Source organism: Medicago truncatula, chromosome 3 (genome assembly GCF_003473485.1).
Source record: "Medicago truncatula cultivar Jemalong A17 chromosome 3, MtrunA17r5.0-ANR, whole genome shotgun sequence".
In the NCBI taxonomy this organism is placed as follows: Eukaryota; Viridiplantae; Streptophyta; class Magnoliopsida; order Fabales; family Fabaceae; genus Medicago; species Medicago truncatula.
Window position 1 is genome coordinate 48,292,226 of NC_053044.1, and position 70,749 is coordinate 48,362,974.

General features: G+C 33.0%; 8 protein-coding genes across 9 annotated transcripts in view; 3 read left to right on the forward strand and 5 right to left on the reverse strand.

Annotated features, from left to right (window-relative positions):
- Positions 1–1,676: 1,676 nt before the first annotated feature.
- LOC11435052 (protein SUPPRESSOR OF GENE SILENCING 3) lies at positions 1,677–6,411 on the reverse strand. Its single transcript, XM_003602667.4, has 6 exons — positions 6,229–6,411; positions 4,382–5,412; positions 3,930–4,233; positions 3,540–3,784; positions 2,554–2,714; positions 1,677–2,229 (listed from the first exon to the last, which is right to left on the reverse strand). Exons 2-6 carry the CDS (start codon positions 5,399–5,401, stop codon positions 2,025–2,027), a joined length of 1,935 nt encoding a protein of 644 aa, XP_003602715.1. The 5' UTR covers positions 5,402–5,412; positions 6,229–6,411; the 3' UTR covers positions 1,677–2,024.
- Positions 6,412–10,244: 3,833 nt separating this feature from the next.
- LOC11421282 (GDSL esterase/lipase At5g08460) lies at positions 10,245–12,185 on the reverse strand. Its single transcript, XM_003602668.4, has 5 exons — positions 11,896–12,185; positions 11,683–11,810; positions 11,362–11,604; positions 10,729–10,984; positions 10,245–10,615 (listed from the first exon to the last, which is right to left on the reverse strand). The coding sequence occupies exons 1-5, from the start codon at positions 12,155–12,157 to the stop codon at positions 10,344–10,346; spliced, it is 1,161 nt and encodes a 386-aa protein (XP_003602716.2). The 5' UTR covers positions 12,158–12,185; the 3' UTR covers positions 10,245–10,343.
- A 686-nt stretch (positions 12,186–12,871) lies between these two features.
- LOC11435053 (pentatricopeptide repeat-containing protein At5g48910) lies at positions 12,872–14,314 on the reverse strand. The gene has a single exon (XM_003602669.3). It carries the CDS (start codon positions 14,312–14,314, stop codon positions 12,872–12,874), a length of 1,443 nt encoding a protein of 480 aa, XP_003602717.2.
- A 1,118-nt stretch (positions 14,315–15,432) lies between these two features.
- Positions 15,433–19,918, reverse strand: LOC11429689 (protein FRIGIDA). Its single transcript, XM_003602670.4, has 3 exons — positions 18,761–19,918; positions 16,631–16,803; positions 15,433–16,545 (listed from the first exon to the last, which is right to left on the reverse strand). Exons 1-3 carry the CDS (start codon positions 19,731–19,733, stop codon positions 15,763–15,765), a joined length of 1,929 nt encoding a protein of 642 aa, XP_003602718.2. The 5' UTR covers positions 19,734–19,918; the 3' UTR covers positions 15,433–15,762.
- A 4,440-nt stretch (positions 19,919–24,358) lies between these two features.
- LOC11434548 (chaperone protein ClpD, chloroplastic) lies at positions 24,359–31,322 on the reverse strand. Its single transcript, XM_039831725.1, has 13 exons — positions 30,996–31,322; positions 30,462–30,962; positions 29,070–29,230; positions 28,736–28,977; positions 28,479–28,587; positions 28,245–28,375; positions 27,242–27,343; positions 26,591–26,872; positions 26,412–26,512; positions 26,024–26,318; positions 25,623–25,856; positions 25,157–25,390; positions 24,359–24,868 (listed from the first exon to the last, which is right to left on the reverse strand). The coding sequence occupies exons 1-13, from the start codon at positions 31,166–31,168 to the stop codon at positions 24,575–24,577; spliced, it is 2,859 nt and encodes a 952-aa protein (XP_039687659.1). The 5' UTR covers positions 31,169–31,322; the 3' UTR covers positions 24,359–24,574.
- Positions 31,323–35,534: 4,212 nt separating this feature from the next.
- Positions 35,535–46,392, forward strand: LOC11424382 (respiratory burst oxidase homolog protein D). 2 transcript variants are annotated; one of them, XM_003602673.4, is made up of 12 exons: positions 35,535–36,134; positions 36,801–36,960; positions 37,080–37,128; positions 37,752–37,865; positions 38,176–38,598; positions 38,701–39,105; positions 39,199–39,294; positions 39,484–39,617; positions 39,704–39,812; positions 44,491–44,552; positions 45,317–45,870; positions 46,055–46,392. In XM_003602673.4, the coding sequence occupies exons 1-12, from the start codon at positions 35,618–35,620 to the stop codon at positions 46,162–46,164; spliced, it is 2,733 nt and encodes a 910-aa protein (XP_003602721.2). In that variant the 5' UTR covers positions 35,535–35,617; the 3' UTR covers positions 46,165–46,392. The 2 variants fall into 2 exon arrangements, with proteins under 2 accessions (XP_003602721.2, XP_013461643.1); XM_013606189.3 differs by having other exon boundaries at positions 36,828–36,960.
- Positions 46,393–50,165: 3,773 nt separating this feature from the next.
- Positions 50,166–55,380, forward strand: LOC11431159 (respiratory burst oxidase homolog protein D). The gene is made up of 11 exons (XM_003602675.4): positions 50,166–50,748; positions 50,965–51,127; positions 51,221–51,383; positions 51,507–51,926; positions 52,085–52,522; positions 52,623–52,718; positions 52,944–53,062; positions 53,162–53,264; positions 53,775–53,848; positions 53,977–54,524; positions 55,043–55,380. The coding sequence occupies exons 1-11, from the start codon at positions 50,229–50,231 to the stop codon at positions 55,150–55,152; spliced, it is 2,754 nt and encodes a 917-aa protein (XP_003602723.1). The 5' UTR covers positions 50,166–50,228; the 3' UTR covers positions 55,153–55,380.
- A 10,267-nt stretch (positions 55,381–65,647) lies between these two features.
- LOC11430465 (respiratory burst oxidase homolog protein C) overlaps positions 65,648–70,749 on the forward strand; it is a 6,611-nt gene continuing 1,509 nt past the window's right edge. The window contains exons 1-11 of the mRNA XM_003602678.4: positions 65,648–66,317; positions 66,406–66,568; positions 66,655–66,703; positions 66,829–66,942; positions 67,419–67,841; positions 68,341–68,724; positions 68,808–68,903; positions 69,171–69,286; positions 69,397–69,499; positions 69,681–69,754; positions 70,727–70,749. The exon at positions 70,727–70,749 is cut by the window's right edge and continues 525 nt beyond it. Of these exons, the coding sequence (XP_003602726.1) occupies positions 65,726–66,317; positions 66,406–66,568; positions 66,655–66,703; positions 66,829–66,942; positions 67,419–67,841; positions 68,341–68,724; positions 68,808–68,903; positions 69,171–69,286; positions 69,397–69,499; positions 69,681–69,754; positions 70,727–70,749 (2,137 nt within the window). The 5' untranslated portion in view covers positions 65,648–65,725. The remainder of the gene's footprint in view (positions 66,318–66,405; positions 66,569–66,654; positions 66,704–66,828; positions 66,943–67,418; positions 67,842–68,340; positions 68,725–68,807; positions 68,904–69,170; positions 69,287–69,396; positions 69,500–69,680; positions 69,755–70,726) is intronic.

Sequence of the window (70,749 nt, forward strand, 5' to 3'; positions counted from 1 at the left end):
ATTTCATGAATAAGTTTGATTGGCTAATTTACACCAACATGCGCATGTTTCCCACAAATACCGGAGTTATATCTAAAACACTTTGTCAATTCCTTATGAAAATTGCTTTTCTGACATTGAAAACTTCACATTAACACAAGTAAAATACTTAAATACCTCCAGCGGTAGTTAACTACCGTTGAGGACCTAGTAGCAATTAACTACCGCTGGCCCCAGCTGTAGTAGTTAACTACCGCTGAATTCCTCTCTTCAACACACAGCTTATTTTTCTTCTACAAGGTCAAAAGAATAGCCCAGAAAACCCCCAAGCTTCATCATGATTCCAAAACCCAATCTTCACCATCCCAACCTCTATAAATAAAACGAGCTACTATGATTTACAATTTTACAAATCATACCCGACCCCAACTGACAAGTAACATTGTTAACCATTGGATATGGTGATTTGTTCTAATGTTTGTGTTGAATTAAATATTTTCTTTTAGTTTGATTTTCCTTAGTTAATATTGAACTTTGACGGTTTTTGTTGCAATACTTTTTTTGATTAGTAAAAATAGCATACGCCTTCCTAGTTCATACGCACCGATTAGACTCCACATATGCACTGATTCTAAAAATACAACATTAGAATTATAAAAGATAAAGGTAAAAGAGAAAAAAAAAATCAGTTATATTTTTAGAATAAATGTATGATGTGATTGGTAAAGGATATGTGTAAATACAAAATATTTGTGTTTGTAACCAATTAAGTTTTGGTTGAAAACGATGAAGTTCTATGAAGATGATGAAGAAATGAAAGGAGAAGATGAAGAAAAGTAAAAATAAATTACTATATATTTGAGGTTCACTATTAGATCTGCGAGCTCCAACAGTTTGTTTTTTGTAAAAAAAATCAAATTGTTAGTTACAAAATAAATGAGGTATACGGTCGACAATATAGAACGTTGATCGTCGAGACGTATAATCAACTTGACTAACGAAAGTGCACTCAAGAGACCTAAAAGTAACAACAATTTGATTATAGGACCAATTGATATAATTTAGCCAAACATATATTATCCAACCAAATCCTAAAAACATCAACAAAAAAATAACGAGTTTATTATCCAAATAAATCCTAAAAACATCCAAAAAAAAAACGAGAGTTTAATATGTTCTTAAAGTTATAAAATCTAAAAAATAAAAATCAATAATCTAAAAATAAAAACAACCAAAAATGAGTTAATAATCTAAAACAATATCCGAAGTCAAAATAAAACAAACCCAAGAAAAAATGAGTTAATTTTTTCAAAATCAGGTAAAATCAAATATAAATTAACTCAATTGTACTCAATTTCATAAATTTCACCATGAGTTAAATCACTCAAAATCAAGTTGAACTCTGATTTCACTCGATCGATTTTACCACCTATTTAACACGAAATTCACACCTTTTAACACCAAATTTTGACAATATTGACTACACCCCTGTTAGACACCTCATACACCACACCGGATTGGAGCTATCGCTTTGCTCCCATATTTCTACATCCACAGCAAGTAGATATCAATGGGCCAAAGCATCTCTCTGCATGGCCAACCAAGCATTTCTAGCTAATGTTGTCTGTATACAAGACAACTAAGTTCATCTATAAAGCAAGCATTGAAGACATCCCTTTTGAGGTAATGGAAGGAAATCACTTTCAAAGATATTGATAGTAATTAGCAGTTGAGAAATAATATACTTGCAGACATTTACTGTAAAATCAGCTGCTGAGAAATATCTAATAATCCAATTGCACCCCATACAGAAGGGTGTGCAACTCGCAATTTGTAAAAATAGGTCAATCAAATTAAAATCTTGCAATACCGCAAGTGAGTGTCAAGGAGCAATACTTAATGTTAAACATCCTGAGTTCCAAATTCTCAATTTCAAAAAACCTAATGTTTCAGCGGTATTCAATTTGTCTTTCTATTTTCCTGCCTGTGTTTATAAACATGCACCTGTGCAATACCCCCCACTGAAAGAGACCATTGGCCTTTTTCTACTGGTGAGATGGGGAGTACTTTTCCATGAGTTTGGCCAAGTCCTCATCAAACTTCTTCTCCATCTCCACCTCTTCCTCCCAGTGCCTCTTCTTCATAGCAGCAATGCTCTCTTCATGAGCTTGGCTGAGCTTCTCCTTTTCATCGACAAAGCTCTCCATTTCTTTGTCTTGGAGTTCGACAAATTTAAGGTATCCCTCCACCCTACTCCAAAGAGATCAAATTCATTGCAAGTCGGTGAAATATAAAAATATCACAATCCCCATAACTTGCCAATAAAATTTTGTACATGTGCTGAGCACTTAAAAATAAAACAAAACACGTTGAGCACTTGAAATAAAACAAAACTAGTGTCATGTGAAATTAGGTTCTCTTCTTAAACTAGTTCTTTGACCATCATATCTAGAATCATCTAAACAACATTAATTTTATAAGATTTTTTGAAATGCACTAGCTTGAAATGTGGATAGGGAGGTCGTTAGTCAAAGGGGATAGAAAACATAGTCTCAAGGAAAGAAAATTTCATACTTGAGTCGCCGTTCCTCCTCTGCATTTGCAGGACCAGTAGTTGTCTTCTTCACCTTCTCACGCTCTTCCTGCTGCATCCTCTCGAAATCCTCTTCCTTTGCATTTCTTTTATCGTGGATGCTACTGATCCGTTCCTTGAAGAATTGTTCTTGTTCATACATCTTCCATCAAGTAACAGGGAAAATGGTGAGAAAAAGTAACCACAATAAGAAACATATAAAGAAATAGAAGAAAATTTAAGACAAGAAACCCATAAGGGAGAATGTGGATGGCCATCCAACCTTGCAAAATTAACAAAACAATTCTGATTCAAGAGAAAAGAGATAAAATGGGTTAAGCATTTTATTGTAAAAATCGTGAACAACAACTTATCTGAAATTACCAGGACACATGATAGAGAAATTATCTGATTGATTTATACTAAACACAAACTGGTTCATCAATAGTAAGCATCAAACCTCTACAACAAAACATAAGTACTCAACCCAAATCTAAATCTTTCAACGACTCTGCTTTCATTTTAAAGCACTGCAAAACAACACCTCTGGATAAATGTCCAATATATTATGGGCTGGACCAGCTCGTTACCATTGCTCATTGATTTGTTTACTAATAAGAATAGGGGTAAAGGTACTCTGCAACATCTAAACATTTCATGGCAGTATCAGTATTTCTATCTCATTTTCAATGCTAGTCTACTTTGAAAGTCAGAGTGGAGGAGATTAATGGGCACAAAAATCACATTTTTGCAGGCAAATACATCTCACATGAGAAGAAAATGAGAATGTGACAAAAATATTTTATCTTATCCATTCATGAACTACAAAAATATAAATAACAGCAAAAACTTTTCAACAAAACAGCCAAGCAGAACCATATCCTAACTCCAACTTGATTGTCCACAAATAATTTTATACGGAGAGTAAATTAAGTAATAAAAAGTAAACCTAATATGCTTCAAGTAATGTGTCTGAAGTCAATGTTACCTCTTCTTTTATTTCTTCATGCTGCATTTTTGTTCTCCGCCTCACAATGCGATTTTCCTCCATGGTCTTTCTCAGTTTCTCGGTCACTATGCCAAAGGATTCCTCAAGAGCTTTTGAATGTTTCTTCTCTTTGACCATCTTGTTCTTCAAATAAAGAAGTTGCTGGTTGTCCTCATTCATTTGTCGAATTTGGTGCACAACCATTTCCTGGTAGGACCTCAATTCATACTTGAGTCTTGTTTTACCTACAAAATCAGATTAAAAGAGAAAGGAACATTTCAGTATATACTTTACTTCCACCATTTTGGCTTGGTTAACTTGCAACTGGTAGACATCAAACAACCTAAATAGTGAAAGTATAAAGAGAAAGAATAACTGAAGAGAATGAACCTTGGCAATGCCTGTTGAAAGCCTCCAGGTCTTCTTTAGTTGCCATGTATCCAAAGAGCTGTCGATTGCCACCAGGGAGAAACAAATTGTATCTTCGGCGATTGCTAAACCAAGCTTCTCTATTAGTTCCTTGCTCAGCAAAATGCTTGTCCAGACGTTCTGCCTCCAGAAAACCACTAGCTGAGGCTTCAAACATCAAAACACTCATCCCTCGATGACCTTGAGGGCCATATGAATGCCGTGCTCTCACTGCCGCATAAGAGCTAAAATAGTCAAGAAGCTCTTGGTTGCCCATACCTGTCCACTAAATAAACAGAACAAAATCTAAAGTTAATACTAAATCCAGCAATGTTCTAAGATTGTTATGAATGTTTTTGCACTATTAATACAAGATGACAAAATGATATTGCTAGTTTATTCATCATCCAGCATTTGATGCAAATAAGAAATACCTTATCATTTTCATCCTGTTCAAGCTGCGTGTTCTGTATCATAACCATCGGAGGCCAAACTATCTCATGATCTTTCTCTTCTTCTTTTAAACCTTTCCATTTACCAAATGCTTCCCCAGCTGGGACTACTGTAGTGCCCCTTCTACGCAATTCCTCATCAAGAAGTACAGCAAGCTCCCTGTGAACCTTCACCCTTTTTGAACCCTTTGTCTTAGCATGATTCATCAGGGGCTGCAGACCTCTGTACCAATCAATAGCACCAGGACCACCTTGACAAGCTGGACAGTGCCACTGTCTCTCTGGTTCATTTATCTGATCAATAGTCAGGTTATCCAAATTCTGAAAGAACTTTTTGAACCATTTGCTCTTCTTCCGTGTCTCATGGCTCTTTTGACTCGCATCCGAATCATATTCATCACTCATTAGATCATCATCAGTATCTTCCAGATCATCACAGTCGTCCTCCTCCTCCTCCTCATCATCATCATCTTCTTCTCCATCATTCTTCTGTTCAAACTCCTCTGGTACAATTTCATTCCTTGCATGAGTTGATTTCCAGTTCCAGCCACCCTGTAGAGGAGGAGGAATGATGGGATTAGAAGTCACATTGTATCCATATCCACCAGTGGCTGGCTGGGGCCTTCCATTGCCTCTACCAGCGGGTCTCATATAACCAGCATTTGGTGTCTGCCAGGGGTTTCCAGCAGCTCTTCCAGCTCCACTGTTATTCCACACGCCCTGCTTTTGAGCCACATCTGCATTCCCCCACGCTCTAGGATTAGAACCATGAGCTGGAGGACCCCGCTGTTTGGCAGCACCGCTTCCACCACCTCTGTTTTTCGATTTCTTTGAATAAGTCTCCCATGGCCCATCATCCTGTCCAGAGCCTAAGTTAACATCAGCAATACCTTGAGCCAGCTGCTCAGTTTTGGGATCAAATTGAGATACACCTTTTCCCTTGGACTGAAAATCATCATTGCCAGCCGCAGTAAAGGGCCTACCACCTCTTCTGGAACTCATTCTTGTACACCCTGTTCAGGATCGTTACTTTTATCAGTCAATCATTAATACTAGGGTTAAGTAATTAAACCATCATAATACAGAAGGAGCTCAACAAAGTATCATTCAACTTTATTCATGAATAAAAACAACAAACAAAGGGCAAATCCATATCCACCCATATACTCAAATAAACGGCGTAATCAATGCTACGTTACAAACTGAGACAGAACACAAAAATATACAAGATAAATAGATAACATCCAGGGTTAAATCTCAACACAATGATACATAACATAGGTTAGAGACCAACACAGCCAACAAAAAAATGTATGCAATGATTTCACATGAACCAAATGCAGAAAAAATATTTTAGTTTCCGTATAAAACACAGTAGTACATCTAAATTTAAAGATAAACGAAGCTTGCCATAAAATAAAATAAAAAAATCGTACTAAAATATAAAGAAAAGGAAAAACTAAGACTGAAAAGGAAAAAAAACAAAACCTAAACCCTAGCTTATTTTTACACTGTTTCATCAGAACCAATCAAAACACAGTAAAAACAAAACATGATGAAAATCATCACTGAAACCACAACAAAGAAACAATACAACAGAAAATCCTCATTTCATTTCTTATTTTTTAACTATTATTTTTCATTTTCTGAGCAAAAAAAATAACAGAAGCATGAAAAAGACACAAACCACATCATCTTTGAACACAGAATCATCATCTAAGAAACAATGTGGGTAACAGAAAATACAGAACAAAATACAAAGAAAAATCATGTTTGAGCTTAAAGAAAGAGTGAAAGAGACGAAAATCAGCAAGAGTGGAAGGAATAACCGGTGTTTCTGCGAAGATCGGCTGAAGAAAAGTCGGAGAAACGGCGACGGTTGAGAGCCACGCGCTGCCGGAGAAAGCGAGAGTGATGAAAGAAGTGAGAGTGACCAACTGATGAAACGTGAAATTCGGGACGAAATGTAAAATGGTGAGAAAATGAGACTGTGGTTTTATAGCAGGTGGGGTTTTCATGTGCCGGACTTCAAATTTTGTTCAAATCTGATTTAATATTTTGTCCTATAGTACGATTTTTATGGTAAAAGATGAAAAAGAAAATGGTATTTTATCATTATTTTTTTGGGTAAAAGATAAAAAGGAAAACGCGCCGTTGGTGCCGTGGTTTCTAGGGTTAGAATCGAGTCATGTAGTTTACAATGGGTCGGGTTGCGTATATTGGATTTAGCAGGCCTGTCGATTTTATTTTAACGCGTTTATAAAAAATTATTTTGGTCCATATTCGATCTCGTCTTTGGATTTGCATGTGAGATTTGAAGATCTATTAGAAAATGAAATGGTTTTTTTGTTATCCTCATCTTTGTTGAACAAGTTTTGAGTCATTTGAAATAAGCTAATTTAAGTTCTATTTCTATACGAGATTGAAAATATTTTATTCAGTAATGGTGACGTCAAAGGTAACGAATTGAATCGTGTAATTTATGACGGACCAGATTTTATGTTCCTTGGATTTTGTAGACATATTGATTTCATTCTTGGCCATTTACACCAAAATACTTATATAATTTTTTCTCTCACAGTCCATTTTCCATTGTCCTCCATTGATGTATTTAGAAAATGTGAGCTTCAAAGCTCTATTAGCAAGGAAAAACCTATTCCATGGTCCTCATACTTAACAACTAAGTTTGATCTCATTTTCAAACAATCTCTTCCTCGTGGAAAGCACCTCTCATGTCCATAGGGAAGACCATGTGGCAGAAAAAATATGGTGAGAGTGAGACCAATTTTTCCTCTCATTCTCTTTCAACTCACTACAAAGTCACAATCATATACACCCATAACAAATATGGTGTATGTGTTTTATAGCTCACGAAACTATCTGCCAATTTCACCCATAACCAAATTTGCAGAAGGCTCCCCAACTCTTTAATTTTCTAAACCAATTGTGTATACACCTTTCACATGCCAACAACATCATGTGTTCCATTTCTTTATATCTCCATTAAATACTCCATCCGTTTTAAAATGAGTGTTATTTTAACTAAAAAGAGAAATTGTTTCAAAATGAACGTCACTTTACATTTTCAATACAATTTTAACTTTTTCTTCCAATTTTACCCTCAATAAATACTCCAACTTTTCTCTCAGTACAATTTTCAATGCAACTTTAAGTTTGTATTTTTCTTATAAAGTAAGGGCAGTTTAGTAAAAGTGTTGTCTAATGATTATTTCATTCAATTCATTAATCTATGTGCAATTGGCTAAAACGACAATCATTTTGAAACGGATGGAGTATATTTTTAGTCTCGTAAAGCTTTTAATTTTTATTTGCGATCTATGAAACTTTTTTTCAAATTTTTCGTCCTCACAATATTTTAGGTCATGTTGTTACGTTAACCCATGTGCATGCTTCAATTTTTTGAATTACTTTTTTTTAACTTATTTAGAATATATAAATAAACATCTTTTTTTTGCAAAATTTAAGAATTTTTCAACAAATATGAACCTTTCAAGCGTCGATGGTTCAAGAAATCAAAATAATATAAATTTATATTTGTAAATTAAATTTTGAGTTGATTTTTTACAATTACCTTTCATCATAATACATAGTGCATATATGCAAAGTTTGGTGAAACTTCAATAAATCTCAATATATTTTGATTTTTATAGGAACTTAGATTGTTAAAGAAAAATGCCGAGGGGATCAAATGTGAAAGATTTTTCTTTTTAAAACTAAAACAAAAATTCAATTTTTTATTTTGGTACAAGAAGAGGGCATAGCAAAAAAAAATAATACATATTTTAACCCTTTGACAAAAGAAGAAAATAAAAAAACAGTCTCTTAATTTTCAGCCTTGACTATTACATATACATATACAAGTATATATCAACACTTTAAAATAGTAAAATGTTCCTCTATATCATTTATGTCTCTCGTAGTGTTTTATCTTGCAGGTACATTTTTTCCATCTTTACTAATCTATTTATGAAGAGAAATGATATTTGTATAACTATTTTGTGACAACTTTTGTATAACTTTCTCTCTCATACTCAGACGATGTTCTTATCATTTCTCTTCCTTTTTCTCTCTCCATTTTTTTTAACCAATAAGAAGAGAGAAAAATAAGATTGTCACTAAAGTTGTCATGAAATTGATGTACAAATATCATTGCTTTAAACAAAGTAGACCATTTACAATGAAATAAGTAATAAAGTTAGGGCTGAGGCGAATAGAATACAGGTCTTACCACATGATCTTTGAGCTTCCCATTTTATATCCCATTCTTCTCCTCACCGCTACTGTTTGAGTAGAGGCTAGAAGAATTAAATTCTATTAAATCATCAATCTGTATTTTAAAATTACTAAGATAAGATAAGACTGCTCAAAAAAAAAAAAGATAAGATAAGATAAAATGAGACATTTACCCCCCTAAATTTGCAAATATATATAAAAAAAAAAAAAGATTTTGAATTACGTCACGCAACTTGATTTACCGTTAAATTGGTCTCTACATTATATCACTTACTAGAAAATTAACCCAAATTACATAAATTGCCGTAAAACTAGTCATTGCAAGTTAACATAAGGACCTAGGTGTCCAACGTCATTCAAGACCAATGTCATTTTGTCAATTGCAAATTTTGAGGGGTAAAAGATCGACCCTTACAATTTTAGAATGCAAATTTTTCATTTAGAAATGATATTTGAATAACAATTTTTTACAACTTTTGTGACAACTTTCTCACTCATACTCACATTACCTTTTTACTTTCTCTCTCTATTTCTTTGATTTTTGTGCCACTACCTCATTTCCTTTGTAAAATTTTGGTTGTCATACAAGTTGTCACATATATGGATGTTCAAATAACACAACTCTTTTTCATTTACCAATAAAATTCATTTGACCTTCATTGCGATTTGCTCAACAAAACATCATTCATACTTAAGGATAAGCAAAATTACCTACTTTCACACTAATTAAGGATGATATTTGATTGTTCCGTAAGTGCAGCTCAGTTGGTAGCTATCACAGATATTATCTGCAGGGATCGGAGTTCGAACTCCAGATTTTCTACTTCTCCACATTTTAAAAGGTGCGTGTTCTAGTTAGTAGATTACTTGATAAAAAAAATGATACATGACTTACTTTAACTATACTTTTTAACTAACATATAAATACAAATGTTAGTATGTAAGATGTTGTTCGTTTTGTTTCGATAAATATTTACAAAATATTAATCATGCTCTCAAATATGAATTTAAACAAGCATTTAAATAATTTTTTTAACGTATAAATAAACCCTCGTTTTTATTTATTTAAAATAAGAATTTTCCTTCAGATATTGCTACAAATATAAATATAATACTCTATTATTTCATTTATTTAAAACAAGAAATTAAGTGGGCATACATTGTGTTAATGTGTATCGAGTCTGCGCTGATATTCAATACCAACGTATTATTTTGTTCTATAAAAAAAACGTATTATTTTTTGTCTTCATATCAATTTGTTAGATTGAGACATAAAAATAGGGTAACAAGTGCAATTAGCCAACGACACTTGTTAAGGTGAAAAGAAATGTTGTGATGAAAAGATCGTTTTAAAACTTTAAAAAAATTGTTCACACAACTTCTAAGACATTATTACTAAATTTGATATTTTAACAAATGCTCTGAATAACAAATGCCCAAATTCACTTACACATTTTCTAACAAATTATCTTAATTGGTTAAAATTCAAATGAGTTCTTTATAAATTTGGTGGAATGCAAGTGAATTTTAGTTAATTAACTTAATTTGCAACAGGATCATTATTATGTTTTACATCGAGCAGTCATTCATATATAACATTTTCTTTTTAGTAGTCATTCATATATAACTGACCACAACAAAAGCCACTTTCATATTATAACCAACCACATCAAAACGTTAAACATAATTTTTAGTTTGATAAATTAGACGCGATTGAGGCATTGTTTTGAGTAGATGGTAAATGCTTTTGTGCCATCTGATACACATTCATTGGGTAGCAAATAGAAGGTGGTCCAGTAAAAGCCTTACTAGCCATAATTTTGTTCACAGCCTGGGTTGGATGGAAGGGATCCCAAAACACATATTGGTCTCTATTTGAGCATGGATAAGCCATTGGCAAGCAATTTATCTGTCCTTTATTCCTTCCAAAACCACAGCACGCTACATTACTTACACTGAACCCTGTAGTAGTAGAATCACAATCATCATATTATATCAAACACATCATGACCAAATCATAGTATACCATAATCTTATTATACTATTATTAAGATAGAAGGACATTTACTTCTTACCATAGCTATTTGGATCCGCAATAATCTCACTGAAAACTTTGTAAGTGTCACCATATACAAAAATTGAATCTGCGTGCTCTGTGTTTAGTTGATCCACCAAAGATCTTAACAAAGTATTGAACAAGACAACCATGTCGTTGATATAGGAACGGCACTGTCCTGGAGGGATCATGCCTCTGGATAGTTGATACGGTATGCAACCGAGTGGCCCAACCGCTGCCAGTAAGAACTTTCTCAGTCCCAAATCACGAAGGGCCTGTAACATATTTAGCAGTAGCATAGCATCAGTGCTTTCTATATCATTTTTTAAAATTACATGTTTACATCGGACTACTAGAATATATCAAATTTTGAGTGAATCACTAATATAGTCTTGAAATTATAGGGGTCAAATTAATGAAATTTTAAAATAGTATTTGAAATTGAGAACACTTGATCACATTAGTCCTTTGAAACAATTTCAATGACTAGATTGATCAATTCAAAAGGACTAATGTGATTGAAGATTTTCATTTTTACATATCATTTTAAAAATTCATTAATTTTGGGAAAATACGCTATCCACCCACTTCAATTTTAAGAATCAAAATACTCACTAAATTTTCTACAAGAATATAAGGTAAGTAACTTTACCAAAATATGGTTTTTGTAAGCCTCAATGAGGATCTCGGCGTAGTTTTTTGGGCTGTACATGAAGCTAGTACCATAAAATACAGGCATGAGATAGTTGTTCAGGTAATCATTATTGCCAATGATCACCGCTGTCAATGAGTTTGCCAAGTACTGACTCATATTCTTATCATCCATCAGGGTCTTCATCTGACTTAGTGCTGTTTCAAAATTACTCACTTGATGGTTAAAGCTAATGTGTTCTCCCTGTGACCACATAACAGTTTCATAAAAACACAATAAAAACAGTTCCAGTTAACACAAACAAATTAGCACAGGGATTACCAGATTTCGCCCCGTCTCATCAAGTATCCCAGAACCGGCTGAAGCAAAGTTTACTCCTCTGGAAATGTCAATACCTTGTACTTTGGTATCTGCAAAAGGTGGTAGATAAGGAAGACCCAACATTTCCCCTGCAAAACTGCAATGTTAGTGCAAAATTCTTCTTTTATTTTTATTTTTATTATCTTGTTTTATGTAATCGGAGAATAAGGTTACCGAGAAAATCTATGATTGTTCTCCCATTAGAAAATCTGCCAATTGGAGTTGGATGATCCCCTGGAAAATCAATGCCATAAGGCCTATAGTTGGCTTTTGCTAAAGAGTAGAGTCTGTTGTTATTTCCATTGTCCACTAATGAATCACCAAAGACAAACATTGCAGAAAATAATGGCCCCCTTGGTGAATCATATGTGGAGACAGATATCAAAAGCATGCTCCACAGTGCCAAAGAAACCACTAGGAAGCATGCCATTTTCATTATGTTTTCTAAAGTCTTATGGAAGCCAAATTAATTTCCGTTTTATTTTTAGTCTTGCAATGAGCCTGGCCAAGCCAAAAGGGTATATATATGCCTAAAATGAAGTGTTGTGTTTCCCCATTTGATTTCTTTTAACCCTGTTTTCCTCCTAGTAGTTTAATTGTACGGCATGCTTGGTCTTTCATCACATGATATAAGCTCTTTCGGTGTTAACTTTTAGGGTCTTGCTGGACACTAAAATCGTGCTTTTACTTCAAGCCCCTCCCCACCAGCCTCAAACGTGACATAAAAAGCCTGTTAATTTGGTCTCTCCCATAGAAGAGTCACTCAGTTTTTGGAAAAGCATACAATCATTGCCTAACCCAGCAGAAAGTCTGGACACACACCAAAATAGTCCAGCAACCTAAGACGAAAGAGAAACCGAAACCCCGCACAACAAGAAACTCTTTTGCCGCCTGACGAATCAAGAAAAGAGGGAAACTAAAAGAAACCGAAGAGTGAAAATTCTGTCATTGAGTGTATACTATATGAGAAATGTGCACTAGAAGTTATTTATCAGTTTCAAGTGAATCCTAACAGATTATTGTTGTTTATACATAATAATTTTACCATACTAAATACAATCAGTCACTATTACCATTTTTAATTCCTGAATAGTATTATAAACTCATTTACATATGTTGACATAGAATTTTTTACATGAACTAACATACTTTACCAAAAATCTTGACAAGAACACAATCCCTTGCTAAAGTGATGGAACCGATTTCGATCTCTAATAATAATATCTCTGTCAAAGATACCCGAAGCATGCTTCATGAAATCATGACAGTCATAACAAATCCTAAGATTCTTAATGACCCTAATTGTCCTTCTGTCCCTATGATAAAGAAGTACAAAAGCCACCGCCAATTTCTCACTATGATAACCCAGACAATGCTCTTTCTCTTCATCTTGAATATCATGTAACACAGAGGAAGTATTAGGGGTGTATCCTCCAAGTTTTACAGTATCTATAATTGAAGCTAAAAATTTTGTAATCTCCTCCCATTGTGGATGAACGTGATCACCAGAGACAAACTCATGAACCACTTGATCAATATGGACAAAACTAAGCCCAGGCTCCTTGACAATTCTATTCTGCTTCATAGAATTTCTTAAGCCAGCCTTACCACCCCAATTACCAACTCTACCATATGCATTTGATAAAAGCACATAATCCCCATCATGATATGGGTCAAGCTCAATGATCCTTTCCCTGGCCTTTTCAGCCAACCCGAGATGATTATGATTCACACATGCCCCAAGCAAAGTCCTCCAAATAACAGAATTTGGTTTCAAAGGCATTTCCTCCACAAAATCAAAAGCTTCAAGAATAAGCCCTGCACGACCAAGAAGGTCAACCATACAACCATAGTGCTCAAGCATAGGTTTGATTCCAAACTCATCCCTCATGCTTTCAAAAACCCGCCAACCATCCTCCACAAGACCACCATGACTACAAGCCACCAAAACACCTATAAATAACGCCCCATCGGGCTTCAAACCAGACTCTTTCATCTCATAAAAAACTTTCAAAGCTTCCCTACTACGTCCATGAACAGCAAGCCCATTTATCAACGCAGTCCATGTAACTACATTTCTCTCCGGCATTTCATCAAACACCTTAACAGAACGATCAATCAACCCACATCTCGAATACATATTAATAAGAGCAGTGCCCAATGGAACAGTCATAACAATCCCCATCCTGACAATAAAAGAATGAACCCAAATGCCCAATTCAATCACACCTAAGCTCGAAACCGCAGATATCACACTCAACATAATAGCCCTATCAAGCCAATTTCGAATATCACGATGACCCATCTGCATTTGTTGGAAAACAGAAAGAGCTTCAGCTGGAAGATTGTTTTTAACGAGACAAGATATTAAAGTAGACCAAGAAACAATATCTCTACGACGCATTTCATCAAACAGTTTAACTGCAACATCAAGCGAGCCACGAGAACCATAAGCATTGATAAGCGCATTCTGAACAAAGATATTGGTATCAAAACCAAGCTTGAAAATGAGAGAATGAAGAAGGTGGTGGTGGTGGTGTTTGAGGATGAGTGGGAAAGTGAAGTGATCGAAGGGGACGGAGTTACGGTGCATATGGGAAAAAAGGGAAATGGCCCCGGTGGGTGAGACGTGTTTGATGATGGTGTTGTAGGAGAATGGGTCCGGTGGAGTGGGGAGGCGGAGTAAGACGGTGGCGGCATAGCGTGCGGCGGCGGGGTAGTTGGAGCAGGTGAGGAAGAAGGGACGGAGAGAATGTGGGTTTTGGTGTTGTCCGGTTTTTATCAGTGTAGCGTGTAATTTGTACACTCGTATCATCTTCCACCAGGATCATCACAACATAACGATCCTATAGTATAATCAACACAAGTCATCAATCAATAAATATAAAAACTTGCTTATCAAAAACTAAACATGAAAAGTAACCAACAATTTAACCGTCTTTATTACATCATGAGTTATTCTTATTGATTTGTCTCCTTATAAACTCGACATTATTAGTGTTATTAACATAACAACAAATTACTAGACTTCGTCTCTCTTTGTTATATATATAAAAAAAAAAAACATAACAAATTCAGAGACATCTCTTTAGAAGAGCGGAAATTGTCAACTACTCTTTAAATCTTGCTCAAAATCTACTTTATCCAACAGAAGATTATGCATCCAATGTATTGGAGAAAAATTTGAACACCAACCATCATCCACTCGACATAAAAGAGAGAACCATTCAGCATCATCCCGAACAATGGCAATGTCAGGATCCTAGTTTAAAGGGCTCAAACTTTTGAGTTTTGAACCTTTTGGACTAATGGAGCAAAAATAATAATAATCAAGAGGTTAGTTTAACTTCTTCAAAATCAAGGAGTTTGAAATGCAACATATAAAAAGGCATATTTCCACTTCAAGGGGTTTAATTGAACCTCCTCAAATCCCCAGCCTCCATCCTTGATCTCGGATACCTAAATCAATCTGTTTTTTATGAAAAGAAACAGAAGCATCAATATTGCATTGGAAACGAATTTGAGATGGTCCTATTTGTAGCCAAGTTGGCAACATCTTCAGCAATCAAGCAAATGCTTTCCACACAACTTCTGTGGACGTTTGGTGCAAATTATCACAAATACAACCATTATGTCACTTCCATAAACTCCACAAAGCACCCGCAAACAATGAAACATTATCTACGCTGAGATTACACAAGAAAGCAACGGTGAAACAAGTGCATTGCTATAATTTCTATGGCATCGAAAACGAATTCAATACAAGTGATGCACATAATTTAACACAAGCAATTTATAGTTGAAGTCAAACTTTAAAAAATTACAGGCACGTTGACCATCCATGGCAATTTAATTAAAACTGTTTAGCAGCTGAAGAGAGCTGACAAAGTACGTCATCATCTGCATGTGTCACTCCTATGGTCTTTCCCTATAAATATCAAAACAAAAAAAAAATAAAAATCTAAGTTGACTATCCTACGGAATAGTGTCTGCATCCAGCTTATCAAAACACAGTGGCGAATAATTGCTGCCCTGGACTGACTACACATCGAATACAGAATCAGCAAAGCTATACAAATCAGAACCTCCGCCGTGACTAGGAACACCAATAGAGTGATGATCTGGCAAACCTGCATAACCTTCTGCAGATGTTCTCCCATACATATGATTTACTCGTGCTGATGAAGGTTGTCCTACAAAACTCGGCTCGACTGATCTACCGTAAGATAATGCCCCTTCATCTGCACTATGCAATCTACTATACAGAGAGCTACTGCTATTCAGCGTTGTCCCAACGTTATCAATTGGCATATCACTCTGATAGCCAGAAAGTGGACCACCTATGGCTCCCCCAATTGATACTCCCCTTCCAAGATAACCTTCAGGTAATGACCCTGAAACAGATCCAATTTGTGCAGCAGATGCTACAGTGGAATAATTATTTGGGTAGCCATAGGATCTACCCTCCAGAAAATGTGCTGTTAATGAACTATCATATGAACTGCCATCCATATGACCAGCAATCATTTGCCTTTGCAAGGTAGTTACTGAAGGTGACGCCATATAAGGATCTCTCACGGTGTGCCTTGTTCGTTTTGTGTCTGGACCACTCACTTTCTTTGACGCACTGCTTTTGTCCAATTTTCTCTTGGACGCTGAATTGTCTTCAATCTTTTCAGTGACATCACGAATATCTTTCTCCAATTTGAGAATTGTATCCTTAAGTTTCCAATCAGGAAGAAGTTTTGCAAAATCAACTTTGTGACCTTCCAAACAGTTGATAACCGATTTCAAATCAGATAAATATTTTCCATTTGCTTTATTCTGTCAAAGATCAATATACAATAAATATCAATGTCCTTTATGAAGCATAACTACAAACAAGGTTAGCTACTCAATTGGAACATACCAGCAAACTAGGAACATCACGTGCTTGTTTTGCTTTCTTCCAAACTTCATTAGACTTTTGTAGAAATGAATTCAGTACTGTCTGGGGAGAAAATCTCTCTTCAAACCCAAAGGTATAAGCCAAATCAAGGGCTTCAACAACTTTGCCCTTTTTCATCATTCCCTGAGCAATATCTGTGTCCAAAACAATAATCAGTGACATTAAGAAAAACTTATGTTTCAAAATATGAGAAAGCAAAAAGGCATTCATACAATCATTAAGGATGTGTGATAGGATTCAGAAGAATAAATAGGAATAGGGGTACAATCAGATAGTTGGATGCCAGTTCAGTTAGTTACGGTTGGAACATGTCTAGGGGAGGCTGGTTAGGTACTAGAGTTTGAATAGCATGAGAAGGCATTCCGAAACTTAGATACATGAATTGAGCAAATGATCAGATGTAAAGGGGGAATCTTTGCAAGGAAACTTTTCATCTTAGTTTCTTCATTTTAATAAAATAAACACGACCAAAGCATTTTTTCCTCCTTTCAGATTAAGCTATTGAATAGACTCTAAACCCACCATAAACTGCAGAACCATGCAATTGCTTAAAAGGGTCACTGAAATAGATTATTTGAGAGGATATAGCATCAATTTTATGATAAGCAGCTACCAGTTCGTTCTAGATTAAGTTATCAAAACTATCATATGTAAACCAGCCTAAGACAATACAACAGTATGCTATACACAGGGAACTGTCTCAATTGACCTTAAAATAAATGGTTGCAAAACTGCTGGTGTCTGCGACAAATGGGTAGTGGCGAGTGTAATTTATAGCTAAAATTTGAATCAGGCTCAGAAATAACAGATGGGCATTTATGAGATATTTATTTATGCCCAAAAAAGGAGGACTGATATCATATATGTAACAATCAATAGCACATCAGCATAATCAATGTTGTTAATCTTAGACAGTGGCACGTAGCGCCGACCCCAAAAATATAATAGCAGATAGTGGGATCGCCGGTGTTGTGAAGACTAAAAAACAATGTACAAAGTAAATATAAATTCCAGGAGAATACATAAATACTCAAAAATAGAAATATACACAAAATTAAAGGGACAGTCATACTTAATTTATAATTAACTTTGTCAATTCCCACCAAAATAAGTTCTAAATGTAATCAAAATGACATCCCATCAAAATCAAGTTCAAAATGTAATCGAAATAACATTCCATTAAAATCAAGTTCTAAAGGTACGCTTGCAGAACCGGAGGATGATGCCATTGCTCTCACAAACATAGCAGAGCAGACAGAACAGAGCAAGAATAAGGCAAACAAAACACGCAGAAGAAGCACAAACCCTAAACTTAAACAGAGCAACGATGATAGCAGAACACAAAACAGAGCACGAACAAGAGGCCACACAATTGAACGATCAAGGAGAACAACAATGGCAGCAGATCAGGAAACAGAGAAGAACTCGAACGAGAGCAAGGCAACGAAGCAGAACTCGAGCAAAGCAAAGAAATATTGAAACGAGAGCAGAGAAAAACGAGGGCACGACGATAGAGAGAGGCCACAATTGAACGATCAAACATGTGGGTTACAAATTTAGGTCACTCAAAGGGTGCAAACGTATCAATATACCCTCAACAAATTAAATAAGTTCAAAAATTAGGGGTTTTACAGGATTTTCCCCAAAATTGCAATAGCGGCCATCAAACCGAGTATGACGCCACAATTGCACCGCTGCTCTAAAAGGAGCTTCACGTGCCTATGGGGGGGGCACTGTATCACGCTATTGACGACATAGAGCATGATTAAAATTGAATAATTATGTGTCATGAAAGTCCCCTCATACTTATTTCGAACCTGGTGTTAGTAGGCTGGTAACAGAGAGTCTTGTTTCATAAAATATGAATAACAAACCAACAGTATGGATCCATCTTACATAAGAGTTTTCATTCAAGTCTCAACACGAAAGAGTTCGTTTTCAGTGTTATGACTTTGACTTGAATGAAATGCCCTAGCTTATTTCACTGATCACAATCACAAATTGTACAGTAAAAGTGTAAAGTAAAATGATCAAGCATAACCATGAGTATTATATATCCTAAATTCCCAAAGGCATGTATACAATACATACCTGAACACCTGCTAGAAAGGCTCCCGGAAACGCGAAGAAGGTGCGAGATTTCTCCAGGTTTGCTCAAACGAACCAAGTTCGCAATATCCTCATTCCTAAAAACACCATGAATCCCAAAGCACGCAAGAAAAAGAGTCAAACCTCTGGCATCCATTTCACTTGCCATAGCCACACCACCTTCAACAACAAGTCTCTTCCTCCACGCACCCGCTGCATCTGCAGCTTCTGCCTTCAGTTTACGTTCCATTTTTGCTTCACTTTCAACACAGCCAGACATCAGATAGTATTCCAAAACCAAAATTGAAGCTTGCCTTGCAGTAATCATCGGTGAGTTTGTTGTATAGGCTTTGCTTCCTTGAAGGTAAAATCTACCAATGCATTCAAACACCAATTTTGCCGGTTCCGGCGCCTTTTTCAGTGCCACCGGGATTTTTTCCTCAAGCGACGGCGTTTCAGATAGATGCATAAGTATATACTTTCGCAAACCACGGCTATTCATAGTTTTGCACAGACAGTGAGGCTCACCTTTTTCTTCTTCTTTTTGTTCTTCTTTTTGCACTTCTTCTACCTCTTCTACTTCTTCTACCTCCTCTTCTTCTTCTTCTTCTTCCGGATCTTCTTCTTCTTCTTCTTCAGGATCTTCTTCTTCGTGTTCTTCTTCTATTTCTTCGCCATCAGCAATTGATTTCGGTTTCGATTCTGGTTCCGATGGAACAATGTTATCATTATCGGTGGCTACATTTGCAGCGGTGGTGGTGCCTGGGGCTTCGAGTTCTTTGGTTCTGGTATCGATGGCGTGTATAATGAAATTGAGATGATTTTGAAGTTCATCGTACCTGTTTTTGAAAGCTTGAATTGAAATTGACAAATCGTTGAGTTCATTCACCGATTTCGAAATTTTGGCGCCGACGTCGTGTTGGTTTTCCGGCGGAATTGGAGCGTCGGAGGCTGTGGAGTGGTTATTTTCTTCCATGTTGTAGCTGTTCTCTGTGAGAATGAATTTGAAGGAAACGAAAACCCTAAAAATTGAGATGAAGAGAGAAATTCAAGTTACACTGTATCTACTCAGCGGCATCAACTCGATCACAAGTGACTCTCTCCTAAAGAACGGACCTGTCGTCTTAAACGTTTGGGCTTGTTTAGAGGATGGAATGTCATTACAAATATTTTATGTTGGAACTTAATTTTTAATGAATATAATTCAAGGATCAATTTTACCAATTTATAATAACTTTTTATAAATAAAAAAAAGTAAAAAAAATTCAAAATTTAATCCGATCAAGTTCGTCTTTGTGCACGTGGAAGCCGACTTAGTGCTTAACATGACACGTCAACACCGTTAAGGATGAGACTTGACGGAGGGACTAGATTGATTAGCTTTATAAAATTCAGGGACATATTGACTATTTTGAAAAATTGAAAGATGAAATTGACAGATATGTATAAGGGCCCGTTTGTTACAGTTTTTTTTTTTTTTTTTTTTATAAAAAAAATCTTTTTTTTTAACAAAATAACTTTTTTTAATATTGCATTTAAAAAAAAATCAAAATCTAAAAATAATATAAAAACAACTTCAAATGAGAAGCGAGCAACTTTTTTTTTTTATATAGATTATTTTTAGAGGAGAGAGAAATTTATTACAAGATTTTAACAAAAAAATATATGTTTAAAACAAATTAAAATTCCAATCATATCCTTGTTTTGCTATATATACACAAAGACTATTATTCCTTTTTCTCGCAGCCTATTGTTCTATTCTCTAAACAAGTGAGTTCCTATTTTATTTTTTTGCTGCAGATCATCTAAGTTGTGAAGGTTAACAATTTTATTATCTTTTTAATTCATTCATAATTGAACCTGTATATTTTTTTTTCATGTTTCTCTTTCGATTATCATATATTTTGTGTTGTTTTTGTCTATTTTGGATGTTTTTTTTCTGTTTGTATATATCATTGTTACTTCTATTTTGCGGTGCTGTTGATGTTAGGTTTTGAGGGTAATTGTTTGGGTGCTCTATCCTGCCATGGCGTGGGGCTTGTATGTATATCATAAATTGGAACCACTATATAGTTATTATTATCAAGGAAAATGCTATTTTTTTACGAAAAGCAATGACAAGAAATCGACGAACGCTTTTGTATTGTACTATTTCACCCACCGCTTGTCTCCTACTCTTGTAGTATTGTGTCAAATGCTAAACTGATGAATATTTGTTAAATTTTTATAAAAAAATAATATGATACTTTGTATTCGACAATATGAGTGCATGTATACAAGCAGATTAAATTATGAACAAATGCTAGTGATAAATTTATTATTCTTGTGTTTCTTGTGCAAAATATCTATGGAGTAATAATTTGGTAAATCAATAATTTTATGGCATAACTGGTGGCATTTCACATAGGAAAGGTTAATCATTTTCCACCATGGGAAAGTTGGATTCAATGATTAGATTAAGTAAAGAACATATTCTTAACATGCTCTCTCAACACTAGATTTTTCTTCACACTATCTTCCAACAATTTAAAAATTCTGAAAACTAATTTTCAGAAATTAAAAAAATCGAAAAAAATTCAGATAATTTTTTAAAAAAAATTATGTAATTCATTTATTGAATGTTGAAAAAAAAAACTGTTCAGAATTTATTTCAAAAACCTTATTTTCCATAATTTTATTTTCTTAGAAAAATAAAAAACTTTAATTTCAATTTTTTTTTTTTAGGATTTTTATTTTACTTTTCAGAATATCTTATTTTATTATGAAATTAAAAAATATATTCTTTTTAGAAAAATAAAAACTTATCTTAGTTTCCAAAATTTTATTTTATTTTTTAAAAAAAATTCTAACATTCAATAAATGAATTACAGAATTTTAAAAAAAATTATCTGAATTTTTTTTATATTTTTTCGATTTTTTTTATTTCTGAAAATTAATTTTCAGAATTTTTAAATTGTTGGAAGATAGTGTTAAGAAAAATCTAGTGTTGAGAGAGCATGTTAAGAATATGTTCTTCACTTAATCTAATCATTGAATCAAATTTTCCCATGGTGGGAAAGGATTAACCTTTCCCATGTGAACACACACCTGCTTTGATCCTTGTTGTTAGATCACTTTAGTTAGGTATTGATTCAGGGTAAATTATGAACAAATGCTATTATCAATATGTAGTAGCTATATATATATATATATATATATATATATCACAAGATATGGAAGAACAATCCATCTTTTTCAACTAATCATCTTGCTCGTGTTTTAACAACGTAAATGCATTTTTAATTAACATACTTGTTTTCATACATAAAAAAGTAATTTTTTTTGGACAAACATGTTATATTTGAAAGAATTTTTTTGTCCTTTATGGTAATTTTATAATAAAAAATCACTTTTAGAAAGTTGTATCCAAACAAACTAAAAATCACTTTTTTTAAAAGAAAGTAATTTTTAACATGGTAAACAAACATAAAATAGATTCTGATTTTTTAAAGAATCTCTAAAACATAATCTCTAAATTATTTTATGTCAAAATCACTTTTATTTTACTCCATAACAAACGAACCCTAAATATTTTTTTTTTTGGTTACAAAACGGACCCTAAATTTGAATATGAAATAGTTTATTCACTCTTTAAAAAATAAAACAAAGCAATCCATATGAGAGATAAGGGAAATATGTAGTTGCTGGTATTTTCAAAGCTAAATATTTTCTAAACGATGTTTTGAATGAATGTGAGTGAGATAAGGAAAAGTGCCCACCATCTATGGTGGAAGGGAGGATAAGCAAATATGGAGGACTGATAATAAAGATGTTTATACCGTCAAGCTGGCTTATCAATATGCAATGGAGACTCTCATTGATAATGAAGAATATAGGATTTCGAGGAATGCATCACTCTTATGAAACTTACAAATTCCATAAAAGGTGAAGCTTTTTTTGTGGAGAATGGAGAGGGGATGTCTCCCTACACGTGATAGACTTCAACACAAATAGGTACTATGCACACATATTTTTCCGCATTGTCAAACAGATTTTGAGAATGAACGACACTTTTTCCTAGGTTGTGAAAGTGTGAAACAAATATGGGAGGAACACTTCATTTTTCCTTTGATGTAATTTCCGGTCTTTTGAGAGAAAATACTTGTGATTTTATGATAATGTTATGGTACTTGTGTAAACGACGTATATAATGAGAAAATATGGGCTGGTATCAAGAAACAAGTAAGAACCTCAGTGCAGCTTGCATGCAAAAGACTTACCTTGTCAGCGGCTCGCGGCAAAATTAGACAAAGATTTAAGGGTGCAAAACAATGGAGGAAACATAGCTCGATGACAACACCCAACAGAAAGCAGGGTAAAATATATAATATTGATGCTACTTTAGTCAGTGAATATCAAAGATTTGCATAGAATGTGTATTTGAGATACTGAATGTTATTTTATAAAGGCTAGGACCTTGTGGTTTGTTGAAGAATTATGAAAAGCAGATTTAATATTCGTCTCTTTCATACACAGATATGTGTATGTGAGCGCATGTTTTTTAAACAAAAAAAAAAAAAAAAGATACATATGCACATACAAGCTTTTATAATAAGGGATAATATAACAATGTTGAGTTGTGAGGGGGAGGGGTAAGGAGTAAGGACCAGTATCTGCCCACCCCCTTTCCCCTACTTCCATTTGTCCGTACAACACAAGAAGCAAGGGTCATTGGTATTGATAGGCAGTTTACCCATGCATAATCAACCGTATAGTGTTTACGGGCTCTCACGTAGCTTGAACTTTTTTAAATCAAAAAACAAAAAACATCACGTGCCGTTTAAGTTATGTGTTTTTAATCATTTAAGTTTTTTTTTTTTTTTTTTTTTTTTTTTTTTTTTTTTTTTTTTTACAATAAGTTGGTACTTTAAATCATTAGTTTTTTTTTACTATTCATGTTTCTTTTTTACAAAAAAATCACTTGTCGTTTAAGTTATGTGTTTTTAACTAGTTAGTTGTTTCTGTAACCAAAAAACTAGTTAGTTGTTTAAGTTTTTTTTTTTTCTTCTTCTTTTTTTCACAACAAGTTGGTACTTTAAATCATAAAATATTTTTACTCTTCATGTTTCTTTTTTACAAAATCATGTGTCATTTACGTTATGTGGGCGACATGAATAGGTCATATATACGAAATCATATTGTTTGGGTTTTCTTGGGCATCTTAGGAAGCCCTATCTAGTCCACGTAAGTAGTGTTATGGAAGTAGTCCGAGTCAACTTCTGGATATCAATCTTCGAATACTTGGGAGTTTCTGTTTTCACCCTGCTCGCTACCCATTTTTTTTTTCTTCATGTAAAATCAATAAAAATGATTTATTAAAACATTAAAGGGAAAGCAATAACAACCATTAAAACTTCATAAAGGCAACTCACATGGTATCGACATGGGCTTTGGCGAGACCAGGAGGAGCCACGCTTAGGTGTTCATGAAAGACTCAATCTTGACAATGAAGTCTGTATACCGATTGCCTTTTAAAACATCATCTAAAGTTGAAAGATTAATTAAGATACTTTTATAATGCAACACAGATTCAAAGACAGTATACAAAATCTTAAGTGTGCATTTGATGGAATCTATACTTACATTAATGAATTGAATTTGAATACATTTCACAACGCTATCAAAGAATGTGTTACATTTTGACATCTCACAAGTTGTCAAGCTCCTCATTACATAGGAATCAAACACTAAGCTAACAAAGAGGAGCCAAAACATCTTTGACTTTACAGTGTATGACTTATATATACACCTACCAGGCTACTTCTGTACAATGGTTCATTACTCAAGGGTGACTTGTGTCTGATCAAGCTGATTTATAACAAGGGTGTTACCATTGGCATCCAAATCAATGAAGACAGTGTCACCTTCCTTGCACTTTTCAGCAAGCAATGCTTCAGCCAATGGGTTTGCAATTAAGTTTACAATGGCTTTCCTGAGAGGTCTAGCACCATATGTTGGGTCATAGCCTTCCTTACAGACAAGGTCCTTGACTGATTCAGACACCTCAAAATCAATTCCTCGGGGCATGGTCCTTTTCACGTCTTGCAGCAGTAAATCAAATATTTTGAGCAACTGTGATACAAGTAGCAATAACATCAATATTTTCTTTTTTTTGACAAATAACATCAATAAAATAAATAACATAGATCATATAAAAAAACTTGGCACAGCTTATTTTTATTAAAAACACTAGTATTTAAATTTAACTGCTTAAAACGGTTTCTGAAAATCATATTATTGCCAAACAAAAATGACTAAATAATAAATATATAGTAATAGAATACTGTGTAAGAGCCTCCAAAGTGAATATCATCGGCGAGCTAAATCATTAACCTAAATCAGAACCAAAACTCAACGAACCTGTGGCTTTTCAAGGGGATGAAACACCACCACTTCATCTATCCTGTTGAGCAGTTCTGGACGAAAATATGTCCTCAGTTCTTCAATTACCATCGATTTCAATCCACTATATGATGTTGGTTTGTCATCTGAAATCAAGAAACCCATGGAGTTGTGTCGACCCTTAGCAATGGCACTAGACCCCACATTTGAAGTCATCACCACCAATGCATTTTTAAATGAAACTCTTCGACCCTATTAGAACCAGTTTTCCAAACAATAAACAGAAAAATTTAGGGCACTAGTGGTGTTAATTTTACATTCTATTGATACAACTACAAGTGCTTGTTTTTATGAATCACACAAGCGCTCGTTTTTACTTGCATAGAAGCCGTAATGGAAGATATAGAAATGCCAAGAGAAAGTTTCATGTTTAAAAGGTTATTGAAGTCCTAGTAAATTAACATTCACATCAGCATCGGCAAACCTGAGAATCGGTAAGATGGCCATCTTCCATTAATTGAAGAAGAATGTTAAATATATCTGGATGAGCTTTTTCTATTTCATCAAACAAAACCACAGTAAATGGTTTTCTTCTAATAGCTTCGGTTAAAATGCCCCCTTCTCCATAACCAACATAACCTGGGGGAGATCCTAATAACTTGCTCACTGAATGGCGTTCCATATATTCACTCATGTCTAACCTTATCATGTTCGTTTCCTGAAATGATAGTATGAAAGGCAAAAATATAAACAGAGGAACCAATCGATGTGACATGTACAGATTGCAAAATTATCATTGCAGAACATTGAAAAGAGGAAAAACAAAAATAAAGAATGTCCTCTCATTATTAATGCCAAAAAAACACACCTTGTGTGAATACTTACCGATCCAAAATAGCATGCAGCCAAAGACTTTGCTAGTTCAGTTTTCCCAACACCAGTTGGGCCACAGAATAGTAAAGTTGCTATGGGTCTACCGGGATCCTGAAGGCCAACTCGGGATCTCTTCACAGATCTAGAAATGGCAGAAACAGCCTCCTCTTGTCCAATCACACGTTCTCTTAGTTTATTATCGAGATCTAACAGAAGACTTCTTTCATCAGCAGTTAGCTGCTGAACTGGAATTCCTGACCAGAGGGAAGCAACTGCTGCTATATGATCAGGCCTGACTTCTATACACCTAAAACACAACAACATGTCAGCCACTCAGAAACCAAATCTAGATAGATATGTACAAAAGAAAGAACACTGCTTTGGGTATCAACTAGCATACTCATTATCAAATGCTGCAGAAGTTAAATATGAGTCAAGTATGAGTTCACTGGTATCCTCAATGCCAGATGCACCATAATATTTAAGCATGCTCTCCTGAACCTGCGAGTAAGAATTGTCAACTTAAACTGTAAGCAGCTCATGTAAAGAACATCAGAATACAGCAAGCCATGCCATTACCATTTTAAGCGTGGACTGAACAGTTCTAATTTCTCTCCAATAATCATCCGGGCTTTTAGAGAGTATGCAATAATCGTGTTCTTTTTTCATCTTAAAGGATTCAATAGAAGCTTTACTTCCTGCTTCATCAATGAGGTCAATAGCTTTATCAGGTAGATACCTATCAACTATGTATCTTGCTGACAAATGAACTGCAGCCTTTATGGCATCTTCTGTATATCTGCACTTGTGGTGTGCCTCATATTTCTCACGTAAGCCCATAAGTATCTTAATTGCATCATCCTATACACAGCAACACATAGTTCATTAAGAGATCAAATTATGATTAAAATGGTACTACCTTCGTTCCTTTTTAGCTGTCGTTATAAGGTTATTTACACATACCGAAAAAACCAATAAACATGGTTACTTTTGATAAAATTATGCCTTTTTTCTATAACAACCTTAACTATTTATTACATCTCATTCTACCTATTTCTCTCTCTGCAGTAAATAATTAAGGGTGTTATTGATTAAACAATAGTTAATGTCCCATTGACCTTTAAAAACGTACAAATAAATAGAAACAAAATATTTTTCTACAAAAGCGACAGTTACAAAGGAGAAGAGGGAGTAACTTGGAACAGTATAGACATGAATATAAAGTGCAACCTCACTCGGCTCATCAATCCAAACAGGTTGAAACCGCCGTGCCAAAGCCTTATCCTTTTCAAAATGAAGCCTGTATTCATCAATAGTGGTAGATGCAATACACTGCACAGACGGAAATGTTATTCATAGTGACAAGTTATGGTGTGTGTGCATATTTTATTACGATGCATAACTAAAAATGATGATCCCATCTTATACAAAAATGATCACTGTAAGAACATTCCGACTGCATAATATAATTGAACCAACTATTCAAGAAAAATCCATTGGAGGAAAGAATTATTATATCTTACACAGTTGTCAGCCAGAGAACTCAAAGTCCAAAACTACTCTCTCCAAACCACAAATCCCTCCCAATTAAAATTCCAAAAAATAAAAATAAAAATTCCAACAGCAGAGAGGCATTAACAGAAAAAATATTATTGAATATCATGCCTTGGCGTTGTTGAATATAACTGATTCCAGTATTCACAGCCTTAAACATGAAAATATATGGAACTAGCTTTATGGAAACTGAAAAGAGACTCACGAACACCGAACATACAAATTTGCCCTCATTTCAGCAACAGATTGCAATGTTTGCAAAATAATTTATCTAGTACATGTATCCTTTTGGCTCCATGGAGTGGAGATATGCAAGATATTTACCAGTTAAACACTCACTCATATCTCTTCCAGCTAAGCAGTGAGTCTATTGACAAGAACTATAGCCTCCCAGTATTTCATAAAGACAATTTCTAGAATAATCTCAAACCTTCCCACTTTCCAGATGTTAATTACTAATCTTGTTTACTACAGTTACTTTGAAAAATGTTGGTCACAGATGTGTAGTAACTAGTAACTAGTAACTGTAACTGGTTATCATATATTTGGACCTCTAACCTTAATCTTATACATTACTAGCAATTGTTTATTTGATGGCTTCAAATTGAAATGCATATATATTCAAGTATCACTTGGAACAAAGGAAATTAGCAGATGAGATTACAGAGCAACCAATCACCTGAAACTGACCCCTTCCAAGTGAAGGTTTAAGCAAATTAGCAATGTCAAAGCCAGAGCCCTTATTTCCCCTCCCGGTTGTCCCTGATTGAACAAGTGTGTGAACTTCGTCAATGAAAAGAATGACATCACCTGCAAGGAGTGTAAACTGATGAGCTAAAACAATCCTCTTGTAGTGTGCCACACATATATTAACACAACTCTTATCATAATATTTTTGCTAAAATGTATTCACCTGACTCTATTATATCTTTTATTAATTTTGTAACGCGGTCCTCTAGCTCTCCTCTCTCTTTTGCCCCAGCCATTAATAGTCCTACATCCAAGGACATGACACGTTTTGTCTGTGTAGACACAAGTTAGAAAGTGAAATTACAATGCATTCCAAGGAGATAGAAACATATTAACTAAGGCACGTGCAATTACAGAAGGGTACACAAGAAAAGAAAAACTTTAGAAACATTAACATTAATCATTTGTTGATAGACATACCAATAGAAAAGGAGCAACTTCTGCGCGAGAAATAAGAATTGCCAGTCCCTCCGCAATAGCTGTTTTCCCAACTCCAGCTTCACCCAGAAGAATTGGATTGCTTTTTGTCTTTCGGCATAGTATTTGAATAATTCTTTGAACTTCAACTTCTCGGCCAATAACTGGATCAATCAGTCCAACACTTGCGCGGGCAGTGAGATCCACGCAGAATTGTGATAGAGCATTCTTCTTATCTTTCTTATCTGACAACCAGAGAATGAATATGAGAAAAACTCATCTCTGCCTTCAACCATCAAAATCAAATTATAAAACAACAAACTTCATATTTTCTTGCCTTTTGTTTTAGCAGCAGATCCTGCACCAGAACGCCTTTGTGGTATAGATTTGTTGTGCCCCCCATTGGACACATAACCTGGCTCTCTACCATCTCTAGCCAGCTCTTTTTGTAGTCTGGAATATGCCGCAGCTGCCAACTGATCTGGGTTTGACCCGAGTCTGAAATCATTTGCATACTAGCAACATTAATGGAAAATTATAGCTACACACATAATTTAATGATAGATCTTGCACACAGTCAATTGTCCAATCACAAGCCACAATGATATAGCTCCAGATCATTATTGCCACAAAACAAAAGAAAAACAAATATTGGCATTTGCTATTAAGCAAATTTTCACACTCTTTAAATAGCTAATGCATCTACAAAAACTTGATAAAACTGAATTTCCTTAAAATTTTACCCCAAAGAATATTTTTCAAACTAATTATGCAACTCAAAGAGGACTTATAAACCAGGAAATGACAGCAGCCTTTTCGGGTAGCCCAAAAAATTGTTTCGCTGACAAACTGAGATTGATTTTGACCAGAGTATGCAAGGGGGAGTCTGAACTTCAGTCAAAATCGATCATATCAAATCGTAAGACAAATGGTATTTTGGATAACTCATTAATCTTCAATTTAGTTTTTAAGCACAAAACAGTTGATGTATTAAGTCTAGAGCAACAGCTGAAGATCATTTATGTTCCATGAACTATGTCATATTGTCTGGCTATAATCCAGAGTCCAAATCCCAATTACCAATCTCCAGCCAAAATTTATTGAAGTACATATTTAGAAACACAGCCAATGGCCTCTCCAAAGTGTAGCTTCTGTCACTATGCGATCAAAGTGAAACCAACGCGGAAACAAACACACCTTAAAGTTGAATTTAAATTGTCATAACTCATAACAGCGATGCAATTTAGCACGACTGATTTAATCATTAAAGCTTCACAAATAGTTTGACATCCAATTAAACTAGGGTCTTTGCCGGAAAACACGGAGGCTGCAGTGTGTAACACTTTATATAACTGACATGGTGACCAATTTGCGAAGCAAGTTTCTTGAAATCCAGCATTATTCTTAAAAAGTTCATTACCAGATGAATTAATTTTCTCAAAATAACCACCATTTGCTTCTTGGTTATCAGTGATTGGATGTCAAGGATCGAACCTGCAACAACTAGGGAGCGATATGTCTCACGTGACCGGTGTTGACATGTGATATTACAGACGCCGCCATTTGGTTCAAATAAGTTTCTTTCTTAAGGAAATAATTCAAAACAAGAAAGTATAAACTAAAATGCATATGCATATAATTATAGAAATGAGCCAAAAACAACAATACTCCAAATACCAAATGAGAATATAAATATATATAATATTGAATAAAGAAAGAGATTTGATACCTATAAAGAATTCTAACAGAACTTCCATCATCAACTTTCATCAAAGCAACGAAAATATGTTCAGGATCAACAAAATTATGATTCAAAGATCTTGAATACTCAACAGCAGCTTCAAAAACACGTTTAGTACCAAAAGAAAACGGAACGGGTCGATCTTGATAGACATACACACCGTTATCATCAACGTAGTTAGTTGAATCATTGAGATGAGGAACAGCATCACGAGCTTTCTCAAGAGTGACTACACCAGAATCAAGAAAACCGTTTTGAGAACGATTTGACTCTTCAGCTTCAGCTATGAGACCAAGCATGATATGCTGTGCGTAAAGAAAATCGCTCTTGAAGAATTTCGCTTCTTTTTCGGCGTAGACTATAGATTTTATTGATCTTTCTGTGAATCGTTCGAATATTGAAGTTACGGTGAACGTGAACGTGGACGTTCTTCTTCTTCTTCTTTTGGTTTTTGTTGATGTGAGTGAGGTGAAAGAAGAAGAAGAAGAAGAAGAAGAAGAAGAAGAAGAAGAAGAAGAAGAACGGTTTCTTTGAGATGAAAGAAACGAGAGAGAAGGTGGTGAGTATACGGTGGCGGTGGTGGAAGATGGTTCCGGTAAGTGAATGCGGCGGAAGCGGTTGGAAGTGAGAGTTGGGAACCATGGGTTAAGTGATGAAGAAGAAACTTGCATGGTTTGAGAGTGGAAATTAACCATGGTAAGTGATTATGGTTAAGTTGTTGTTGAGAAATGAGGTTTTAGATTTTGAAAGAGTTGAGGGGAAGGAAGAAAGAAGAAAAAGGAAGGAATAGAGTGAGAATGGCATACACGTCACTGAAGGAAAGACCAAAATGTCTAACTTGTTGTTAGCTATTGCTTGGAACATTTGCCAAGTTCTTCTCAATGATCAAGCAATGCAATGCCAAAATGTCAGTGTCCTTCTCACTGCGTGTGTTCATTTTTCTCCATAGAGTCAAATAAGGAGGGAGTCATTTTTTTACTTTTTAAAAATTAAATTCACATATTTTTTCAATACATATTTTAAGGCTTAAATATCATTTTCGTTCCTGTAAAAAAAAAGTTTGAAAAACATCCCTGTAATTTTTTTTTATTTGAAAAAGGTCCCTGGCCCAACATTTTTTATGATATGGCATGGGTTTTGCCACGTGGCAGCCACGTAATTAAAAAATTAAAATTATTTTTAAAGTTTTGAAAAATATTTTTTTAAATTAAAAAAATATGAAAATAAATTCAAAAATCATTTTAAAAAATCGAAAAAAAACTGTTAAAATTAAATTTTCGACCATTAATTTTTTTTTTATTTTAAAATTATATTTTTTTCTTCATATTTTAAAAAAAATAAAAAAAAATGATTTCATTTATTTTTTCAGAAATTTCAGATTTTATAATTTTTAAAAAATAATTTAAAAATAATTTTTTTTTTGAAAATTATATGATAAAAATAATTTTAATTTTTTTTTCAGATTTTTTATATTTTAAAATTTTTAGAATTAAAAAATTAATATTATGTGGCATGCCACGTCAGCGCCATGTGGCATAAGTTGCACAGTCAGCAACTGCCACGTGGCAAAAACCATGCCACATCATCAAAAATGTGGGGCCATGGACCTTTTTCAAACAAAAAAAAAATTACAGGGATGTAATTCAATTTTTTTTTTTACAGGGACGAAATTCAAAACCGACCCAAATTACAGGGACTAATATCATATTTAAGCCTAATTTTTTTAGTGTATTTAGAGCACCTATTAGGATTTTCTTGTATTTATTTTTTTTTACTAAATAATATGGTTAAATATGTTTTTGGATGAAATATATATTTTAACTTTTCATTTTAATTATCTAAAAAAATTTCATCGATTTTTAATTTCCAAATTTTTTTAGCATCACCCTTTTTTTTTTGGTAGATAGACGAAATGGCAAAACCATTATAAACTCACACACACAAGTGGAGGTGACCGGGGTTGAACCCCGGTCATGACATCTGGCCTAACAATTTCGACATTTTGCCAGTTGAACTAGGACTTCTAGATTTTTTAGCATCACTTTAATATATCATTTTAAGTTAACTCGTGTATAATTCAAAATTGTGAATTTTTTATTCACATAAAATATTGTAAAAAAACTCTTAAAAGATATATTTTGTATACAAAGGAGTTCTTGTATCTATGATTCCTCTAAAAAGTCTAACACTAATTTGGCATCGTGTATTTTTTTGAAGAAACTAATAGAAATATATTAAAATAATCAGTCCCTCAAGCACAAGGTGTGCCAGAGAAAGCTGAGAAAGTTAATTACAATACAAAAAAGCTATGTCCGCCATAAAACAAAAACCAAAAACAGACTTTACAAAACAGTATGTAAACAAGGTAAAGGATTTTGTCTCCAATAAGAATAATCAAAAACGAACAATATGTAGTTAGTTTTCAACCACCAAAACGTTTGAAGTTTGACCCTTTCATTTGGCATCGTGTATTATTATTGTTATGAGTTTAATATTGGAGAATTTGGCATCTAGAAGATTAAAATTTAGTTAATTACGTGTTGATATACTTTTACTTGTTTGGTGTTATTATTCTTAGGTGCTAAAATTTTAGTCTACTTCGCATGTGTTATTGTTCTATACTTCTACAATATTTTATTTTGTTTTGGTGTCTAAGAAGTATTTGATTTATATTCAGATGTTGCTTAAAAAAATATTTATTTGGTAGTGAAAAGTGGGAAACAAATAAAATGAAGAGTTAATAAAATTACAACAATGAACTAACAAATTTTATGATGTATTATGTAAGGGACTTTTTTCTCATATTATATTATGCTTAAGACCCCTAAAACTCTAGGAACATCCATAATCCTCCTTATCCCATGCATCTAAGCTTTGAGAGGCACTTGTCATTGGATCCCTTTTTCAATTCCAATTGATGTATTCTTTCATGGTCACAAGACCAAATCAATAATGTTTGAACACACACATAAAACGATTCTCCTCAAAATATTCAGTCATCTTTTTTATCAATTTCCTCCTTATTATTAAAAAAATATTTATTTATATCTGTGAGCAAACACTATTTCTTTAGTTCTATGAGGATATTAGAATTTCTCATTCCAATCCAACTCCAATTGATTATTACACATTTCTTCCCATGTGACTCAAGACATTTACTAACTCTTTTCTGCATGCATATTCATTCAAAGTGATATACTATTGAAGGATTAAAAGTGATATACATGTCCCAGTAAGCTTATCTCAGTTGGTAGGGACAAATGCATGATATATGCAGGGGATGGGTTCGAATCTCGGACATCCCACTTCTCCACATTTAATATATGTGAGCTCCAGCCACCATGCTACTTGAAAAAAAAGTGATATACATAATATCAATTTGTTTACATGCAGATTTTAAATTATACTAGTTCGAGCAAGTAAATTACATTTCCAGCGAAAAATGTCATATAAAAAAAGAAAAATTTTACGGTGAAATTATGAAAATGACTTTTTAATGAAGTTAAATGGTCAATCATTGAACATTTATGTATTTAATCCATGTCACGTCAGATAATATGGTGTATTGCACATTTGCTCATAAGGGTGTCATTATATCTTTACTTATTACAATTGTGTCCCTGATTAAATCAAAATTAAACATAGATTCACATTTGTGCACTAGGATTGAAATTCCCCTTAATATTTTATATGAGGATTGATTTGTAATAAGGTAAAGTTTAGTTTTAGATTGGTCCGTCAGCAGAACACTAACTGACATGACAATTATACTAGGCTAAACAAAATATCTTTTCCTAAAAAGTTAATTTTCTGAGTGCACCATATAAATCCAAAAAAAGAAAAATTATTATAAAAATTTGGAAACCGGTGGTAAATACAGCAAGTCACATGTAAACACTCAAGTTCCCCCTAAAAAAATGCAAACCATCTACTTCCTCACCATATACAAATTAATTTAGTAAGCCTCACCAACCTAAAATCACCGAAAATTATTTGAAATTTTTTTAACCCAAGAAAATAATTTGAAATTAAAACACAAAATATTTGAGTTTTATAAAAAAAAATACACAAAATATTAATTAAATCTTGCGATTAAGAAAAATATTGATTCAAATTGGTAATTAAGTCTCTAGAACTAAAATGATTGAAATTGCAAACAAACTCAATAAAAAAAATTATATGGTTGGATCAATTACATCGATGACTAAGTTACAACATTTAGGTTCCTAAAAAAAAAAGTTACAACATTTAGGTTAACATTTGTTTTTTACAAAACATTTAGGTTAACATTATAAATTGACAAAGTTGTAACAAATATGACAAAATTAAAGTGACTAAAACATCATGTTTTAAAATTTGTAACGTTGATTGGTAAGTCATTGACTAAATCTCTAATAAATCGAAACTTTTCTATCAATTTGAATCAAATAAATACCGTAACAACGAACAAAATTACACCGCGCTTAAACGACGAAATCTCACAATAACTTAAAAGAAAAATCAAATCAATGTGAAAACTATTTGTTTATATAATAAGCGGAAGAAGAGAATAGATGCAAATAAGTTATTTCAGATAAAAAAAATGGCTCAAAACAAGTATGACGAATAGAAAATAGGAATGTTAACGAGTGCTTTCAGGACGCTTGCTAATAACAATAAGTGGTAAGTATTTGTAAAAATACATGTATTCAATTGTTGAAAATCAAAATATTTAACTTTTAAAAAGAATAATTGTTTATTTTAAAATACTTAAACCATGTCGGAAGACATTTGTTAACAAGACACTTAAAAAGAGAAGTGAATTTTTAAATTTGTTGCAAATGTGAATGGGGAATGTGGAAGTAATTTGAATATTGCAAATGACATCAGCATTAAGTGTCACGCTAGCTAGCTCATGAATGGCATGGTGATATATAAATGTTCCAAAGTGCCACCCCAACGCGTTTAATTGATTTTCTGGAATTTTATATCCCCAGTTTCTTACCATTATCTCATCTTCCTTAAAAAAAACATAGCAACACATTGACCAAAATGCACTATAAAAAGGACCACAATACCATTATGCAATTGCTTTGTACTTAGAGAGGTCTGAAAGAATAAAAGAAAAAAGAAAAAAAAAACATTGAGTGTCACATAGGTAGATAATGGGAGCTGACGAGATTGAAGAAATTTCTGACAATATAGAACTCATTGGTGGTGGTATAACTGAAAGGGTACCTCAGAATGGTTCATTGAGTGGACGTTTCAACAAAATGGTAAGCAGAAGAAAAGTTAAGATAAGCTCGAAGGAACAAAATGAAGAAGAAAATGAATGTGCTCAGATCACTTTGGATATTCCAGGTGACTCTGCTGTTAGTGTTGAACCTCTTGCTGGAAATAATGATCGTGGAGAAGATGGAAAACTGGATTTGCTTAGCAAAAGAATAGAGAAGAAAAGGTCTCATTTGAAGCAAGTGTCTAAGGAGCTGAAGCGTAAAGTTGGAACTGAAAAAAAGAAGTATGATAGGACTACGTCTGCAGCTTCTAATGCTCTCAAAGGACTTAACTTTATCACCAAAGCTGCTCGTGATGATGGATGGGAAAAGGTTTATGGGGAGTTTTATAGGCTTACTAAAAAAACAAATAGGTTACTTCCTCGTTCTATGTTTGCCGAATGCATAGGTATTACTCAATTCAAATTCATTTTCTTAATGTTTGTTGCACCGGTATCAAAACTATATTTTAATTTATTTATTTCATCTTATCTAATTATCTAAACTCTTAATGAAAAGTTAGAACAAAAATTGCACTTTTAATTTCAAGTAACAATTTTGTCTTTTATCTTTTTTTCATTTCAACTTGTCTTTTTGGTCGAATTTTCAAGCTTCAAATCTTATATTTATATGCAACCATAGATGAAATACCATAGTTGAAGATTGAAAAGCCATAAGAAAATAAAAACATGAATTTGAAGCTTGAAAATCTATAGTTTCAAAAATTTAGTTAAAGGACATAATAGTTTGTTGGTTTTTATGTCTTCTGCTATGTTCAGTGCATAAAAACAAAAACAAAAAAGCTAAAAATTCTCATTCTACCATTTCTTGTGTCTAAATTTCAACTCTCATGTGCCTGACTACACATCCAGACCTTTCTGCTATTTCATGCAAAAATTACTTGGGGTTTAGTACTTAACTATTTAACTCTGAAATGAATCCATATAGTTGGGGGAACTATGAGACTTGCCTGTCCCTCTCTCCATCAGCACTAGTTATATATAAGGGCTTATACTATTATTTAAACAAGGTCTATGTAAGCATTCTGTGAGGATGTTTTTGGATTTTGATGTAGGCATGAAGAACTCTAAGACCTTTGCAGATGAGCTTTTAAATGTTATTTCTAAGAGGAGGGAGATTGATGGAGATCCACTTAATGAGGCAGAGTTGAAGGAAATCTGGGAAGCGATTTCTGACGACAGATATGATACTAGGCTCAAAACATTCTTTGACATGTGATTATTTGCTCTTTTCTTCTTCTTCTTCTTCTAATGAATACAAGTACTATAAAATATAATCAAAAAATAAAGAGTACGTATTCAATGCACTGAAAGTGTATTAATTTGGAATGCAGGATTGATAAAGATGCTGATGGCAGAATTACTGAGGATGAAATTAAACAGGTAGTATGAAATCATTAATTCACAACCGAAACTCAAATATAAACTGTTTGTTACCCAAAATTTTACTTTAGTTTCATCAACTCGTTGCCTAAAAAAAAGTTTCATCAACTCACGAGTATAGAAAATAATAGTATTAATACATTTATAAAAAAAAACGTGTTAATTTTCCATAATCACTCAAGTGGAAGATCCAAAACAATTTGCGAAGAATTCGTGATATTTTTCTTCGTTGGAAATAGCATAACTCTGAAGAAGAAAATTGAGGAAGGGTAATTTTTTATTATTTAAAATAACACTAATGAGTAATGACTATTTTACATACGTCCTCGAAGGAATTTGAACTTTGTACCTTAAGGTTATAAGGTTAAGGTACCTAGCATCTCAAGTGTTAATTATCCATATAATTATTAATGTCATAAACGAACAAATTTATGTTTTTCAATTGTAAATTAAGTAGAGTATCTTTGTAGATAAATTATTAATCCATATGAAATTTTGAAACAGTCTCACGGACATGAGTTTTATAGTAAAAGAAGAATGGAGTAATTCTTTTTCTAATATGTATATTTTTCCTGATAAAAATTGAACTATTCTTGATCATATGTGTTCAATTATATTTTCAGATTATTATCCTATGCGCCGGTACAAACAGACTCGCAAGCATAGAGAATCATGCAGGGCAATATGCTGCTTTGATCATGGAAGAACTAGATCCTGATGGATTAAGATTTATCACGGTAAATATTTATTTTAAATAAGATTTAGGGATCCAAACTAATATAATTGTTAAGAATCCGATATATTGTCGAACATAAGTTTACAAGTAGAGTTCACCTTACAAGTCGATTTTGTAAAGATGTTCAACTTTAATTTTCATATGTATTAGATCAACTGCTATTAATTTACTGCTATATGATCAATTTATGATGGTCACTCTTAACTTCCAACCTATTTTATAAAGACCGGTTAGGCCAAACTTAACTTCTGATAATAGCTTCTCATTTTAGCCATATTTCTTTGGCTTGACGATTATTGTTTGGAGGACAGTTAGATCAATTGGAGATGCTCTTGTTACATGGATCAACTAATTTTACAACATTAGATAGTAAGGACCTGAACAAAATGCTTAGTAGCATAAAGCCTAAGCCCAGATATGAAGGCGGTGTTGGGAAGCGGTGTATGGATACCATCTACTTTCTGCCGGACAGTTGGAAGAGAAATTGGATATTAGTATTGTGGATTGGAGTTATGTTAGGTCTATTTGCCTACAAATTTGTGCAGTATCGAAGAAAAGCTGCTTATGAGGTGATGGGCCATTGTGTTTGCATGGCTAAAGGTGCAGCTGAGACACTCAAATTGAACATGGCTCTTATCTTGTTACCTGTTTGCCGAAACACTGTTACATGGCTCAGGAGCAAGACCAAGCTAGGCATTGTTGTTCCTTTTAATGACAACCTCAACTTCCACAAGGTAAATATTACAACTGGCTGTACATCAGAGAATGATAAAAGGACAAAATCCACATTCTTGCTAACAAGTGATTTAATGCACATGTTAATATGTAATTTGCAGGTAATAGCTGTGGCAGTAGCAATTGGAGTTGGTATACATGCTATTTATCATCTTGCTTGCGACTTTCCACGCCTTCTTCATGCAAATAGTGAAAAGTACAAGCTCATGGAACCATTTTTTGGAAAGCAAGCAACAAATTATTGGCATTTTGTGAAATCATGGGAAGGAGTAACAGGGATTATAATGGTTGTTTTAATGGCAATAGCCTTCACGACGGCTAGTCCTTGGTTAAGGAAAAGAAAGGTCGAAGAACCCAAAACACCCAATTGCCTCCAACCCCTCCTCAATAGTGTAACTGGTTTCAATGTCTTTTGGTACACTCATCATCTCTTTGTATTTGTCTATGCACTTTTGATTGTGCATGGATTCAAACTTTACTTTACCAAGGAATGGTACAAGAAAACGGTTAGCACCTTTCTTCAATTAAACTTTTTCCTTTTTATGTAGTTTCTCAGCTAATTCTTTTATGTTTTAATTAGGATTGTATGTGTTTTGTAGACTTGGATGTATTTGGCTATTCCCGTCACCATTTATGCATTGGAAAGACTGACTAGAATACTCAGACCACGCATCAAATCTGTCAAAATATTACAGGTGAATGTTGAATGTTGAATTACTCACTATCAATATCACTACATGAAGAAACATATTAATGATTTAGAATTTTGTTATTAAAATTCATTCATAGATACTACTACTATACTGTAAGTTACAACATATTATTATTCATATATTGTACATGGACCTGAAATTCTGACCATATTTTGTATGTCCGACTTGAAGGCGGTTGTTTATAAAAAGGATCTCAATTCTCGTGGAGACGTGTTGGGGCTTCGTGTGTCAAAACCTGAGGGGTTTAGATACAAGAGCGGACAATACATGTTTGTAAAATGTGCTAATGTCTCTCCATTTGAATGGTAAGTACTGTCTGTCTATGAATTTGAAAATATATTATAATCGAACACGAGCATTTTGTTAAATAGTAATGTTTATGGTTTCACAGGCATCCATTTTCTATAACCTCCGCCCCAGGGGATGACTACCTTAGCGTTCACATCAAGGAGAACGGTGACTGGACCAACAGTCTCATAAAAGAATTCTCCAAGTCGAAGGTGTTATATATATCTATTGTTCGTAATAGTACTATTATAATTATTTTCTTAGTTTCACGGTCAACATATCACTTTATTAGCAAATAAAAAACATGTTAATGGAGGGATTGCTCCACTGCTCCCCATTCATGTCATTCAAAATGCCCCCTTCTCCATTTCCTATGTCGGGGAGAATTTTCTCATATACAGGGATCCCATTGACATAAACAAAATCAATTTCTATTATAATTTTTAATCAAATGGGTAGTATAAAAAAATAAAGTTTAATCATACAATAAACATCATATAAGTTATTTTAATTAATAATAATGCTTGGAGATTGAGTCGCCACGGGGATGTGGAATATCATCCTCATACTCTCATCCCCAAACTCCCTCAAGGGGACTTTATCCCTCATCCTCATTAAAGGAGATTCACATTGAAATTACAATGTTAAGTTGTTACCACTAAGGCATCTCAAGTAAACACACTAATACTTGATAAATATAATTTAGTAAAAACTATTATTCTATCTCTTTTATATGTGTTTATTTTTCTTAATCTTTGAGAAATTGTTAAGTGAGTCACTCATTCCAATACAAATGACTTATCCGTTATTAAACATGGGGAATGTAATTAATAGATTGAACATTTAATATAACAAAACTCACTACTACAACACTTTTTTTTTTTTAACAAGCAAAAATGAAATATATATTAGAAACAAAAAGAGAAATCTCAAGCACAAGGTGTGCTAGAGAAAACTCAAAAGTAAGCAATTACAAGGACAAAATGTAGCCAACAGAACAAGGACAAAAAATAGCCAAAGAACAAGCTAACAAATACCCAAACAAACAAAAGGGCTTAACCACCACATATGAAAATTATTACGGATAGAAAAATTAGTAGTCTTCATCCACCAAAAAGACTGTAATTTGATTTTCTCTACCAATTGGTGAACGGTATGGTCCTTATTTTTGAAAACCCTGCTGTTTCTTTCACTCCACATAACCCCCACAGAGCACAACCAAATAAGTTGCAAGAAAGAGCAAATAGTACTGGAGGCCCCTGCGGAATACACAAACTGATAAAAATGATCTGACACACAAAGAGGCTCAGCTGTAGCGATCCCTAACCAAGACCGAATTTGACCCCACAAGGCAGCATAAAACGGACAAGAGCGAAACAGATGTTGAGCAGTCTCAAAATCACCACAACCAACCACACAAAGCTGGTTGTCATGAGAAAGAACACCACGCACACACAAATTATCCTTCGTCAGTAATTTATTTCGTAGGAGTCTCCATGCAAGAATAGACACCTTCAAAGGAACCTGTTTATGCCAAATTAAATCCGCTAGAACTTCGAATGTCTGGACCGGTTGACTGGTAAGCATCTGGTAAACACCGCTAACTGAGTATCCGCTCGACGGATCAAGTCTCCACACCCATTGATCTGTAGTATTAAGCTGCAAGGAAACGTCAGACAATAAAATCCTACACTCCCCTAACAATTCCTCCTCCCATGCCCACAACCGCCTACGCCACTGCCACGCCTCCCCCCCTTCGTCCCAACCTAACTCAAACATATCTGCCACCGAAATAGATTTATTGACAGCTAAGTCGAGCAAACGTCCAAAACGAACACACAAAGGCACATCTCCCACCCACGGATCCAGCCAAAATATCGTGTCTACCCCATCTCCAACCTTACGCTCGACATTGTCCCTAAACCACCCTTCACCTACATCACCTAACCCATCACGAATACTCGCCACCTCCTTCCACCACGAAGAAACACTCCGACCCTCAACCACCAACCTCCCATCCTCCTCACCATAACGCGCCACCAACACCCTATACCACATACTACCCTTATCAACTAATAACCTCCAACACCATTTACCTAACAGAGAAACATTAAACTCCCTCATCCTCCTCACCCCCAAGCCACCGTTAATTTTACTAGCACAAATGTTGTTCCAACTAACCCATGAAATTTTCCTCTGATCCTCACTCCCACCCCAAAAAAAATTTATAAATAAAGATTCAAGGGTTGAGATTATACCTGATGGTGCTCTGAAGAAGGAAAAAGCATAGACAGGAAGAGAGGACAAGACAGACTTAAGGAGAACCAGACGACCACCAAAAGATAAGAATTTACTACGCCACCCTAATAATCTCTTTTTAACTCTAGCCACCACTGGCTCCCAAAACGACAAACGCCTCGGATCACCACCAATCGAAAGACCCAAATACAAAAAGGGAACCTTTCCCACTTTACAACCAAGCATAGACGCTGCTTCATTCAACCAAGAATCTGTAACATTAACCCCCACCAACAAACTTTTATGGAAGTTCACTTTTAGTCCCGACATCGCCTCAAAAAGAAGAAGAACAGCCCGCAAAGCACAGACATTTGCCCAACTTTTAAGGCCAATTTTTAAGCTTATAAGTTTATATGAACAAAATAGACTCGTTTAGTAACAATTTTTCTTACGAAGTTATAACTTTTTTTTCCTAGCTTATAGCGGATTTTGATAAACCACATCAAGTAGCCTACTCATATATGGTTCTCCAAGCCGTTAAACCGTTGATTTTACCAAACATCAAAGTTTTAATTTGCTTACTTACTCGCTATCCTTGCTCGTACGTTTTAAACTGGAATTCTATTATAATTTTTTTTATCAACCACAACCTACATCTACATATATTTTTTTAGAGCAATGCTAGGGTCACATCTTTGGAGACACTCCAATAATAAAAAGCCATGTCAACTCTTCTTTTTATTTCATTACCGGGTAACCGGTCAAGCAAGTTTAGAGATGACATTGTTTGTTTGTTTTTTATTTTAACTTTTCTACATTGTTGCGGCTCCAACTTCCAAAAACTCCATGGATCCTAATCGCTACCTCCATCATATAATCTTGCAGTTCTTACTAATTCCATTTGTGGTTACTTTTGCTTTTTGGCTACTAGAAGATCTGCAAAACTGTTTTTATAATTTGATGTCAGCAACCCCCTTTCCCTTTCGTTCATCTTCTTCTTCCTCTAATTCTAAAATTCCTAAATTCCTAATTCTTCGCTTTCAAAGTTAAGATATAAATTCACGAATTCTTCGTTTTATTTGATTAGTTTCTTTGTTCTTTGCTTTTCTGATTGAATTTACAAAGTTAAGATCTAAATTTTTTGTGGGTTTGTTTATAATTCAATGGAGAACAAAAAGATAATTAACGGAGATTTTCTTTGGACCTTCTTTAGCAGAAGAATTAAGAATCTTCAATGAGTAGTACTTGCTGAAACAATAGATACTTCTGGGTAAATCTAGAAGATGAAAAGTTAAAATCAAATCAAAATAATAATACAAAATAAAATAAGTAATTGGCTAAACTCAAACCGGTAACCTGAAAAAGAACAATAAAAAAAGGGATGAAGTGGCTTTATATTATTGGGTGTGTTTAAAGAGGGTGCTCTGTGACCCTAGCATTCCTCATTTTTTTTTATTATGAGCTTATTTTTCAATTTTCACATATGTTGAGAAAAGTAACGAATATATTTAATGGTCTATTTTGTGAATAGATATTTTCATAATATTCTTTAGTATATCAATTTGCTTTCAACGCCGACTTTCCATCTTTGAAAATACTCTTTGCGGTCACTATTATAAATATTTTCATTTCAGATTCGGTAAGTAATTGAAGTATTTAGACTATATTATAAACCATATATATAAATTAATTATTGAATGAAATTAAACAATGAATATTTGCTTATAATTAATGTAAATTTTAACCAATCAAAAAGAGTGTGTTGAAAAATGTATGTTGTTAGCAAGGATGGGAATAGGCTAGGCTGAGCTAGGCTTTGCAAAGCCAAAGTCTGGCCTGTCAAATTTTTGTAAGGCCTAAGTCTGGTCTACGGCATGTCATAAGCTTACTTTTTAGGCCTGAGTCTGGCCTAATGAAAGCTTGATTAGGCTTGCTAGCCTGTTTAAAAGTCTATTTAATATGAACATCTTTAAATAAGTAATGTGATTCAAGGTTAAATAGACTAGCGAGATAATAGATCAATGATATTAAACTCTCTTTCGATATTTAACATGAAGTTTTAGAAAACTTTAATCTATATTATATTATATTTCAGTTCTAATTTATAATAATACATTTAAATATGCGCAAAAATAATGTAAACTAATAAGCTTAAATTGATTTAAAGGTTGACAAATTTATAATTTAATTCAAAGTAGAATATATAATATAATAATCAATAATACTATTCATATTTTCATAAGTAGGCTGGTCTAATAGGCCTAAAATGTTTTTCTAATAGCATGTGACCTGACCTTTTAAGCTAAATAGGCTTCTAAAAAAGTCTAGATCTTCCCTATTTAAGAAAAAAGTATGGTATGGTCTGACTTGTCGTACGCCGGCCTGACCTCTATTCCCATCCCTAGTTATTAGCATTCCTCATTATTATATTTATTTAGGGTTGTGTAACTTGTGTTATTTGAACAACAATTTCAATGACAAACTTATGAGACACTCATAATTTATAAAGAAAATGGGTGCAAATGCAAATATCACGTAAATTTTGATTTTTTTTTTATACTTGCAATTCCAAATGCAATCCAATTTTGTTTGCAATTCGATCGTCGTTTCTCTTTGACTAACTTAACTGGGTTATTGCTTTGGTTATCTCAGTGTTGTCTTCGATCAATCCATGGGCAGAGTGAACTTCTAATGGATGAACATAACAGCTCAAGGTAACAAAGACATAGATAAGAGCAGTATATATGAATATAAGTCAAATCGCTTCATTTATTTCATTCATAGTATCGCTTATTTTATGGAAAATTATACGGTGAAGTCATGAAAATGACTTTTTGGTGAAGTTAACACTATAACATCAAAAGTGTTGTGAGTAACATCCCACTGTGGCATCAAAAGTTTAGTCCACATAGTATCATCAATTAATCAGATTAACAAGAATACACTTAATCTAATTTTATCCTACCTTGTTTTAAGTGTAACACTCCACAAAGTGTAACACTTAAGACTATCACATGATATCAGCAACTCTGTTTGTATGTTAAAGATGTCAACGATAAAATAGTACCTACAAGTCTAAGATGTTGCAAGCATTACTAGATGAATTACTGTTGATCATTAATCAGTAATCAACAATTTAAAAATGAATCAATCATTAAGATTAAAATTAACTTTTTTAAAAAAGTCAGTTTGATGACTGCATTGTAGAATCTCCTTTTTTTATATATGTGGGTTTTTAAACCTATAATACACTTAGTAGGACTGATAAGGAGATACAAGCATCACGCAAAAATTCTTTACTAAATCGTATTTTTTTTTTTTTATTATATAAATTTCGTCCTTGTTTGAAAACATGGAGAGTGGTTAGTGTAATTTGTGAGTTTGTGGTTTTTTTTATTATAAAAAATATTTCCCTTATAATATATGGTTTATCAATGACTAATAAGTGATGCTTTATATTTACTGCATTATTTTACAGTACCCCACTCCCTAAAGTTTTGGTTGACGGTCCTTATGGAGCGCCTGCACAAGACTACAAAAAATATGAGGTGGTTTTACTTGTGGGACTGGGAATTGGGGCTACCCCAATGATAAGTATAGTAAAGGACATATTGAATAATATCAAGGCCAAGGAAGAGGAGGAAAGGATCACTAATATGGAGGAGGGAACAATTGGTAAATCATCAAGACCATCAGAACACAAGAAAACTGATTTGAGTAACTTTAAAACTAGAAAGGCTTATTTTTACTGGATGGCTGGTGAACAAGGTTTCTTTGATTGGTTTAAAGGGGTAATAAATGAGGTGGCTGAAGAGGATCACAAGAAAGTAATTGAGATACACAGTCACTTGACTAGTGTATATGAAGACGGTGATGCTCGCTCTGCTCTTGTTACTGTCCTTCAATCACTAAACCATGCTAAAGAAGGTTTGGATATCTTAAATGGAACACCCATCGCGTCTTACTTTGCACGACCCAATTGGCGCAGTGTCTACAATAGGATTGCAAATAATCATCCACAAAAACGCATTGGTGAGTTCCTATTCTTCGTGCTCATTTGACATAACAAAGTCAACATTTTAGAGTTTCCATTATCACTGTACCATTGTGATTTCGTCAACTTATTGTGCTACGAAACATATACACAAACAAAACAGAGTATTCATTGAATGCACTGAAATCGTTATTGAAGATCTGAACCTATTTCAATATGCAGGAGTGTTTTACTGTGGAGCACCGGCACCTATTAAAGAACTTCGTGGGTTAGCTTTGGAATTTTCTCAGGAGAGAGCCCCCAAATTTGATTTTCACAAGGAGAATTTCTAGAAAGATAAACATTAATTATTGAAGATCAAAAAGGACGGGAACAAAGACGGTCTTTCACTTTTATCCCACTACTATATGGGAGTAATTGTTTCACGGTTGAATGTTGAATCTAAACTAAAAAGTATGTTTCAATTATACTGTATTCTCTCTGCTGTTTCTTTTAGTTGAGGTTTGTTATTATTATACATTTTATAATTGATGAAATTATTTGTTTTTTCTTTGGGTACAGATTATCTATTTTACTATTATACTTTTAACTGACTATTATTTCACAACAATTTAATCGTGTGGAAATGATGGAGACTATGTGCAAGTCTCTTCCTTAGGTAGTACGTTTCTTTTTCATTCTCTTGGATGAATTGCTCAATATATGCTGCTCTGGAAGCCAGTTCATTTTGTGACGGGCTTGTCCCTCCAACTTCTCCCTTATTAGAGGATGCACGCAATTGATATGTCCGCCATACGAATTCTGTTCTTTACCCAACCAAAATTGCTCGTTCTCAACTGAAATTCTCATAATGGCCCCTGCATGAGTTAACACAAGCTTGTGTAATCTTGCTATTTGCTGATATATCAGTAGTTCACGTATTTTTGAAATTTCAGTTGGGAATGAGCAAAATATATTATGTAAAGAGCAGAATTCAAAGCATACTCTGCATTAGGGAATTGGACATAACATTTTCCTACCTTTTACTCACGCATCGATATTATTTATGGCTAAATTATCTTTTTGGTTCTCTAACTATTTAATTGGTATCGGATTGGTCTTCTAACTAAAAATTGATTTATTTCGGTCCTCTAAGTTTCTCACCGTTACTACATTTAGTCATTTCTGTTAGTTTTATTCAAATAAACGTTAGAGTTTGTGTTATGTGGGTCCTCTAACTTTATTTATTAGTATCATTTTGGTCATATGTCTTGTTAAGATATTATGATCAAATAGTGACTGATATCATTGGTAATTGTTATGGTTCATATGTATGTGTGAAATAGGAGGTCAGATATCCACATAACACAAACTCTAATGTTTATTTGAATAAAACTAACATAAAAGACTAAATGTAGTAACGGTGAGAAACTTAGAGGTCCGAAATAAATCAATTTTTAGTTAGAGGACTAATCTGATACCAATTAAATAGTTAGAGGACCAAAAAGGTAATTAAACCTTTAAAATTTCAATTGAAAATGAGCAAAATGTGTTGTATAAAGAGCAAAATTCAAAGCGCATTATGGAATTGGACATAAAATTTTCCTACCTTTTTCTCGAACCTTTATATGAAGTATGCAGCCAATTCATCTACTTATTATTTCAAATTCATTAAATTGGTTGCCATAACTTCATGTTGAGACTAGTCAAATTCATCATGAAAATATATTTCCATGTTTTCCCAGTTTTATATCTAGTTTAGTTGGAAGAGAAATACCACGTAAATGTGGTTCATGTCAAAGATAAAAGAACAATTGTACTTGTCAGTTGTCACTAGGGTTAATTTTTTTTTTTTGACAAGTTTATCACTAGGGTTAATTGATTTGTAAATTTTTCAAAGTAATATATATTAAAATAAATTCAGAAAATATATAAAAAAATAATAACAATTTGAAAATTTGTCAATAAGTCATTTTACAATATCAATGAAATATTATATTTATTTTTATATACATCATTTATAATACTTTTTTTATTTTCAATTCCTTTTATTTTTCTTTTTATCTATGAAATACCTGGCCTAGCAGAAAACCGCAAGACTCCAAAAAAAAAAAAAAAACCTAGACAATATGCTCTCAGAAGCTATCACATACAGTAGTAGATAACCCACTATTAACACGTTTGAATGTCAATTATAGAGCAACTGAGAGTCTTCTTTTTTTCAATTGTTTTTCCCACATACAGCAGCTTCTTAGAGTTAGCCAACATCAATGAAAAATATGCAAAAAAGCATTTCATTGACCAGTGTTATTCAATTCCAACTTCTATTCTAACACAATAGGATAATACTAGTCTTGTTACAGACAAGAAACATAAATGGTTTAAGGGTGTGTTTGGTAAAATTAAGCTAGCTGATAAGCTAGTCGATAATTGAAAAAGTTAGCTTATAGCTGATGGCTGATAGCTGAAAGCTTATAGCTGAAAAACTTGTTAATCTAAATTAAAGTGTTTGGTAAAATTAACTTTTGAATAAACTAATAAATATAAAATGACTTAAAAGTACATATATGTTTAATGTATTATAAATTTAATTTATAAAAAAAACTTTTTTTTACCCATAAATATTTTAACTAAGAATTTATCTTAATAATTTTAATTTATTTCAAAATATTTTTATGAAAAATTATTTCTTTTGATTTGTATTGGTAAAAATGTTCAAAGAAAAAAACAATGATAAATATTTAGAGATATTTTTTTTGAAGGAATAAATAAATATTTAGATATGAATTTGGAACTCTATGAATTTAATAGGAAGTGACCGCATAAAAAAAAAAAAATTCAAATCTAGAACAATATTTCAACCAACATGAAAAAAAAAATCAAATAAAAACCAATGTAAAGCAAACCAAAAAAAAAAATTAAGCACTACGTGGGAAGTTTAATTCTTTTACGTGGATAGTTTTTTTAATAAAAAATAGGCTTAATTGCACTTTTGGACCCCTATCTTTTTAAAAGTTGCGATTATGGACCCCTAACTAATTTAAATACAGAACAGCCCCTTATGTTTTGATTCTTTGGCAGTTTTGGACCCCCAGTCCATTGTTGACTCGGTCAACGCTGACGTGGCACCCTAAGTGAGGTGTCACGTATCAATTTTTTTATTTTTTTTGCCTTGAGGGTCCAAAACTGCCAAAGAATCAAAACATAGGGGACTGTTTTGTATTTAAATTAGTTAGGGGTCCATAACCGCAACTTTTGGAAAGATAGGGGTCCAAAAGTGCAATTAAGCCTAAAAAATAATATTAAAGGTTAAAAATGGAATAAAATATGAAAAGCTACAAGCTATAAGCTCAAAAGCTACTTGAATTAGCTTCTTAAAAAACCCTATAAGCTAGTGAAAAAAGTTTTTTACCAAACACATCTCATTCTATCAAAACAAGCTTATTAAAATCATTCTTTCAAAAAAAATATTAAAGTCATATCAACTATATTCTTTTGTCAATAACTATACTATTCTTTTAACTCTTTTTTTTTTTTTTAAGGGAAAATATATTTATAGCGAAAGGTTTTTACAAGAAATTATCGCGAGAAGTGTTAATTGCTACTCATGTCCCACAACCTGCATGAATGCCACAAAATCAGGAATTAAAGTGTGAACAAACTTGTGTTAAAATACACTTCGCGGGGTTCTCGTGAAATTGCCTTTCGCTGTGTTTAGCAATTAGCAAAGCTCTTTTTTTAATTATCAAAATTGGAAAATAGAAAAATTATTATTAGTTAAAAGTGATATTAATGATATTTTTTTAATTATCTTGTTCAGTTTACTTTGCATTAATAAAGTTGGAAAACCATTTTGATTACTAATTTTCTCCGTTTAATAAAATAACAATTATTACAATTTTTTTCATTGAGTTTAAAAGACTAAAATGACATTTGTTTGCTTAGTCAAACTTTTAAACCAACCATGGTATGCATGATTAGTTGTTTGTGATCTTAAAATAAGATCATTGAAGTGAACTTTTGGATTTTTCAATAAAAAAAGACCATTGATTTAAAAAGCAAATCAAATTAAAGAACAAAGTAGTTAAATTTGTTTTTGTCAAATAAATTAAGAGAAAATAGACGACCGGTAGTTAATTTGATGTATGAAAGTGATTTTCCAAACCTAGTTTTGGTCTTGGAATTCAAAGTGTGGTCTAACATCTAGAAATTGAGCTTCACTTCGTTCCAAAACAGCTGAGAGAATTCCCACAGTCCCATGTAGTTTCCTGGAATTTGATATCCTCTACGTTAACCCAAATGTAACATAAAAAAAGACCACAATAGTAACATGCAATTGCTTTTAAAAGACGAAGAGACAGAGGCATGGATGTCACAAAAACAAAAACAAGGACATTGTGTGTAAGAGAGACAGATAATGGGAATTGATGAAATTGAAGAAGTTCCTGTAGATATAGAACTTGTTGAAAGAGTACATCGCAATGGTTCACTTAACAGAAGAAGAACTGAGTCTAACTCTGACATAAATAAAGAAGGAGATCTTGTTGATGTAACACTAGATATTCAAGGTAAGAAGGTTGCTTTACACTTTACACCTGTTACCGGAAACAATAATTATGAAGAAGATGAGAAACTTGATTTGCTTGGCAAAGGAATGGAGAAGAAAAGGTCTTTTGGTGATTCGTTTGTGAGAACTGCTTCAAATCATCTGAGGAAAGTTTCTCAGGAGTTGACTCGTTTAACTTCTTTTTCAAAACAAGTTGGAGTTGAAAAAGTGAAGCATGCTAGGACTGATTCTGTAGCTTCTCATGCTCTCCGGGAATTCAGGTTTATCACTAAGAATGATGGTGATGCTGGATGGGAAACGGTTGAGAAAAAGTTTGATAAGCTTGCTGACAACGGGTTACTTCATCGTGACAACTTTGCCGAATGCATAGGTACTGCTTAATACATATCAATTTTCTAATCATTTCAATTAACTTATTTATTTCTATCTATTAACGTAATTCCTCAACAAAAAAAAACTATTAACATAAATACTTACTTCAAAAGAATGTTTGAGATAGTTTATGAAAAATGTTCATGCATAAGCACTTAATTCGGCTGTTTGTCTAAGTATGGACTTTCTCAGGATATTTTGGATTTTGATGTAGGAATGAAAAAGGAGTCTAAGGAATTTGGAGGCGAGCTTTTTAATGCTATTTCTAGGAGGAGGAATATTCATAGGCATTCAATCAATAAGGCACAATTGAAGGATTGTTGGAACCAAATTTGTGACCACGATTTCGAATCTAGGCTCAGAACATTCTTTGACATGTAATTATTTGCTATCTTTTTCTTCTTGTGGGTATATAAACAAACAAAACAGAGTATTCATTGAATGCACTGAAATATTAATTTGGAATGCAGGGTTGATAAGGATGCCGATGGCATGGTCAATGAGGAAGAAATTGAAGAGATTATTAGCCTTAGTGCCACTGCAAACGACCTCTTAAACATAAAGAATCAGGCCGGGGAATACGCTGCTTTGATCATGGAAGAACTGGGCCGTAATGGCGAAGAATCTATCAGGGTAATTATTACATATAAGATTAGGGCAGTTGTGTTTCATTAGGTGATCTATTTACTAATATAGTTTCTCATTTTAGCCACAATTCTATTTTTTTCCATTTGTTGATTATTGTTTGGAAGACAGGTAAACGACCTTGAGGAACTATTGTTGCATGTACCAACTCATCCTAAAAGAGGAGAAAGTAAGTACCTAAGCGAAATACTAAGCATAAAGCTAAAGGCTAATGAAAACAATCTTGTTAGGAAGTGGCATAGAAATACCAAGTACTTTTTGGAACACAATTGGAAGAGAATTTGGATATTAGCATTGTGGATTGGTGTTATGTGTGGTCTATTTGCCTACAAATTCATGCAGTATAGAAGAAAAGCTGCATATGAAGTGATGGGCCATTGTGTCTGTATGGCTAAAGGTGCAGCTGAGACACTCAAATTGAATATGGCCATTATCTTATTACCTGTTTGCCGAAACACCGTAACCTGGCTTAGGGACAAGACCAAGCTAGGCATTGCTGTTCCTTTTGATGACAACCTCCACTTTCACCAGGTAATTTTAACAGTTGGTTATACAAACATCAAATTGTGTGATAATGAGAATATTGATTACATCAAAGAGTACAAAAAACTTATATAGCCAATGCGAACCACTAAACTTTAACTAATGAAATTAATTTGTAAATAACTATTAAATCCTGTATTTTGCAGATAATAGCTGTTGCAATAGCAATTGGAGTTGGTATACATGCTATTTATCATCTTGCTTGTGACTTTCCTAGTCTTATTCACGCGAATAGTGAAAAGTACGAGCTCATGGAACCATTTTTTGGAAAGCAAGCAACAAGTTATTGGCATTTTGTGAAATCATGGGAAGGAGTAACAGGGATTATAATGGTTGTTTTAATGACAATTGCCTTCACGTTGGCTAGTCCTTGGTTAAGGAAAAGAAAGGTTGGAGAACCCAGAAAGGACAAAGAACCGAGAAAGGACGAAGAACCCAAAACACCCAATTGCCTCCAACCCCTCATTAATATAACTGGTTTCAATGCCTTTTGGTACTCTCATCATCTCTTTGTATTTGTCTATGCCCTTTTGATTGTGCATGGATTCAAACTTTACTTTACTAAGGAATGGTACAAGAAAACGGTTAGCACCTTCCTTCAATTAACCTTTTTTTTCCCTTTTAATCTAGTTTCTCAGCTAATTCTTGTACATTTTAAGGAACTTTATTGTATCTCTTTGGTAGACTTGGATGTATTTGGCTATTCCCATCATCATTTATGCATTGGAAAGACTGCATAGAGCACTCAAATCACGCATCAAGTCTGTTAGTATATCAAAGGTGAGTGTTGAATATTAGATTACTCATACACATAAATTACATCATATTATTAATTCATTAGACAAACAAAGGACTTAGTTTCTTGAATTTTGGAAGAAAAAAAAAATTGATGTTAGCTCTTACCTTTTGGCTAATATTTAAAAGTTACATGCATAAAAGGGAACAAAAAAAATACTCCTATCTCAAAATGCATGTCTGACCAGATTGTTTATGTCATATTTGAAGGTGGCTGTTTACCCTGCTGGAAATGTGTTAGCTCTTCATGTGTCAAAACCTGAGGGGTTTAGATACAAGAGCGGACAATACATGTTTGTAAATTGTGCTGCTGTCTCTCCATTTGAATGGTACTGTAAATTTGAAGAACCATGATTAGCTCTTAGGTTAAATATATTATAATCGAACCCCGAGCATTTTGTTAAATACTATTGTTTATGCTTTCACAGGCATCCATTTTCTATAACCTCCGCCCCAGGGGATGACTACCTCAGCGTTCACATCCAAGGTTCAGGTGACTGGACCAAGAGTCTCATAAAAGAATTCTCAAAGGTGTGTATCCAATTTAACTTTTGTTGGTTATGCAGCGTAACTTATGCCATTACAATTATATATATTTGGACATTTTAGGTAGGCCAAACTCACTACTACATGTATATCAGTCGCTTATATGTTTATTTGAACTTTTTAGAACAAAAATCTTGGACACACATTGCTATTACTACAATATTTATTTTATTCGCGTTCGGGTGCAAATGCAAATATCACAAGAAAAAAAAAAAAAAAAAAAAAAAAAACTATTAATTAGTTATTTGCAAATGAAAAATGCTATGTGTATTGAATTGATGCATGTGAATCTTTACAGAAGTGAAATTAGCCTGTTTTGATTGTATCTCAAATGTTGTTGACTCTGGTTTTAACAGCCATATCACCGCTTTGATTGGCCAATTTTTTTTCGGGAAGCCTTCCTGGACAATAATTCTTTTGCTGTATATAGCAAATACACATTCAATCCAAATTTCTATGCAAATAAACTCTAGGTTATTGATTTGCTTCTTTCAGAGATATCATCAAACGGCCCATGGGAATAATGGACTCCTAAGAGCTGAAAACGTGCCAGGAGATAGCAGCCCAAGGTAACATGCACATACTTACTCCGTATTTCTTTTCATAAGCACTTTGTAGTTTCCCCAAAAAGGGAGGAGGGAGTAACAAGTAACAAGTGATGTTTTATTATTGTATTATTATTACTATGCACTTGCAGTACTCGCCCTAAAGTTCGGATTGACGGTCCTTATGGAGCGCCTGCACAGGACTACAAGCAGTACGAGGTGGTTTTACTTGTTGGCCTGGGAATTGGGGCTACCCCAATGATAAGTATAATAAAGGACATTTTGAATAATTCCAAGGCCATAGAACAGGAGGAAGGGAGCACCATAGAAGAGGGAACAGGTGGCAAATCACCAAGATCATCACAACGCAAGAAAACCGGTTTAAATAACTTCAAAACTAGAAAGGCTTATTTTTATTGGGTGGCGGCGAAACAAGGTTTCTTTGATTGGTTTAAAGATGTAATGAATGAGGTGGTGGAAGAAGACCGTAGGAGAGTAATTGAGATCCACAGTCACTTGACTAGTGTATATGAAGACGGTGATGCTCAATCTGCTCTTATTGCTATGCTTCAATCACTAAACCATGCTAAAAATGGTGTGGATATCTTGACTGGAACACCCGTCAAGTCTCACTTTGCTAGACCAAAATGGTGCAGCGTCTACAAGCGCATTGCACTTAATCATCCACAAAAACGCATTGGTGAGTTCCTATATAATTCTTCGTGTTTCTTTGGTTTCACTTGTGTTACTGCAATTTTTTTAAAAACTTTTTTTAGTGCTTCAATAAAATTATTATTCACTGTAATTTGTGAAATTTCCCGTGATTTTAAACATAAACTTCAACTAACATCTTTTAACTTCAGTCAAAAATCTAACATCTCTGTATTTTATGTAGTAACTTAAAAATAGAAATCAAGTGGGATTGTATCACATAAATGGTTACTCTTCCAACTTTAAAAATAATTCTTTTTCTTCAAAAAAACTAGTCATTTAATTATTAATTTAACGGTTTGGGGTATCATCAATAGTATACTCAAATTTTTGGGTGTACCATAGAATTTGTCTTATCGATATCTATCTACATTGACATGGAGACACCTTCCTTGTACTAGTACCATTTTGATTATGAATTTTAAAGTTTTTTCTGTTGTTCAAAAAAGAAATGGTGCGGTTAATGTTTAGTCTGTGTCACTGAGGAGTCAAGTTTATGTGATGCAGGAGTGTTTTACTGTGGGAGACCTGATGCTATTCAAGAGCTTCGCGACTTAGCTTTTGATTTTTCTGGTAAGACAAGCACCAAATTTGATTTCCACAAGGAGAATTTCTAGACAGATGGACATTATTGTTGAAGACAAAAAGGAGCTTCGGGACATAATGGAAACAGTCTTCTTATGGACCATGTACAACAGTGTGACTAATCCTAATAGTTTAAGGTGTGTTTCAGAGAGCATATTAGGCATTTTATTATGAGTTTTTCTAACCTGTGCAACATTGCACAGCTTAAGAAGCAGTTAATGCACTTTTTTTTTTCTCTCTCTCTTATTAATCTTTTCACCTTTTCTGTGTCATATTAAAGAACTCCTTTCTTGAAACTAAATGATATTCAGATTTATTTTCTTCCAAAAAAAAAAAAAGGATTTGTGTTGAAATATACGAGATTCTTTCTCCAATTGAAAATTAAACTTTGATTAGAATGGTGGTTCAAGAACATAACACATCTTCCTGAAATGAGCTACAATTAAAAACAAAAGAACAGTTGCAGTTTCATGACATCCATGTACTAAACCCACCGCTAGCAATGAACATAACATTCCACCAATTCTACCCATTGAGCTTGCGACACCTACACTTGTTGTTCTATTCCCCGGATTCTGTTTAACATAATGGAAACAGTCATAAACCTCATCCTCGCCACGTCGACGAATGATCGAAATGAAAGTTCCAAACACGCGGCTGAAAACGTGGGAGAGTTTTCGGCGTCGGTTCCGAATTGGACTGTGATGCTGCGCTTTTTGGAAAAACCTTGTTTAACACCATATTAGATTGAATCACCACCAGCAACACAACAATAATTATTCCAATGGAAGTTTTATTTTTGATTGATTTTTTTTTTTAAGGAATTGAAAGAATCACAAAAGACTGATCTCCATCTTCTCGTTTTCATTCAATGCATTTCCTTATTCTTCTTCTGGGGAGTAAGTTAAAATATGTTTCTTCCTTAAAAAAAACGTTGAAATCTGTTTCTATGGTCCATTTAAGAAAGAAAGAAAAAAACTAATTGCTAATTAATATGACAGAGAAAAGACCATAAAAGTTAATGAGAGAGAGAATGGTGCATTGATTGCTGCTTAAGTTGTGTAATCACTAGTGCAGAAAACACTTTTTAAATCAGGTAAAAAAAAGACTTTTTTGTACCAAAAAAAAAAAAAGACTTTTTAAATTTGTTCTCCACCCGACTTATAGGTGGCCGATTTAATAAGTGTTTTGCTTTTAAGTCTATTTACTTGACCCGATTTAAAATCTGTTTATAAATCGGTTAAACCGATTTAAAATTATATTAATTAAATCGGATGGCCGCATTTAGAAAAGTTCAATAGATTTTTCTGATTTCAGGTTCATATTGACCCGATTTAAAATCATATAACTTAGATCAGTTCACCCGATTTAAAATCTAGATATTTAATAAAAAAAAAAAATCTTTGTTTCTCCAATATTGTACATAATAATAAATCAGAATGTTATACACAATCATTTAACACAAAATATCAACATAGAACTTTAATTTCATACCAACTTATAGATAAAACCATCCACAAAATCTAAACCTTGTCATGAATTCGCACTTACTACAGAAATTGATCTACACCTAACCTAGTCCAATGACTTCAAATAAATCCAAAAATCTATGCTATTACACAATGTTGGCACAACTTAATACTTTAACAGCTTGCAACTAAAACACATCTGAAAGAAATTCTATAATGATAAACCAAGATTGACTACAAGCACATTTTCCATAACTCCTTTGCCACCAAAAAAACTACAAGCAAGATGACTATATCAAATTCTCTGCATCAACAAAAACTTTAAATTAGTAAAGTCACATTCAACACAAACATGCAAGTAAGCAAGAGAAAAATCATTGGTTTAAAATAATTCATTAATACAAAATCATTCATTGATACAAAAACATTGACAGAATATAAACATCAACATTGTTCGACTCTTACCCTGGTACAACAATTACTTTACACCAAGTCAAGTTACTTTAAATGAACCCAAGGATCGATTCTATTACATGATTTTGGCACATCTTTATAAATCCAAATATTAAATTATTTCTCATTCAAAGAAGTGATGATCACTCAATATAAATCACAAGTAAAAATATTATTTGAAAAAATTACGTGCAAAAACAAAGTGTTCTCAAACAAAAAAGTAAGTGCAAAAACATAGTGTTCTCAAACAAAAATATAACACCTCATAATAGTCATCCATCCCAATACCTTCAACATTTATAGGATCCAAAACCCAAATAAAAAACAAGTTACCAAAAGTAGAAAATAACATGTACCTGTTGTCTTTCTTTCCTCTTCTCCCCTGCCCTCACTCGTAGATTCCAAAGATCCAAAAGTTTCATCATTGTAAGAGTCATTAGTTTTCTAAGTGATTGAGGTGCCTAGCAAGTACCAAAACTAAAAAAATTTAACTGACTCCAACGTAATAAAATTGTTTCTGATGTCTAAATTGTCCATAGCATCAACATATCAAATGAAAATCATACATGATTGAGATTTGAAAAATAAATAACTAACAAATAAGCGAGTCACTTCTAGAAGTCCGTCATACTTTAACAACATAAAAAATCAGTTGCACAGGTTAGAAAGACCCTTTTATTATATGAACTAGTATAGATACCCGTGCCAAGCACGGGCTAGAATTTCTACATATTTGAGGAAGATAATGTTGTGATGTATCAAATATAAGTTATAGTTTAACATTGAGTAGAAGATTGAAGGTTGAACAACATATAAGTGAAAAATTGATACACTTAGTGCCATAAAATATTGGGTGAAAATGTGGTATCGTTCTTATTTGTGTGGTTCCTCTCTATTCGATTCAATTTTGTGGGGAAAGCGGAAGTGATTCAAGGTGCTAGATCACAAATGCAAAGAGTCTCATACTTGAGGAAGAGATGTTAATGTATCAAGTGTAATAAAACTAAAAAAAATCAAAAACGCTATACACTAACGCAAGGTCTTCTTTTTGTTTTTTATTGTATTGGATTAAGATTTTAAAAGACTATTTTAATAAAAAAGGTCTTTAAGATTTTAAAAGACTGTGTGAGATTGTATTGATTCTGTGAGATTTTAAAAGACTTTTTATGTAAAAGACTTTATACACTCAAGGTTTTAAAGAATTTATCACACTGACTTTTAAGGATTTTAAAGGATTTTATGTGATTTTAAAATTTCAAAAGATTCAATGAATTTTAGGGGAAAAAGAACAAACTTACAAGCGTGAATGATAAAAATAATGAACACTCTAATAAATTCTAGCGTTTGAATAAAGAAAAATAAAATCAATAAAAAATTCTTTTACTATTGATTTTCAAATTTTAAGAATTTTATGGATTTTATAAGATTTTAAGGGACTAAAAAACACTCTAACACATTATTCTCAATACACATTTTTTATTTGTTAAAAATGTTATTCTTACAAAACTCAATTGTACATATTTAAAATTATGCCAGCACTTACAAATCTTTCAAAATAAAATATTGTGGCAGACATTACAAATCGGTCGAGTTTATACGAGTTTACCGAGTGTTAACTCAGTCAAATTCGTTAAGCCTTCTGATTTTACCAGAAACCGAGATTACCTCAGAATTAACACGATTTTTGTACCTAAGAACGTAAACTCGGTAATCTCGGAGAGTTAACACTCGATTTGCGGAACATTGATTACGACATACTCTCTATCATAATATTCTCAATACAATTTTTTATTTTTTTATGAGATAGAGAGAGGGGGGGATGAGTAGAGGTGTCAAATGGGCCGGCCCGGCCCAGCCCGGCTCAGGCCCGAGACGCCCGAATATAGAAATGGGCCAGCCCGCCCCGGCCCGTTTATGATTGGGCCTTGAATTCTATAGCCCGACCCGGCCCGGGTGGGCCAGCCCGGCCTGGCCCGTTCATGTTTTATTTTAAAAATTTATTCACTTTTTTTTTATGTATTTTCTTATGTATTAGTTACTCACCATTATTTTTTTGCTAAAATATGATTGGATGGACATAAAAATATAAATAATTTTTACATTAACATTGAATAATAATTAAACTCTAGATTATTCTTTCAATTAAATCAAAATAATAATTTATAAACTTTAAAATTTTAAAATTGTAAGCTAGATTCATCCATATTTATTAAGTTTATTTATTTAAATATTTTTTTGTTAATAAATTTTAAATTAATTGATAATTTTTTTAAAAAATATGTTGTTTTTTAACAAAAATAAAATGAAGTATGGGCTAATGGGCCGGCCCAAAGTCCGGTGGGCCAGCCCGGCCCGGCCCAACTTTTGTATGGCCCAAATGGGCTTGGGCCGAAAATTCCCGAGTGCATTTTTGGTTAGTTTTTTAGGCCCGGCCCAAAAATATGGGTCAATGGGCCGGCCCATGAGCCGGGCCCATTTTTGACAGCTCTAGGGATGAGAGATGAGAGAGATAGAGAAACGAAGAGAGAAAGGAGAGAATAGGGAAGGGGGAGGGGGGAGAGAGAGAGAGAGAGAAAGGAGAAGAAAGAGATAGTAACTTTTAAAAGAAAAACAATCTCAAGAAATCTCATCTTTTCATGAAAGACATTTTCTTGTTAAAATTACACTACAAAATCCCACAAAATTCATCAAAATCCAATTTATTAAACAATCCTTCGAAATTTGAATGATTTTGAATACCACAAGACTTTTTTTAAGTGATGAAAAGTCTTGATTGAATACCTCAAGACTTTTTTAAAATGACAAAGAGTCTTGATTGAATACCACAAGACTTTTTTTAAGTTGCAAAAAGTCTTGATTGAATACCACAAGACTTTTTCATAATTAAAAAGTCTTTTAAAATCTCATAGAATCCTAATCCAATATATCCCCCTTATACGCTCATCAATTAATTAACTTTTTCCACTCAAGTATCTATTTTTTTAATTATAAAATATTAGTTTTGTTGTTGTCTGTTTTAAATAAATCAAAGGAGCCATAAAAATATTTTTTTTTTGGTATATACAAAAGAAAATAGAAACATGAATAAAGATTCGGTCAAAAACAAATAATATTGATACAAACACAAAAAAACAATTAAATGAGAATATGAATAGAAAATAGCAACATAAGAAATCACAATAAAAAGTAACATACAAATAATAAATGTTAAACAAACAATAAAAAATAACAAATAAACAAATAAAAGAAAAGAGAATAGGTTTTTTTTTTTTACAAAAACAAAATGATATTCATTCATTCAAATCGAGATATTACATCATTCAACAACGCTAAAAACGTAAAGGATGAATCTGCGAACAAACTCACAACATCCAAATTAATAGCATATAACGACATAATGCCTACAAAAATATATGATGAAATTAAAGTGACCGGAATATTCGTTGCCTCCGGATCTGCAACGTTGACGCCCAAATATTTGATTGAACAATCGATCTTTCAATATGAATTAAATGAACACCGCACGAAGATAGGAAATCAAACAACGCGCACAAGACGACGAACAACAAATCACCACACTTAGATGATGAAATTACAAAGAAAAAAAACCTAGATCTATGTGAAAATCACTTGTTTAGATTGAAATAAAGAGAAAAAGATGAAGAGGGGTGATTTCAGGTCAAGAATTGACCCAAAACCACCCCTCAAAGAAGAAATTGTAGGAGAAAACCTAGAGAGAGAAAACTAGGCCGGTTTGTTGGAGAGGGAGAGATTCTATCAAGAGTTTCTTTTGGTATGAATAAAAGAGAATAGGGTTGAAAGCAATGATTTTTTATGGGAGGAAGATGTAGATGAAAATAATGAAAAGCAAATTGTCTCTATATATAGAAAAAAAAAATCATGTCATAATCAATTTTGATTAACTCATGAAAATAAATGAGTCATTGATCCATTTTGATTGGCTAAAAAAAGTAAATGATTCAATATCTATTTTGATTGGTTGATAGAAAAACATTAAATGAGCATGAAGATGCCACGTGTACTATAACTCATAGATGTAGGCTTTTGTAATTGTTTGAAAGAAGGAAAAAAATTATAATGTATGTTATAAAAATAGCAATAATGTGATTATTCTTATTGTTTGTAACTTGATCTTATAAACTTTACTGGATATTGAATTGCAGTACACTTTAAAGTTCTAAACTTATGCATAATTTGCTCTTAATCCATCTTCGAGCTTGTAAAATAATTTATACACAAACTCACACATACAATAAACACTTACTAAATAAGTGCTTAACTGAATCATCATGAAGGTGAAATTCAAGCGATTGAGTTGAAATAGCTGAGAGAGAAATTCATAATATATTTACCACCTCGTATTTATTTGTTAAAATTTTAAACCACAGCCCCTCCTCTCACTTTTAAATCTCCAACAACACTTTTTCAACAAAGCATGGTTAAATGCTTTAAGATTTTGTACCTCAAACCTTCTCATTCTTTTGGCAAACAAATAGTTTTCCACTCTAGCTCAGTGTAGTATGGAAAACTGGCATATTCTTTACAATTACAACTAATTTTCTTAATATCTATGAATTTTGTAAGTGGGAATTGTTGTTTTTGGATAATCTAAATTCTATTTACCCAAATTGTTAACTCATATCTTTACTCATCTTATATATTAAAGTTGTTAAGTCTCTTAGATAACTTTTTAGAGCGAAAAATTTGTTACAAATTTCATAATTTTCTGATTTTTATTTTTATTTTTATGGTTTAATTTTTTAGGGAGATATTTTGACTCAAAGAGTAAGTGTGTTAACTTACTCCAAATCATGACCTTTAATTTCAATATTGATTAATGACTTAGATTAATTGATAGGATAGATTTTAATTTCATTCTCTATTGGAATCAACATTCATGACTACAAAATAACAAAGCAATTAATGTCTTTTAATTCATTGATATATATTTTTTTTTTTAATATTTTCCCTTACTTTTTTTTCTGACGCTAAAAGAAATTAAAAAACTGTTTAACATCAAAACTTAAAAACTCTTTCATGACAAAGATGTTTATCAGCATCAAACTCACTTTTTACAATCCTGCTTTTTTTACATGTATGTTTTTCCTATGTATACAATTACTATTATGTATTTCATGCCTTTATTTTCTCTTACAAACACGCCAATCTTAATATATATTTATTGGTATGTTTCCCTTTTTTTCTTGGTGTTCAATATTTTTTTTTTTTAGCTTCTCCAAGAGTTTTCCCTTTTTCAATTTCCTTTTGCGTACGGAAAAAAATAGGAAAAGGACAAGAATAATAAAAATATGAATCAATTAAAAGACATTAATTGCTTTGTTTGTGGTAATGAGTATCGACTTCAATAGAGAATGAAATTAAAGACTATCATATCAATTAATCTAAATCATTAATCAATATTAAAATTGAAGGTCATAATTTGGAGTAAGTTATAACACACTTACTTTTAGAGTTAAAATATAATGTTGCAAATCATTGTTTAGTAGAGGGTTATAGTATTAGTGGCTTGTTTGATTTTTTTTTAATAAGTATTTATGATTCTATTACAATGTTATAAATCCAACGAGAAACTAAGTATTTTCTTCAATAATCTATTTGATATGAGAATGAAATCTTATCTTACCTTATATATTAAATTTCTAAGTCACTTAGAAAAGTATTTGGAGTCAAAAAAGATGATGCAAATTTCCTTCCTAATTGTTTTCCATTTTTAAAAAAATGATTTCATATCTTATCTTATCTTATATATTAAAGTTGTTAAGTCTCTTAGATAATTTTTGGAGCCAAAAAAATTGTTACAAATTTCATAATTTTCTGATTTTAATTCTTATTTTTATGGTTTTATCATCTATAATGTTGCAAATCAATGTTTAGTAAAGGGTTATAGTATTAGTAGCTATATTTGATTGTTTTTTTTTTTATTAAAATGTATTTATGGTTCCATTACAATGTTATAAATCCAACAAGAAATTAAGTATTTTCTTCAATAATCTATCTCATATGAAAATGAAAAGTCAAAATTATTTAAAATTTTGATTATTTGTCTTTCGCAAGCAATAACTCATAAACATAATAAAAATTATAACTTTTTTCATGACATATACATAATGCTCCATCACTTGCTACTACATTTATAAAAAAAATACAGACAAGTGTGTGTGCGCGCGTGTGTGGGTGTTTGTTATTTAATTTTTGGTTAATGAGTAATATATGTCAAAATTGGTTCAAAGATATAATGAATTAGTGTTTTTATTTTTTATATGATATTGTAATTTTATAAATATTAATCATTTAGATAATTAACTTTATGTGCATCGCAAGGGTCCGATACTTATTCATACAAACATTAAAAAGTTTGGTCCAAAACTCCAAACTGCAGCATCTAAGATAAATAGTCGTTTGAAGATGGTACTCAATATTGAAAAATTATCTTTGCAAAAAGTAAACGAATGATAATTATTTTGCAAACTTAATTGAATACTAATTCCTTTTCTTTCAGTACTTTGGAATAAAAAAGGATTGAATTAGAATAATTATCTTATCAACTAATGCATGATTGGGTGGTTAAGTAAGTGGTTTGGTTGGTATGGTGGCAAATAACCCCACCCCATTATCACGTTCGAATGTCAATCATGAAGGAGCAACTAAATTCTTCTTTTTGTTCAGTTGTTTTTCCCACATGCTTCTTTAGGGTCAGCAAAGTGCTCAACAAAAGTCAATGAAAAAATGCAAAAGAGAAAGACATTTCATTTAGAGAAATGATATTTGTACATTCATTTTATGATAACTTTTGTATAATCTTCTCTCTCATACTCACATTATCTTTATATTCTCTCTCTTCCTTTTTTTTTTCTCTCTCTCTATTGTTTTTGACCAATAAGAAGAGAGAAAATGTAAGTTGTCACAAAAATTGTCACTAAAAGATTGTTCAAATATCATTACTCTTTCATTTAACACGTGAGATCGTATAATATCAATCACTTCTCTTAACTTGTGCCGGATATTCAGTCATTACTCCTATTTTGTTTCACCAACAATTTTGAGAGGATGAAGTATTATCTCTCAATAAATGAGTTTTATTAAAATCTAATGATGGACTAAGCTAATCTCTTTTGCATATCATCGAAAAAAAAGTTTTTCTATTGTTTTCTTCTATTTTTTAGTCAAAGCAAATCAATCGAGAGTGTGAGAAAAGCAAAGTCAATTGAGATGGAGTATCTGACTGTGTGAAAGTTCTCTTAAATCTAACAATCACGGCATAGTTATACATACAACAATGCAAGAAAAAAGAGCACAACGTTTCGAGTATGGTTTCTCTCCAACAAAAAAAAAAAGCATGGTTTGGTTCACATGTGATGGTGATTTTAGTTTGACTATAGAGAGTTTAAAGACCTTAATTATAGTTGATAAAAATAAAATTTACTCCCTTCATTCTTTTTTAACTTTTAGTTCTATTTTGAAAAATTTGTTCGTATTTATTTATATACTATCGTGAAATATGAGATGGATTCAAAAATCAACGTTGACATGGACATGTCAAACACCACAAAAAATGATTTTCTCATTGATCTTCTTCAATAAATTACATCTCCTCTCCAACCACCTGCATACTTTTTTTTTTAGGTCCATGAAAACATATTCTCAGTTTATTATGCATGTTTACCATGAAGATAAATGTTAAGGACACTCTATCCAACACTCACTTTTTAATTGGCTTAAATCATGGTGGGTCTCATACTTTAGAAATATGTTCCACTTAAATTGGTGTGTCATATATTGATTTTATCCAATAAAAAAATAAGTGTTAAAGAGAGTGTCCTTATCCTTCCTCTTACCGTGAATTTGATTAATGTGGTGATATTATAGTCAACAAGAAGTACTTCTCTTTCATTGAACGAGATCACTTCAAATGTTGCTTGTCCTTTTTTTTCTTTTAATTTCGTTAGACGATGTATATTAAAATTGAGTTTGACATAACCCAATTTTATAAAATGGCAATGAATATTAAAAATTCACATTTGATGCATTTGCGCTGCTTAGTCTTTTATCCCAAGAAAAAACACAAAACTTAAAATTGTGTTATTTAAACACACATATTTTGACAAGATATCCCACGATGAGTGTGAATGTCGGAGCTGGAAAGAAAGAAATAGAATTGAAAGAGAGGAAAAATAATATAAAATTAAAAAAAAAATCATATAAATATAGAGCATTGATATATGCATCACATATGTCAAAGGTTACATCATAGTAATGGAAAGGATGAACTTGATATACTTTATTTAATTAAAGTACCAAATTGACAAAAAGAAATTATAAAACCAGCTTGCAACTCAAAAAGTTTGGTTAAGCTAGGAAAAGTAATTTGCCCCCTAAAAAATTGAGATATATTTATTATTCTAAAAGTTTTTCTTCAAAAGAAAAAAAAAAAATTTGTCCCAAAGTTATCATGGAACAAATATCATTTTTATACAAATATGATCATCTTTCTTCAATCAATCAATTAATTAAAATATAATATAAAAAAAAACACCTTATAATATAATGCGGCTACTTTGAAGTTTGAAGAGAGAGAGAAGCCTCTGAAGAAAAAGAAAAAGAAAAAGAAAAGCACATTGTGTGTAACGTAGATAGATAGATAATGGGAACTGACGAAGTTGAAGGAGAAATCCACAATCATCGTGACTCTGATACAGAACTCATTGCTCTTCACAATGGTTCCTTCAGTGGACCTTTGAACAAAAGGGTAGGAAGAAGAAGTGCAAAGTTAAACGTTTCAAATTCAACTTCTGCCATAGATCTTAACCATCAAGAACAAGATGAAGAAAAAGCAGAGCAAGATTACGTTGAAGTTACTATGGATATTCAAGGTGACTCTGTTGCTTTACACAGTGTTAAAACTGTTCCTGGAAACAATGGTGAAGATGAGAAACTTGTTTTGCTTGGTAAAGGAATGGAGAAGAAAAGATCTTTTGGTGCTTCTTTTGTTAGAACTGCTTCGATTCGTATGAAACATGTTTCTCAGGAGTTGAAGAAATTAACTTCTTTTTCGAAACAAGTTGGACCTCAGAAAGTTTATGATAGGACTAAGTCTGCAGCTTCTCATGCTCTTAGAGGACTCAAGTTTATCAATAATAAGACTGATGTTGGATGGTTTGAGGTTGAAAAGCAGTTTGATATTCTTTCAACTCATGATGCTTTTCTTCATCGCTCTCTCTTTGCCAAATGCATAGGTCAGTATCGTGTGTTCGGTGTTTGTGTGTCTGTGTTGTTTTCGATGTGTTTATTGAATTACCCTTGTTTTTTGGATTTTTTATGTAGGGATGAACAAGGAGTCTGAGGCATTTGCAGGTGAGCTATTTGATGCTATGTCTAGGAGGAGGAATATTCATGGAGATTCAATTAATAAGCCACAATTGAAGGATTTCTGGGACCAGATATCTGACAATAGTTTTGATTCTAGGCTCAGAACATTCTTTGACATGTAAGTTTTTGCCTTTTCTTTCTTATGAATATTTAAACAAAAAAGGTTATGCATTAAATGCTCAAGTGTACTAACTTGGAATGTAGGGTTGATAAAGATGCGGATGGCAGAATCACCGAGGATGAAATTAAAGAGGTATGGAATCATAAATTTTACTTTTTAGTTTCATCAATTGATAAAACTAATTTTTTCCAGTATGTAATTTTGTCACCAACAAAATTGGATTATTCTCGATGTTTAATTATGTTTTCACTTTTCAGATTATTTGCCTTAGTGCCACTACAAACAAACTCTCAAACATACAGAAGCAGGCAGAGGAATATGCTGCTTTGATCATGGAAGAACTAGACCCTGATGATACTGGATTTATCATGGTAATTATTACTTATAAGATCATCTTATACACTACTGACTTGATCTTCGTATTCATATTTTTCACTTGGTTGCTAGTGGTACTTAAGCTGTTATTTGGTCGCTCTGTGCAGATTTTCGAAAGGATCTTGGCATGTATTATTTATTATTCCTTATATAAAGCTTTATTTCCTTCAATTAGAGCATCTTTAAATGACATGTAAAAATGTTTTGTCTCACATTATAATTTTATTCCTCATTTCTCTATTGATTCAACCTCAATATTTGTAGTGAACTCTTGATGATCTCAAACATTAAAGTTCTGTTGCTAATATATTGTTGACTGTCTACTGCTCTCATTTTTTAATAAATTTAATTGTTTTTCATTTACCTAATCTCTGTATCAATTGTTTATCCCTAGTCTCTATCTCATACTGATGTTGCTTCTCATTTTAGCCGTAATTTTTTGGCCATTTGGTGGTTATTGTTTTGAATGCAGGTAAATGACCTAGAGATACTCTTGTTGCATGGACCAACTCATTCTACACGAGGAGATAGTAAGTACCTGAGCCAAATGCTAAGCATAAAGCTTAAGGGTACATATGAATACAATCCTGTTCGGAAGAGGTATAGAGATGCCATTTACTTTCTGCAGGACAATTGGCAAAGAACTTGGATATTGGTACTATGGATTGGTGTTATGTGTGGTCTATTTGCCTACAAATTCATGCAGTACAGAAGAAAAGATGCTTATGAAGTAATGGGTCATTGTGTGTGCATGGCTAAAGGTGCAGCTGAGACACTCAAATTGAACATGGCTATTATCTTGTTACCTGTTTGTCGAAACACCATCACATGGCTTAGGAACAAGACCAAACTAGGCATTGCTGTTCCTTTTGATGATAACCTCAACTTCCACAAGGTAAGTTTTACAGACCGTTCTTCATTTGTGAGCGACAAGATTAGAAAACTAATCTAAAAAAAAATTATAGTGGCAACTGGTGCATGGTTATCACTATCTTACGATACATGCGAGCCAAATCTCGATTCGATACTAAATTGAACCTAATCGATACGAATCTTAGTACGTATCTATTTGGACATGAATCTCATATTGCATCCCAATTCTTTCTAATGAATTACTACCTAAACTTAGTGCAGCCAACCACTTTTTCTGTCAGTTTTTAATAAGCAAACACTTTTCTTTTCTCATTTGATATATAACCTGAATCTTGAATTATTTTGAGGTATATGATATATCTGCTTACAATTTTGTTATTTCACTTATTTTTTTACTTAAAAATGGTGTATTTTTATCGGCAATGTATCTTAGGATTCAATTCTTGATTTGGAAAAATATCTCCTGACTCAAGATTTGAATCCCGATTTGATATCCATGAAATGATGAGTGTCTGTTGCAGGTGATTGCTGTGGCAGTAGCAACTGGAGTTGGTATACATGCTATTTATCATCTTACTTGCGACTTTCCTCGCCTTCTTCATGCAAATAGTGAAAAGTACAAGCTCATGGAACCATTTTTTGGAAAGCAACCAACAAGTTATTGGCATTTTGTGAAATCATGGGAAGGAGTAACGGGGATTGTAATGGTTGTTTTAATGACAATAGCCTTCACACTGGCTAGTCCTTGGTTCAGGAAAGGAAGGGTTAAGCTACCTAAACCCCTCAATAGTCTAACTGGTTTCAATGCCTTTTGGTACTCTCATCATCTCTTTGTATTTGTCTATGCCCTTTTGGTTGTGCATGGAATCAAACTTTACTTGACTCGGGAATGGCACAAAAAAACGGTTAGCACCTTCCTTGAATTATCCTTTTTATCCAGTTTCTCAGCTAATTCTTGTATATTCTAAGGATTGTATGTGTTTTGTAGACTTGGATGTATTTGGTTATTCCCATCATCATTTATGCATTGGAACGACTGACTAGAGCACTCAGATCAAGCATCAAGCCTGTAAGAATATTAAAGGTGAGTGTTGAATATTGAATCAGTGTCACTACTTGAAGAAACATATGAAGGTTTTAAAATTTTGTTCTCCAAATTCATTCATAGATATAAATTTCAGCATATTATTCACATATGCTTTCAATTGACAGATCAAGGATTGTTTATCTGGAACTTTGAAAAGATTGTTGTTCCATTAACTAATATTTTTTGGCTAATATTCAAAAAATAGAGATACATTAGAAAAAATAATATGCATGTCTGACCAAATTTTGTGTGTCCTATTTGAAGGTGGCTGTTTATCCTGGAAATGTGTTGGCTCTTCATATGTCAAAGCCTCAGGGGTTTAGATACAAGAGTGGACAATACATGTTTGTAAATTGTGCTGCTGTCTCTCCATTTGAATGGTACTACGAATTTGAAGAAACATAATTAGTAGTCTTTGCATGCTATATGAATTGTTGCATCTAAATATACCTTCTTAAAATGTTAAACGTTGTTATATATGGTTTCACAGGCATCCGTTTTCCATAACCTCTTCCCCAGGAGATGACTACCTTAGTGTTCACATCAGAACATTAGGTGACTGGACCAGAAGTCTCAGAGTCAAATTCTCAGAGGTGTGAATTCAGGTTAACTTTTGTTGGGTAATAATGCTATTATAACTTAATTATTTTGACAACTTACATAGCAAAACTCACTGATTACTACATTTATCTCTATTTGGATGCATTCCAATTTTCTTAGCAATTTGTGGTTTCTCTTTTGACTATATTGCTTTGGTTTGGTTCTATATTTCAGAGTTGCCTTCCACCGACCCATGGGAAGAGTGGACTTCTAAGAGCTGAATGCATGCAAGGGGATAGCAGCCCAAGGTAACACACATACTATCTTTACTCCTAAATATAAGCTTTTAAAAAAAATATGTTTGAGTTGAGAAGGTAAAATCCATTGTGCTGATAAATATCAACAAAAAACTAATTGTCAATTGGTAGTAGCCGACATTTGCATGTAAATGGATGAGTTGTGTTGGTTGATAATGCATTTCATATAATTTACATAATTTAGGGTGGTTCTATTTTAACTAAAATACTTTTAAATATTTGTTATTTTCTCACAAAATTTGACTAGAAAGTTACTAGAACATTTTTTAAGGTTTTTAAACAAATTATTTAATCATTATGAAACTCTTTTTAAATCCAAAAACTTAATTATTTCAATTGGATTTGGATTTGGTTATACAGTGTGTATAATTAGTATTTACTTTACATAGATGTACTCTTTTTTTAAGAAATGATTACCAAAATAGATGATTGATAATAAATTAAAATCAGATAATTATGCATTCATTAAATTAAGTTGTTATGTTGCTTGTTAAATATTAATATGCCGTTCCTCTTAGACTTTGAAATTTATTCACAAAAAAACATAGACTATTTGTCTTATGTAGCTTGGGTGTGAATAAATGATAGTCTGCCGACCGATATAACCAATGCATGCAGCAATAGCACCGTGTCCAATTTGCTTACGATTTTATTATCCTTGTGGCCAAATGGAATTGGCTGTTGATTTGAAGTTTACACTACGATGATTATTATTGTCAAAATAAATAGACTAGGTGAAAATGGACACTTGTGTTGAAAATTCTTGTTCTCAGCTAAAGTAGGTAATCAACCCAGCCCAACATTTTAATTAGTGTTAGAAAATGTTAAATAAATATATAAAATATAAGGCTAAAGCAAGTGAATTTTTATGACATTTAGTGACAAACTAATGATGCATAATCATTTATAATATATGGTTTATTGCTTAGTGACCAGTAAATAATGCATTATTGTACTATGCAGTACTCTCCCTAAAGTTTTGATCG

Bases quoted from the DNA above. Each gene is read 5' to 3' on its own strand.
- LOC11429689 (XM_003602670.4), bottom strand. From the start codon at position 19,733: ATGGAAGAAAATAACCACTCCACAGCCTCCGACGCTCCAATTCCGCCG. The intron at 16,804-18,760 runs GTATGTATTGTA...TTTTGGACACAG, and splicing joins CCTTTCTAGCAGGTGTTCAG to ATATTGCTCAGGGAATGATG. The intron at 16,546-16,630 runs GTATGTTCCAAT...GATCTTTGACAG, and splicing joins GTGATGTTCCTAGTTTGCTG to AATAAAGCAAATGGAAAATA.
- LOC11431159 (XM_003602675.4), top strand. From the start codon at position 50,229: ATGGGAATTGATGAAATTGAAGAAGTTCCTGTAGATATAGAACTTGTT. The intron at 51,384-51,506 runs GTAATTATTACA...TTTGGAAGACAG, and splicing joins ATGGCGAAGAATCTATCAGG to GTAAACGACCTTGAGGAACT. The intron at 53,849-53,976 runs GTAACATGCACA...ATGCACTTGCAG, and splicing joins CCAGGAGATAGCAGCCCAAG to TACTCGCCCTAAAGTTCGGA.
- LOC11434548 (XM_039831725.1), bottom strand. From the start codon at position 31,168: ATGGTTAATTTCCACTCTCAAACCATGCAAGTTTCTTCTTCATCACTT. The intron at 28,978-29,069 runs GCAAGAAAATAT...TCTGGTTGTCAG, and splicing joins ATCTGCTGCTAAAACAAAAG to ATAAGAAAGATAAGAAGAAT. The intron at 25,391-25,622 runs GTTTGCCGATGC...TGGTTCTAATAG, and splicing joins GCCATCTTACCGATTCTCAG to GGTCGAAGAGTTTCATTTAA.
- LOC11424382 (XM_003602673.4), top strand. From the start codon at position 35,618: ATGGGAGCTGACGAGATTGAAGAAATTTCTGACAATATAGAACTCATT. The intron at 37,129-37,751 runs GTAGTATGAAAT...TTATATTTTCAG, and splicing joins CTGAGGATGAAATTAAACAG to ATTATTATCCTATGCGCCGG. The intron at 39,813-44,490 runs GTGTTATATATA...TGGTTATCTCAG, and splicing joins AAGAATTCTCCAAGTCGAAG to TGTTGTCTTCGATCAATCCA.
- LOC11421282 (XM_003602668.4), bottom strand. From the start codon at position 12,157: ATGAAAATGGCATGCTTCCTAGTGGTTTCTTTGGCACTGTGGAGCATG. The intron at 11,811-11,895 runs GTAACCTTATTC...GCAGTTTTGCAG, and splicing joins AACAATCATAGATTTTCTCG to GGGAAATGTTGGGTCTTCCT. The intron at 10,616-10,728 runs GTAAGAAGTAAA...CTACTACTACAG, and splicing joins TGCGGATCCAAATAGCTATG to GGTTCAGTGTAAGTAATGTA.
- LOC11435053 (XM_003602669.3), bottom strand. From the start codon at position 14,314: ATGCACCGTAACTCCGTCCCCTTCGATCACTTCACTTTCCCACTCATC.
- LOC11435052 (XM_003602667.4), bottom strand. From the start codon at position 5,401: ATGAGTTCCAGAAGAGGTGGTAGGCCCTTTACTGCGGCTGGCAATGAT. The intron at 4,234-4,381 runs GTATTTCTTATT...CTGTTTATTTAG, and splicing joins AACAGGATGAAAATGATAAG to TGGACAGGTATGGGCAACCA. The intron at 2,715-3,539 runs GTAACATTGACT...ACTTGATGGAAG, and splicing joins ATGAAGAAATAAAAGAAGAG to ATGTATGAACAAGAACAATT.